General features: G+C 37.5%; 3 protein-coding genes across 3 annotated transcripts; all 3 read left to right on the plus strand.

The window, feature by feature from the left end:
• The first annotated feature begins 482 nt into the window (after positions 1 to 482).
• Positions 483 to 5,640, plus strand: LOC306865960 (uncharacterized protein). The gene is made up of 3 exons (XM_079410837.1): positions 483 to 1,062; positions 2,694 to 2,851; positions 4,061 to 5,640. The coding sequence occupies exons 1-3, from the start codon at positions 837 to 839 to the stop codon at positions 4,484 to 4,486; spliced, it is 810 nt and encodes a 269-aa protein (XP_079266963.1). The 5' UTR covers positions 483 to 836; the 3' UTR covers positions 4,487 to 5,640.
• A 2,705-nt stretch (positions 5,641 to 8,345) lies between these two features.
• Positions 8,346 to 27,709, plus strand: LOC306868221 (MICAL-like protein 2; the record flags this gene model as incomplete). Its single annotated transcript, XM_079414304.1, has 16 exons — positions 8,346 to 8,488; positions 9,419 to 9,467; positions 11,167 to 11,308; positions 12,219 to 12,544; positions 12,784 to 12,914; positions 13,075 to 13,584; positions 14,134 to 14,342; positions 14,695 to 14,773; positions 15,318 to 15,481; positions 15,570 to 15,665; positions 22,495 to 22,593; positions 23,509 to 23,611; positions 24,488 to 24,561; positions 27,224 to 27,338; positions 27,479 to 27,525; positions 27,624 to 27,709. 16 exons carry the CDS (start codon positions 8,346 to 8,348, stop codon positions 27,707 to 27,709), a joined length of 2,373 nt encoding a protein of 790 aa, XP_079270430.1.
• A 4,741-nt stretch (positions 27,710 to 32,450) lies between these two features.
• LOC306869154 (uncharacterized protein) lies at positions 32,451 to 35,702 on the plus strand. The gene is made up of 5 exons (XM_079415783.1): positions 32,451 to 32,540; positions 33,287 to 33,406; positions 33,907 to 34,059; positions 34,329 to 34,430; positions 34,887 to 35,702. Exons 3-5 carry the CDS (start codon positions 33,958 to 33,960, stop codon positions 35,193 to 35,195), a joined length of 513 nt encoding a protein of 170 aa, XP_079271909.1. The 5' UTR covers positions 32,451 to 32,540; positions 33,287 to 33,406; positions 33,907 to 33,957; the 3' UTR covers positions 35,196 to 35,702.
• The last annotated feature ends 36,387 nt before the right edge of the window (positions 35,703 to 72,089 follow it).

The raw sequence follows: 72,089 nt of genomic DNA on the forward strand, positions 1-72,089 counted from the left end.
GCTTGTAAATGAATGTCAATTATGTGGGCCAATTAGTGTGATGTGTTTACTGTGTAAACAGAGGCTGTTAGTTTGCGCTCTCTGCAGGTTTCAACTAAAGCTCTGTTTGTATTGGGTTTTCTTACTGAATGTTTTTCAGCTGTGAACCTTTTGATTCTCCCTTAATGATTTAATATTCATCTGTTACATCGCCGTGTTTTCAGATCTAACCTTTGTACGCCGACAGCAGAGTGAGAGCGACAAACAGGTCTCTCTGGTGGTTGTACGTGTCTTTGAAAGTGTTTGCAGCTCCAGAACGGTGCTTTTCCCCATTTTCTCGCCACACTCCAATTCCAAATGTCTGCTTTGTCATATTAATAAGTGAACACAGAAGCTGAAGAGTGCCTGAACTTGTCTGTGGAATACTTCAGAATGACAGGCCTTTCCATATACAGTACTCCTCCCCGAATGGAAGTGGTGGGATATTACTCATTTACTCTTTCAGAGTAGCCGAGGTGTGGATTAGGAGGCATTAGGTGTCACCGTTGGATGTCTGCTGAAGAGTGTTGGTGTAAGAAGCCTCTCTTAAATGAAGCATGGAATCAATGGTCCCGTATGATTGGGTGATTTCTTTCAAAGCCTGTTTTACTAGGATTAGTGGTCATAGGTGAGTCAAGTGACTCAGAGAGAGGGTGGGACTCACACCTGACTCAGGTGAGAAAAGTTGTAGTGACTCTGGATCTACTAGGAAGTTCTCTTGGAGCTGGATCTCTAGTTTGTTCTTCTGTAACACTTCAGTTTATCACATACATACGTCTTTTTCTGGAGCTCTTTCTGGACCTTGCTGAACTTGGGCCATGTTTGGCACTGGGCACTTGGTGTCTCCTCTGTCTTCTGCAGTCTTCCACTCTTCGGCGGCACACTTCTTCCCGGCGTTTCCCAGCAGGTTGACCTCACCTCAGATCTTCATCCCCGGGCCTCTGCTCAGCTACGAGCTCCTGCGCAGTTACCTGCAGCCCGAGCCCTGCAAACAGGCTCTGCTGTTGGCCACTCGGTCCACAGGACAACATGCTGAGAATATCGGTGAGCCAGTCTTACATATGACATCTTAAATGCCATCTTTCATTTATTTATTTGGTTTAAATTACATTTTTATTTTCATGAAAAACAAAAATTGGGGAACTTTTATCAGAGAGAGTTAGTGTTAGAGACTCAAGTAATTTGTATTATTTTTTTAATAATAAATAAAAATAAACAAGTAGAAAATACTTTAGAGAGTATTTGTGTTAGAGGCTCAAGGTATTTTTTTAATAAAAGTAAACAAGTAGGTAAAATAGAAATAGAATATAGATTGTGTGTTAGAGGGTCAAGTTTTGTATAATGAATTAGAAAAGCAAGTAGATAGAATATAAAAAGAATAGAAGGTGCTAGTGTTAGAGGGTCTAGTTTTTATATAATAAATAAAAGAAAACTATTAGATAAAATAGAAAAGGAAGTGCTAGTGTTAGCTGGTCAAGTTTTTTATAATGAATAAAAAAGCAAGTAATAAAACAAATAATAAATGAATAAAATAAGACATTTAGATAGAATAGAAAAAAGTGCTAGTGTTAGAGGGTCAAGTTTTTTAAATAAATAAATAGAAAACCAGTAGATAGAGCACTACTACAGTAGTGTAGAGCAGGGGTCGGTAAGTAAGTTTGCCATCGGGCCAAAAAAACAAATTCACCACTAGTTGACAGGCCAGAATATAGTCAAAGGATAATTTAAGATATTAATTGATGAAAAATGCAACCAGAATTGCCTGTGACTGACTGTTCCAGTGTATTTTGTAACTGGTAGTGAGCTGTTACTCTGTGTAAAATCCTGCGACAGTCATTAACAAAAAGCCACATTTGTGTGGCGGTGTCGAGCTCCATTCAAAATCTCTCCGCTCATATACTCTGATTGTGAGTAACTGTTGCTGTCATGACAGATCTATTTCAGAACCAGCCGCTATCAAAATAATCTGGCTACGGGCGCAGGCCAGATATTATTACTGGCGGGCCACTTTTGGCCCACGGGCCGCCTGTTGCTGACCACTGGTGTAGAGGGTCAAGTTATTATTTTTAAAATAAATAAAAAAGTAGATAGACTTTAGAAAGTTTTGGTGTTAGAGGCTCAAGTTATTTTTTTAAATAAAAGTTTTTTTAAAAATGTATATGGACATTAAATATTTATTTTGCGTTGAAATCACTTTATTATGTGTGAAGAAAGAGGCCACATAGTGATACAAGAGACATTAAGAAACTGACTACAATCACTTACAGTTTAATAACTGGCTAATAATCAATAAAGCTGTGTAAATAAAACTTTTTAGATAAGATTGCTCTCTTATATAATGTGTTGTATGGCAAAAAGCTTGACTGGTGAAATAGCTCTGAGTGTTGTATATTTATTTAGGTGATTTGCTCTTAATAATACATATGTGTAGCGTTCATTAAGAGAGGCCATTTGTGAATCATATTGTCTCATAATTGTCCATCCTCATTTTACAGTATTTAATAGGATTCAAAATGTTTACAAAGGATTGGCTAACAACTCGTAACTAACAATCAATTATCCGGCTCTGCTGAAGAGGGCTTAATGAACGCTGCGCTAATTATCCAATCTAGAGCCATTAGTTCCTTGTCAGGCTCTGGAAATTGTCTAATTGGTGGCTGCAATGTGGCTTCCAGATGAACCCCGGCCAGTGAAGCAGCGGCGCGCTCGGGCCAACTACAGCAGCTGGCAGCTGGAGGAGCTGGAGAAGGCCTTCGAGAGCACCCACTACCCAGACGTCTTCATGAGAGAAGCCCTGGCCCTCAGACTGGACCTGATAGAGGCCAGAGTGCAGGTTGCCATTGTGTCGCTCTCTTTGACTGTTGTGATGCATGGGATAATATGAATATTTACTAAATATTTCTCTGAACCATTGAAAAGATTATTATTATCTTATTTTTATTTATTATTACAAAATTTGCAGCATTGTTCTTTTTTAAAGTGCTGTGTTTTGTCCCTAACATTTTCAGTGAGGAAATGCTGTAGTGACATAATAACATCTAGAAATTTCTAAATAATAATAAAAATTATTATAATAATTTTTGATTTTTTAAAAATCTTTTTTTCCCTGTTTGTTGACTAAAAGAAATTTACTTTAGAGGCAAAGCAAAAAAAATATATATATTTTTTTTTTTATGAGCATTTTCCTAATGATTTTCTTAATCTCTGGTTCTCTTAATGAGTCATTTATATATGTATTTTTCTACTAAAATACTAAATGAGAAAAACTTTGAGTTAATTTTTACTTTCCGAAGTCTTTTTTTCCTGCTAAAAATTATTTAAGAGAAATCTACTTGAGAGGCAAACTGTAAAACAAAAATAAAATAAATAAATAAATAATAATAAAATACATTTTATATTAAGCAAAACTGGGAAAAGAACAAAAAAAATTAAACTCTTAAGATTTTCTTAATGAGTTCATATTTACTTTCCGAAGTCTTTTTTCTGCTAGAAATTCTTAAAATAAGAGAAATCTACTTGAGAGGCAAACTGTAAAATGAAAAAAAATAAAAATAATAATTTTAAAATAAATACATTTTCTCAATTAATATATATTTTTTAAATGATTTTCTTAGGTGTGTATATATAAAATATTTGTTTTAGTAAATATTGTTTTATTATTTATTCTTAATAAAGAAGCAAAACTGGGAAAAGAACAAAAAAAGCTATTTAGATTTTCTTAAAGAATTTTGATTTTCCTAATGATTTTCTTAGTTATTTTTATATAATTTCTACTAAAAAAACTTAGAATAAGAAAAATCTACTTGAGAAGCAAAACCGTAAGAAAGAAAAAACTATTTAGATTTTCTTAATGAGTTTAGATTTTCCAAATTAAGTAATTTTCCTATTTTTTGCACTAACAATTCTTAAGATACGAAAAACATATATATTTGAAAAGCAAATTGAATAACGAGACCAATATCAACACTAATACTGTGAAAATTTGCAGAATTTAATCTAACACACAATAAAAATAACAATATTTTTCCCTTTGTTCCCATAGGTCTGGTTTCAAAACCGCAGGGCTAAAATGCGCAGACAGATGAAGCTCCAGAGCCAGGCAGGAGAGCAATGCGGCCGACGCGACAGTGACGACAGACCGGTACATTCGTCCAGCAGAAGCACAGCTCCAGAGCTCCACAGCAGCAGCAGCCCAGGCTGGGACATGAAACACGAGAAGGGAAGCCCCACTTGGTCCAAACCGTCTTCATCAACTATCCACAGCCCCATTAACGACATGCATCAGCAGCCAAGAGATCAGGAGGGGTCAGAGGAACCAAGTCCAGAAGACTTCCGCTGCTGTAGCATTGCCAAACTGAGGGCGAAGGCCAGGGACTATGAGGCAGAGATCCACAGCACTGTGGCCAAGGCCAGCAGAGAGAGGCAGATGAAGACACGGGTATCTGCCGCAGGCCTGGACAGAGACTGAAACAGATGCAGCCATTATACATTACCTCAGAATCACACAGGACACATTAGAAATCCCATTCAATTTATTATTTATTATTATGCACAATTACACAAGCAATGAGGTTAAACAATGTGACTGAGAGCAGCCAAACACACATTTCTTTACTCTTAGATTGTCACAATGTCATGGATTATCTGTGAAACCAATGGACCCTTTTCAAATTTCCGGGATTCTCAGAAGTAGAAGTCATCGTAGTTGGGTAAACTTCTATAGGGGATGAACAGAAACTACTGCAAATGTTTTTTTTTTTTGTGTGTGTGTGTTCCCATTTACCCTAATAACAAAAGAAAAATGCATGATGGTGTTTCTATGGCTTAACAAACGAGAAAAAACACGAGATTGATTACGTTGGTCAGAAGAGAGAAAGATGTCAAATTTGCCATCATTCCCTTAGCAGTTGTGTTAAAAAAAACACCCAGCAGTGTTAATTTTTATGTAATTTAATGCCAGTATAATATAACACAACCTATAGTGTAATAAATGTTTTAAAAATGAAAATATAAAACAATATCTGTGGAAACACGTCATCTCAGTCTTTGAAAAGGGTTCATATCAACTCATCAAATTTTTTATTTTTTTTACTATACAGACAAATGTGAAGTTATATGTGTCTACTCTTTTCTTAATTTATTTATTTTTTCTTTATTATAAGCAGAAATTTATATACAGCTTTTAAAACTAATCTTTCAACTTTTTGAAGATTGCTTGCTTCACTTTATGCCTACAGTGGAGGAAAGGTAGTTTTCTCAAATGTTACTGGACTGACAGCTAGTGAACAAGAGGAGCTAAAAGAGGAAGCTCATGGTGATCTCATCGATGGCCAGCTCCTCTATCAGCTATCCTGTTACCCTGCGTGAAAACACAGGATGTCTGCAAGCTGCCACAAGCCCTCCATAAACACAATAGGGACGACTGGAAAATGACTGCCTTTTCTGATAAATGTGCTTTTTAAAGATTGCAATACACTTTACATATGTAATTTGTGCTGAACATTTGTTCATATACTGTAATTATTGCATGCTTTTGGAAATCACTTTTTAATTTCATGTTTCATGCTTAACATTGACATGTTTTTCAAGAACATTTGCTACCTAAAGGGATCATTCAACCATAAAATGAAGATTCTGTCATCATTTACCCTCATGCTGTTCCAAACCTGTATGACTTGCTTATTTTTTTATTTTTTTCAGTGGAACACAGAAGAAGGTATTTTGAAGAATGCTGGTAGCCAAACAGGGTTTGGGTCCCATTGACTTCCATAGTATGGACATCAAATATGGGACCTGAAATTGTTTGGTTAATGATGCAGAGTTTAGATTTTTGAGTGGACTATCTGTTTAAATCCACTTCAGATAATCCTGGGAAATGTTTGTCCTTGAGAACTTGTGAAATGCAGGATGCCGCTGGTATATCTGAAAATATGGACAGAGTACCTGCTTCATGTCAAATGAATTTAAAGGTTCTCAGTTAGGGAATTTCCTGTGGGATCAGCAGAAAAGTCAGCTTTATGCAATGGCTGTGTGGCCAAAGCTGGTGTTGAAGAGCCTGAAATTGCATTAGTCTTTAGGTCTTTAGTTCTCTGAGCCAGTGTGGAGTAAGAGTGCCCTCCTCTGGGCAACAGGGTCCTCTTTTAAGGGCATCTTGTTTAAGCAGGTCTGTTTGATCAAACGGTCGATGAGAATATCATGCATGTGAAATCTGGAAGAGGATTTGGTGTGTAACGAGTAGCTCAGATTGTCACAGCTTCTTCATACTCAGGTTTCCGTCTTTCTGAAGTTTGTTGTCAAGCTATAAATAATCCCATTGATTGTGCACCCATCCAAAATTTGAGATGCTCACCGTGGGTTACCTAAGTCAAACTTAAAACCATCAGAGGAGGTGGATCATCTGAAATTACACTGAAAGCAATCTCTCTCTACCTCTCTTCAGCTGAACGGTGATGGTATTTCTGTCTACACTAGGATTATATACATTCGGGACAGCAACACAAGAGACTTTAATTGGATAAATGAAAGAAACTGTGCTGTTAATTGCAGATATTATGTTTATTAAGTAAAGTTTAGACCATTTAAATGAATATATATCCATTTTATTATTGTTCAAATAAAACAGGCATAATGTTAAAAGGTTTTTTTATTTATTTTTTGCTTTATTTACCAGGGTTTGTATTCGCCTATGCAAATGAGGTGGACAGTCTGACCTTGTTAAGAGGCAACTGTAAACATTCATATTCATGCAACAATAATTTGAACTGATTTATGCTGATGGTTGTAAACATCCTCTGCAGCCCCCTGTGGTTTCATCATAAACATATTCCACGTTTACACTGCCTGTGTCATAAAAATATGGGTCATTCTTGTAATGAAGTACCTTATGAACAATGTGCTTGAACAAATGAATGTGCTTTTGTTGCAGTTTAAAGAAGTATTTTTTATAAAGCATACACAGGGCTTTCAGATATATAGTCTGGTCGAGCTGAGGCATTGAAACTTTATTACTCAGCTTCGTTATTTACTAGGACAGAATAAAGAGTTAAAGTCATTGCTCAGTCAGCGATAGCAAATTTGCTTACATCTTGATAACTTGAAATTTATTTAAATACTTAAATTCATTTAACCTTTTGAATTTTTTTATATATTAGTTTATAAAGAATATCTAAAAGGATGGAATGCAAAATAATAACGTAAACATTTGGAAAAGGATTTCACTGAGGAAAAAACCCTTCATTATCACTGTTAAACAAACACTATCTATCTATCTATCTATCTATCTATCTATCTATCTATCTATCTATCTATCTATCTATCTATCTATCTATCTATCTATCTATCTATCTATCTATCTATCTATCTATCTATCTATCTATCTATCTATCTATCTATCTATCTAGGCCTGTCTGTCTGTCTCTGTCTGTCTGTCTGTCTGTCTGTCTGTCTGTCTGTCTGTCTGTCTGTCTATCTATCTATCTATCTATCTATCTGTCTGCCTATCTGTCTGTCTGCCTGTCTGTCTGTCTGTCTATCTATCTATCTATCTATCTATCTATCTATCTATCTATCTATCTATCTATCTATCTATCTATCTATCTATCTATCTATCTATCTATCTATCTGTCTGCCTATCTGTCTGTCTGCCTGTCTGTCTGTCTGTCTGTCTGTCTGTCTGTCTGTCTGTCAAATATGCATACCAAGATAATACAAATTACAACAAATTAATGATCGATGTAGCCTATACTGAAAGTAATATAGATATTAAGTGCATTTTTCAGCTGCTTTAACCTAATTCTGATTTTATGTCAAAATAACAAATTATTTCCTAACAAATTTGAATTTAATATTTTAACCAGTAGGCTATGTTAAGTTTCCCACATGATAAGAACTTGAAAATGCACTGCAAAACAGGAATGTTTTTCTGAAGTAGGCCTTAATTTTCACTTTCCACAAGTCCTTTTTAAAGGATATGCTTGCCATATAACACAGATATAATAACGAGCGAAACAGACTCCTTAAAAAGAAAGAAAAAAGCAATTAGCGTTTAATTATTGATGATTTGAGGCTCCTCCCCCTTCATTTACTCTGTTCCACAGGTGCAGTAGTTGCTCTGCTGAAGTGAACAGCTCTGAGGAGACGCCTGTTACAGCTCATATCCGCTTCATTTCATTGGGACTTCCCGCCGTGTCTCCCCTCTCATTTTCTTCCAAGCTCAGTTACTTCGTCGAACGCGCTTTTTTTTTTTTTTTTTTTTTTTTTTCTTTTCTGTTATTTAATAGACTCTCTCTGCCGTGCGTTTTGGTATTAAGTGAGTGCTTTTGGAGAGGATGGCGGCTATCAAGGCGCTTCAGCAGTGGTGCAAGAATCAGTGCGAGGGATACAGAGATGTGACCATCAGCAACATGAGCACCTCTTTCAGAGATGGACTGGCCTTCTGCGCGCTCATCCACAAATTCAGACCGGACCTCATGTAAGAGTCGTTTATTTCTAAATTGTCACTGATTAGGATACAGAAGTTGTCCAAGACTCTTTTTTTTAGATTTGTGTAAGGTAGCCTACCAAACAAGTCTTGATGAGGATAACATTGCGTAGCTCAAAGATGTTATTTGTCAAGCATCACGAGTTTTAAATGGGATATGGCATTTTTATACGTTTATTTAGTGCTGTACTATACCCAGACATTTGTTTCAGTTGGTTGTGGCCAGGCTAAATAAATAGATAAATATATGTATGTGTGTGTATATTGTGGAGCTTGTTCACTACTAGAGTCATTTGACTTGAAATGGACCTGCTTTCATTAAATACATCCATTAAATCACAATCCCCTAGAAACCAGTTGCAAAAAGGAAAAAGTTAGTTCTGGGCTTTATAATTATTTGTTTACAGATGAGTGAGTAAAATTAAGTGTGAAAATGTATTATTTCTAAAGCCACTGTAATTCATTATGCTGCAATGGAATTAGGACCGCATACTCTTCCGGGATGTACTACTTCACTTTATAGAGACTACATGGGATATTTGTATGACTCATTACAGGACTATTTTGAATGAACTAATAGAGACAAGAATAAGTGAAAATGGAGAGTAATCATAGGATCCAAGATTTACACTTTCCTTTATTAATTCAAGTGACACTACATTAACATTTAACCCAAAATCTTGATCACAATCTATGGGCATGTTGGGTCACCTGCCCATACTGTATACACTCACTATTTATTCGTTCTCAGCCTCATTTTGTTTTTTAGGCCTACTAATGTAAAATTGTAATATTGTTGGTTTTGTGACCTTTTAAAAACTGTTATTATTAAACTTTCATCAGCTTACTTTGGCATCAGCATTGTATTGTAACTTTTCTCATGGTATCTATCTGGTGACTCATGTTCTTGTTTTCTTGCAGAAACTTTGAGTCCCTCTCCAAAGACAATGTTTATTACAACAACCACATGGTAAGTTATTCTGTTTGACCTGGGTGACCCATAGCTTGCGTGTTTTGCCGTTAGTTTTAGCTGTATCCTGTGCATTGTGTTTGCTACAGTCCCGTGATAATGCACACTTTTGTCATGTTGGCTGGATGTTTGTTTTTAACCCAGCCCTATGTACTTATACTTTGTTTCTCGCATATTGACATGAAGAAGAGCACTTAAGACTCTCTTCTTTCAGCTTGTGAAATGCATGTGATCTAATGTTTGCAGAGTTCTTAAATGGATGAGACTTGTTGCTCAGTAAAAGAGCTTATTTATGGGTCAAGTCTTCCAGCCATAGCTTTGGCACAAAGATATATTTTAGTTTCTGCAAACATTACCTTGCAGTGACCCGTCTAAAGTTTCAAGCTTGTACTCTGTGAACTTGGTAAGAGGGAAGAATATTGTCCTAAACCATCCAATTTTATTTTTCAGGGCTCAGTTTACTTTTTTCCCCAGTGAGTAATTACTACACAATTTAGATAGTTTCCACACTTATGCTTTGATCATTTGATCTATTGTTCACAGGCAACTTGTAATTTTCAGTTTATGAACTTTTCTACATTGGTAGATTCCAGATTTGCAGAGAGAATATTTGGTACATTGGCATGTATAAATGTTTGTATAATTGTTAATTTAACTGTCTGAACCAACAATTTTCTTTCTGATGGTGTAAGCTTTACATGTAAGATTTAATTTGCATTTGAGGGTAGGGATGCTGTCCGATCAGGACCAGTGACCTAATTATTTTTCATCCCTGTCAGATGTGCCACAACTGGGAATTTTTCTCCTAAATGATGAGCTCTTCCTCACGTTGCTTCCTTGGAAACTGTAGATTACAAGCCACAGACTCTGAGATCTATTACAAACCCTCACCACTTCTATAGACGGCACTCAGCTGTAGTTTGAACCCGAGCTGTGTGGATTCTGTCCAGTTAATGCATTATACAGAAGGGTGACAGTCATCCACAGGGCACCTGATCCTCTCCGTCAAGATTAACTTACCTCTGTTCTACTACTGCCTTTACAAATGTTCATAGTTCATCTGTGAATTTAAACACCAAAGAATATGGTGCATGTAAATGTCGATACTTCTACCAGTGTGCTGTTTAAACCCAGCCAGTATGTACTTGAAATGTTTTTCATACTGTCATCCCCTCAGTGCTGTAACACAAAAGAGAAACAGGAAGTTGCAGCTGCATCATGGAGAATATGCCTTCCCTCCTCAGCTGTCCTGTAAAATTTAATGAGTGTGTCCAGGTCAGTCCTAAACAATGGCCTGGTATCTCCCTCTCCTATCCCCGTTCCCAGGCTGCTGCGTGCACAGGAAATGTGCTATTCATTATGTGCTCCCTGCCCGGGCCGTCTTGATGTGGAGCCAGATTGTGCTGCTTACTGGCCTATTCTATTTCTGACGTCTTCCTTTTTTGTGCCTTGTCTGTGTTTACAGTTAATTGGCCAAGTGCCTTTCCCCTAGAAAACAGTTTCCACAGCGTGATATCAGCGGCCTGAAACAATCATATGAGGTCATGTTGAATGAGCATGTTCAATGGTTATAAACGCAGGGTGTTTGTCTTTAGTCGTTGTGGTCGTCAGATTGTGTTCTGTATGGATTCATCCTCCTGTTATGTGGTGTTGTAGCTGTGAACTTAATGGCTGATTTGTGTCATGTGATGTGCTCCAGGCGTTCCGTGTGGCTGAAGATCATCTGGGAATCCCAGCTCTTCTGGATGCAGAGGACATGGTGGCTTTGCCTGTCCCAGACAGGCTCAGCATCCTTACATATGTCTCACAATACTATAATTACTTCCACGGCCGCTCGCCAAGTAAGACTGTGTTTATCCACCAAGACCGTGTTTGAGTAAAAAGGCTTTTACTTTTATTTTTTTTTTTTTTTTGTAAGGACATTGTCTTATCTGAATACTGTACTATGTTCAGAATGTAAAAGCACTAGAACACACACTATTTAAAAGTAAAGCGTAGTATGCAGAATGTGAAGCATGTATGTTGCCACAAACATTTCTAACAAGTATGCAACAGTTACAAGACCTCATTACATTGCATGTTTAACTCTGCTACCACCCAATTATCCCTGAATTTTTCTATTTATTTCTTTTTAAACTTTGTGTAAAAACTTTGGACCATTGGATGAAATGAGTCAAGCTGTGTGTTGCATTGTGGAATACAGTATTTATCTTAAAGTGATCCACCGTGTATTGCACATCTTGTCTAGGTATTCTACACTGTAAAAAAACAAACAAATCCTTTTTTTACTGGAGGAAAAAATGGCAGCTATGGTTGCTAGAACAATTATTTTGAAAATATATAGAGAAAATTATACACTTGCAAATGCATGTTTTACAAGTTAAAACTGTAATTTTTAACTGTAAATTAAAAATATTTTAATATGGTAAATCCAACAGTTCCGTTTAGCTGAATTAAGACCACTCTGCAACTAAAATCTGTTTTGTAACTACAGGATAGTTCGCCCTCATGCCATTCCAAACCTGTTTGAGTTTGTTCTTCTGTTGAGCACAAAAGATACTTTGAAAAATGTTGGTAACCAAACAGTTGATGGTAGCCATGGACTTCCATAGTATTTTTTTCTGCACTATCGAAGTCAATGGCTACCGTCAACTTTGCTGTATACTGCAGAAATAATGTTGGTGTGTGACTGCTTTATCTAAAGTATTTGTATATCTTAGTCTTTCTTCTCAATGGCTTTTTTTCCCTCAGTCGGGGGAGTAGGAGGTATCAAGCGGCACGCTGAGGACTCAAAGGAGGTGCCATCAGAGAAGAAGAATCTGCCTGTGGTTGCCAAAAACCACAATCTTAAAACAAATACAGAGAACCGTCCTCCTCAAACTGAAATGCCAAAAAATATCAGAGACAACCTTCCTCCATCTCTTAACATCCAGAAAAGTGCTCCAGAGAAGCACGTTGTAGCTACTCCAGCTCAGCAGACTGGCACGGACTGGCAGAAATCTCCAGGGCCAAAATGTGTGCCGGCGCCCATCATGCCACTTGGAGCGAGATCTCCACAACCACACAGAGATGCTGAGGTGTCAATTCCGCTTTCCCTTGATTATTCAGTTTCAGAGTGATTTGGTCTAATAAAAATTAATGATTCAGTTATGTTTCTTTTTAAGCTTGCAGAGAGATTTGTCTTTGCTTACGGTTTAATTTTTTATATAACTTAATTTATAATTTATAACTAATTTATATTTAAATTATCTATTTTATGTAAAAAAAAATTTTTTTTATTTATTATTATTATTATTATTATTCTCCCCTTTTTCAGAAAACTGTTTTGGTGGACAGTTCAAATAAAACCGGCACATTAAAAGGTGACTGTGCGGTGTGTGGAAATCATGTACATCTGGTCCAGAGACACCTGGTGGATGGAAAACTCTACCACCGGAGCTGCTTTAAGTGAGTATTCGTTCGTGGTGCTTGGGAGCCATCACTATTATTTTGCATAAGTATTGATAAGTATTCAACTTTAGCATGTACTGTGACTGCAGTTTAGTCCTTTTATTGCCTTGTAACAACTAATGTAATGCAACGATACTTTTTTTTTTTTTTTAAACAGGTGTAGTGTATGCTATGGCACACTGAAATCTGGGGCATATAAACTGGGAGCAGATGCTGGCTCACTGGTCTGCACTATTCACCAACATGGCCAAAATGGCTTCAAGCCTACAGTGAAGCCTCTCAAGAGCAGTGGCTTTACGCTTGCTGATTTGGTGGCCAAATCTGACAGTGGAGATCAACCATCTTCACAGCGCTACACCTCTGTATTATCTGCCCCCATCAAAGCTGCGCCCAGACCAGTGAAGCTCAGTCCCGTTCTGCAGTCATGGACTGCATCTGCTCAGAGGACTCAGGAAGCCAGGCAGAAGTTCTTTCAGTCCGGTGGTCCAGCAGCAGAGGATCGACCCACAAGACAGCAGTCAGGCCACTCAGAGTCCTGCACCAATCAGAACACAAGATTGAAGATGGAGGAGAAAGACCAAACCAGTGCCCAGACAAACGGAAGACTACTTGAAGGAAACACAAATAACAACAATGCGCTTAATTCTGACCCAGGAGCACAGAGGCAGTGAGTGTCTAACGAGTGATTACTGTCATGGTTTACAGCAGGGTGTGGCCAGTGTCGATCCTTTAACTGGGTTTAGAGACATTAAGAATACTGTATAAAGTTTTAATGAATGCTTGGGGAGAAGTGTTTTGGAAGCAAATATCATTCTATAGTTCACTGCTATTCAAAAGTTTGGGATCGTTTAAATGTTTTTGAAGTCTCTACAAATACAGTATAAAAAGTGCAAATGAATATTGTCCAGATAGTATTATAGAAAATAACTTAGCATCATTACACCAGTCTCCAGTGTCACATGATCCTGTTTCAATATTAAAACAGTTGTGCTGCTTCATGTGTTTTTTCAGGAATCTTTGAATAGAACAGTCAAAAGTACAGTATTTAAGTGTATTACTGACTCATTTGATTTGATGTGTCTTTGCTGGGAAAAAAATACAGAAATCTTAGTGACCCTAAACTTTTAAACGGTAGTGTACAGCTGGTGCATCTATTGTATGTATGATCATAGTGTGAATGCTGAATGTATGTGACACTTGTTACCATCTCTCCCAGGCTAAAAATCAGATGCACTTCTGCTGAAGTCTCTAGCTGGAGGCATGCGTTACTTGGACGAGATGCAACAGGAAGGAGCTCATATCAGGCCACATCAACCAGCTCTGCTATCAGCAGTAGCGGCATGAACTCCAAAGAATCCCTCTACCTCGGTGCCATCAGCAAGGAGCACAGCAGACCTCCATCCCAGCTGCTTTCTACTGCCAAAGGTGGTGTTCACTCACAGATGACCTTTGCTCTTATGGATTGTTCTTTTTTTTTTTTTTTTTTTTTTTTTTTTTAAATGCTTTCTAAAGGTCGCATGAGAAACATTAGCATACGCAATAAGACGAGAATATAGGCAGGAAAGAGGTTAAATTAAGCCATGGGTCAGCATCCATTGTTTTTCATGTAGCCCACAGGAATAAGACTGAATCTTATTCCTGACTGATAAGACTGATTTCCACCCTGTAGTATTTTTGTCTTTTCAGTTTGACAGCATGGCTTCGAATGGCATAATTTGATATTGTGCAGCTTGTGCTTTTTGTTTGCTGTAATTTTCTTCTCTTCTCTCGGCTTCAGCCAAAGATGTTCAGAGCTGCGAAGCCCCAACTGACTGGAGATCAAAGCCAAAGGCAGCTCCAAATGGACCAAGACTCCAGTAAGTTCGATCAGCCTAGTTATCCCTAATGCTTTCTAATCCACACGAGGGGAAGCAGGCAGAGTCACTCGGGTGTGAGCTGCAATGACACTTCAGAGCTGGAGTACTGACAGTGGGGCCTTTCATGTATCCATCCTCTAGCCGGCGGATGCCTCCTGCCTCTCCCATAGTGTTTGACTGCCTCAGAGTGCATCCACTCACACTATCCCCAGTCCTCACCAGTCCCAAGGAGTGCTGCGCCTAAACCAACCTCCCCTGAAATGCTATGCTCTTACTTTGAGTTCCTCAGATGATCGTTTTTTTAGCTTTGTTTGCACCTGCTGTATATAAGGTGAGGGCCTGCTTACTGCATGTTGGTATAAAATGATGCTTTTGCGTCTTTTGAAGGTTGTAAATGTAACCTAGATTATAAAGTTTTACAAAAAATATGTAATGTTTAATTCAATGTTATTTGCCATTACTTTGTAGGTTTACTAGGCATTTCTGAGTGGAAACTGTTTCACCACAAATTTTCAGTGTAGTAAGGTTAGTTTGCTTTTGATAGATCTCCAGATAATGCCAAGGATATCCCGTTGACTTCTGGAAAAAACGAAAGTGACCATTGTTTGACAGCCCAAAATGCTCCAGCCGCCTCCAAATTTAACAACTCTTGTTGCTCCATCAATGTTGCCCCGAAGCCCAGAAGGGAACAGCAGCAGGGTACCTGTGGTAAGCTGGTCTCATCACTATTAAGAGCAAACTTGTTTCTCAAATACCAAATACTGACTGAAGTTTACTCCCTCTTTCACCCGTTTAGGTAAAAACGGACCATGTACATCACAAGGCATCTCTGCCCCTCTCCAGCCATTCAAACCTGTTGTCTTCTGTTTGGGAGAGACCTGTGGTGTGCAGGGTAAGTCCAGGCCCACATCATCAGTTGTAGCATGGTAAGATTCGCATTTATGATGATCTTATTCTTCTGTCCATAGGTTCTAAACCTGACTGTTCCTTGTCCTCATGTATCTTGCCCTCTCAGACATGTCATAAACCTTCATTTCCAAAACAACCTCGCCACGGGTCGGTGATGTCAAGTAAGCATGAAATTGCAAACATTATTTCTTTAAGTTTAAATAAATTCTTCATCTGATACTAAGTGTGTGTGTGTGTATATACACTCACCTAAATGATTATTAGGAACACCTGTTCAATTTCTCATTAGTGCAATTATCTAATCAACCAATCACATGGCAGTTGCTTCAATGCATTTAGGGATGTGGTCCTGGTCAAGACAATCTCCTGAACTCCAAACTGAATGTCAGAATGGGAAAGAAAGGTTCATTCAAGGTGATTTAAGCAATTTTGAGCGTGGCATGGTTGTTGGTGCCAGACGGGCCGGTCTGAGTATTTCACAATCTGCTCAGTTACTGGGATTTTCACACACAACCATTTCTAGGGTTTACAAAGAATGGTGTGAAAAGGGAAAAACATCCAGTATGCGGCAGTCCTGTGGGCGAAAATGCCTTGTTGATGCTAGAGGTCAGAGGAGAATGGGCCGACTGATTCAAGCTGATAGAAGAGCAACTTTGACTGAAATAACCACTCGTTACAACCGAGGTATGCAGCAAAGCATTTGTGAAGCCACAACACGCACAACCTTGAGGCGGATGGGCTACAACAGCAGAAGACCCCACCGGGTACCACTCATCTCCACTATAAATAGGAAAAAGAGGCTACAATTTGCACGAGCTCACCAAAATTGGACGGTTGAAGACTGGAAAAATGTTGCCTGTCTGAGTCTCGATTTCTGTTGAGACATTCAGATGGTAGAGTCAGAATTTGGTGTAAACAGAATGAGAACATGGATCAATCATGACTTGTTACCACTGTGCAGGCTGGTGGTGGTGGTGTAATGGTGTGGGGGATGTTTTCTTGGCACACTTTAGGCCCCTTAGTGCCAATTGGGCATCGTTTAAATGCCACAGCCTACCTGAGCATTGTTTCTGACCATGTCCATCCCTTTATGATACCATGTACCCATCCTCTGATGGCTACTTCCAGCAGGATAATGCACCATGTCACAAAGCTCGAATCATTTCAAATTGGTTTCTTGAACATGACAATAAGTTCACTGTACTAAAATGGCCCCCACAGTCACCAGATCTCAACCCAATAGAGCATCTTTGGGATGTGGTGGAACGGGAGCTTCGTGCCCTGGATGTGCATCCCACAAATCTCCATCAACTGCAAGATGCTATCCTATCAATATGGGCCAACATTTCTAAAGAATGCTTTCAGCACCTTGTTGAATCAATGCCACGTAGAATTAAGGCAGTTCTGAAGGCGAAAGGGGGTCAAACACAGTATTAGTATGCTGTTCCTAATAATCCTTTAGGTGAGTAATATTAATATATATATATATATATATGTATGTGTTGTCACGATACTGGAATTTCTAACTTCGATACGATACCTTGAAAAATATCGATATTCGATACCATTTTCGATACCACGGAGAAAAAAACTGCCACAATATTAAGGGGGTAATTTTTTTTAATTTAAAGATAAATGTAACAAGTCGAGGACATGCGGTATATTTTACATGAACAAAAAAATGTCTTGAGGTACTGCACTTGTTGATTTATTTATTAATCTTTTATTTATCTTAGTTAAATGTTAATTGAAACTAACGTTTACTAATACATGTACTAATTAAAATCCAAAGTTCTATTTGTTGATATTCTCATTTGCTTCATAACCAAAATATTTCCAGATATAGGGCCCTATGAAATCCGTTTTATTTTTCCCCAAATTCAGTTTTATTTTTTTCTACATTAAATTTTTTCCATTTTAATTTTTCTGGATTCCGTTTTGTTCCGTTTTAATTTTTCTGGACTTTTTTTTTTTTTTATGGTCAAATTAAATGCTATTAATCTAAAAGCATGTCTAATTCATTAAAATCGTGAAAATTATACAATTTAACGTTTAATTTATTAAAAGTGTAACAAAAATGACACGTTTAGGGCCGTATGAAATGTTTTATTTTTTTCTCACCTTATGTTTTATTGTTACCAAATTCTGTGTTTTAGCATGTCTATTATTTGAATGCATACAAACAATTTTTATTTATTCTTACAGTAGCCTTATGAAATGTTTTCCCCCTCAGAAATTCTGTGTTGTGTATTTAAATTTTACTGGATATCAGATGAAGGCATAAAACTATTTTAATTAATTTATATTTGAATTAATGATAATTAAACATTTACATTTTTGGCAAATGGGATAAAGGGGATTTACTATTAAAATTAAAATATTTTGTGATTATTTCTTTAAAAAAAAATAACAGTAGTAGTAGTATGTACATTCTACTAAATAATAGTAATATAGCCTATTTCTGGCACGTCTTTAATAGGCTAAGTTAAACCGAACTTTTATTTTGACGGGTTGCCGTGAATACTTTTAAAGTTCTGTGTGTGTATGATATGACGCTAGTTTTACTCAAATTAAATGGTAAAATGCTCGTAAAGTGCCTTTCAGATCAGTTCTGGAGATATTGTTGATGTATTTATGTCCTCATTGAGACGGCAGACGCTGAAATCACCGCGAGCGCCACATTAGTAAACAAAACCGCACGTGCAGCACATTCACACAGAGACGCGCAGAACATGCAGGATTCATATTTAAATCCACTTTTGCAGCTTAATATTTACAGATACTAGTCCATATCGCGATTTGATTTGTGTAATGACCTACTTTTGATTAATTCATCCAAACTTTGACAAATTCCGTGACATTCCGCGTTAAACTGTAAATTCCGTTTTTATGACTGGATTCCGTGGCGTTCTCTGCATCGCGGAGATCATAGATCCTACAGATAGCGCTCCTGCTGTGTTCTTTAACAACCAGAGCAGTCATCTTTCTATTCGCTTCACTTTTGCTATTTAACCAGAGCGAAGGAGACGAGTGCGGTCACGTGTGGTGCTTGTCCACGCGCCTTTGGAGAGAAGTGAAAGTGACAGCTCGGCTAGTATCGGTGTATCGATACTTCTTTAAATTAATATTGGTACCGTTCAGATATTTCAGTATCGATATTTATCGAAATATCGATATTTTTGACAACACACACACACATATATATATGTATATGTGTGCATATATACAGGTGCATCTAAAAAAAAATTAGAATATCATGAAATTTTTTTTTTTTTTTTTTTTTTTTTTTTTATTTATATCAAAAAGTGAAACTTTCATATATATTTTAGATTCATTACATGTAAGGACATTTTCAAAAGGTTTTTATTTTGATGATTAGAGCTTACAGCTCATGAAAGTCAAAATATTAGAATATTTCCTAAGATCAATCAAAAAAAGGATTTGCTGAGCAGAAAAGTTCAAGTTCTTTAAAGTATGTTCATTTATGCACTCAATACTTGGTCGGGGCTCCTTTAGCACAAACTCCAGCATCAGTGAGGAATGTCATGGAAGCGATCAGCCTGTGGCTCTGCTGAGGCGCTATTGAGTCTTCAGCTCGTCTGTATTGTTGGATCGACTGTTTCTCATCTTTCTCTTGAAAATATCCCATAGATTCTCTATGGGGTTCAGGTCAGGCATGTTGGCTGGCCAATCAAGCACAGTAATATCATGGTCAGCAAATCATTAGGAAGTGGTTTTGGCAGTGTGGGCAGGTGCTAAAGTCCTGCTGGAAAAGCAAATCGGCATCTCCATAAGGCTTCTCAGCAGATGGAAGCTAAAGTGCTCCCAAATCTCCTGGTGGACGGCTGCATTGACTTTGGACTTGATGAAACACAATGGACCAACACCAGCAGACGTCACAGCACCCCAAATCATCACTGACTTCAGAAACTTCACACTGGACTTCATGCAGCTTGGATTCTGTGCCTCTCCAGTCTTCCTCCAGACATTGATTTAAATTTGATGTAAAATTTAAATTTATTTACATTTACATTTATGCATTTGGCAGACGCTTTTATCCAAAGCGACTTACATTGCATTCAAGTTAGTTTTTACATTTTATCAGCTCTTGCTTTCCCTGGGAAACGAACCCATGACCTTGGCGTTGCTAGCGCCATGCTCTACTATTTGGAACATTTACTACAGGAAATTTATCTGAAAAGAGGACTTTGGACCACTGAGCAACAGTCCGGTTCTTTTTCTCCACAGCCCAGGTAAGACGCTTCTGACGTTGTCTCTGGTTCAGAAGTGGCTTGGTAGCCCTTTTCCTGAAGACGTCTGAGCGTGGTGACTCTTGATGCAGTGACTCCAGCTTCAGTCCACTCCTTGTGAAAGTCTTACAAGTGTTTGAATCGGCTTTGCTTGACAGTATTCTCAAGCTTGCGTTCATTCCTGTTGCTTGTGCACCTTTTCCTATCCAAATTCTTCCTTCCAGTGAACTTTGCATTTAATATGCTTTGATACAGCACTCTGTAAACAGCCACACCTTTCAGTAATGACCCTCTGTGACTTACCCTCTTTGTGGAGGGCGTCAATGTTCGTCTTCTGGATCACTGCCAAGTCAGTAGTCTTCCCCATTATTGTGGTTTCAAAGAACAAGAGATGCCCTGAATTTATACTGTAGAGATGATCGTTTAATGAAACTCAAATATAAATATTGTAATATATTGAGATGCTGGATTTTGACTTTCATGAGCTGTAAGCTCTAATCATCAAAATTAAAACAAACTTTTGAAATGTCTTCCTTTACATGTTATGAATGTAAAACATATATGAAAGTTTCATTTTTTGTAATAAGTTACTAAAAAATTCAGTTTTTCACTATTCTAATTTTTTGAGGTGTGTGCATGTGTGTGTATATATGTATGTGTGTGTGTGTATATATATATATATATATATATATATATATATATATATATATATATATATATATATATATATATATATATATATATAGATCTCTTACATCTTACTTTAATGCTATATTATTAGTACCTCTTTATTTCTTTTTTTTCCCAATTTATTATAGTCAGGGGTTTTTTTTTTTTTTTTCACAAATTCAATAAAGACCATAGGCGGATTGACCAAGCCTCTGTTTTCCATACAGGTAAAGAGAATAGTTGTGGACTATTATTTCAAACCTCTTTTGCATGTTTGATGTCCATTTAGTCAGATTTGTCCTTCAGCTTTTCATATACACTAAAAAGCAGTATTTTTCACTTTAGGTTACGACAATGGAAATATTTCATCTACAAACAGCTTGCTGCATGAAACAAGCTTGCCTACTGTAAGTTATTGCAGAAGTTGTAAACTAATCTCAGGAATGTATAATAGTCTCAGGAATATCTCTTCTAAATTAAAGATGTCCTACCCATGGTTTTCATGGTTACATTATTTATCTTTTCAGATGAAGCCTTGCTACATCACACCCAGTGTTGGTCATCTTACTTTAAAAAAGTAATTAGTTACAGTTACAAATTACTTCTCCCAAAAAGTAATTGAGTTAGTAACTCAGTTACCACACTGTAAACGTAATTAGTTACTCAGCAAAGTAACTGTGGCGTTATTTTTTATGTTCTATAACGCTGTTACGTTCTATAACATCTTTAACGTTTATATTAACTGATTGAAGAATAAAAACACTATATACAGTATTTTAGAGCATTTGGTATTTATTTGAACTCAACAGATTGCAGCCTGCCATATGATGCATAGAAATAAAACCATATAGAAAATAAATATTGAAAATAAAATTCAAGTGCAAAATTAAGACACACAAATGTAAACAACAGAACACTATCCTACTCTTAAATATTCCGTAAAGTAACAAAATTAAATATTGAAAATAAAATAATATTTACATACTTTGCATTCAAGTACAAAACCAAATACCCAAAAAAGTAAACTTGGGTAAAAAGAAACAAAGGAAAATTTGGCCTTTAAGTAGTGCAATTATCTGTACTGTACTGAATATTTACGAGTTGGATAGTGCTCTGTTCATTGCACAATAAACAGAGCACTATCCAACTCGTAAATATTCAGTACAGTAACAAAATTAAATATTGAAAATAATATTCAGCTATTCACACACTTTGCAATCAAGTGCAAAACTAAGACACAACTGTAAACTTGGGTAAAAAGAAACAAAGGAAGATCTGGCCATTAAGTAGTGCAATTATCTGTACCTGTATATTATTGCACAATAAACAGAGCACTATCTAACTCTCAATGTAGATTAACTAACTAATTAATGGGTTGATGTAAGGTGCTTCATTAGATTTGAGTTACTTGATGCAGACGTGGATAACGTTTTTTCCCTGGGCATAGCGTGCATGTTACATACACATTCTTGCCTTTAATTTTCATGATTGAGAAGTAGTGCCGGTACTTCCAGTTAGAAAACGCTACCTTTGAATTTCCCTGGCTCGTCGCCATTGTCGCGGTCTTGTGTGTTTAGTGGTAGTAAGAGCGTGCAATGAGAGAGCGTGAGCAGGGCATCCGCCCACCCAGCCAATCATCATCGCATTTGCAACGGTGACATCATCCCCACCACTGCTCTCTCCGGGCAGCTGATGTGTAGCCAAAGCGTGACACCTCCTCGCGCTTTATTCAACCAAATTGTAGTAACGCGCCACTTTACATTCTCAGTAACGATAACGGCGTTGCAACGATGGGAAAAGTAATTAATTAGATTACTCCGTTAATGAAAAAATAACGCCGTTAGTAACGCCGTTATACTTAAACGCCGTTACTCCCAACACTGATCACACCAGATCAGATCTCAAAAGAGTTGCAAGACATTGAGAACAAGCTGTACGATCTGGAAAATGAAGGGGTGGAGTTGGAGAGGAGGCTTCGCATTTACGAAGAAGGTTTGAGATTAGATGTTACAATTTAATGTAATAGCAGCATTCCGTATTACTCCCAAGTCGAAGTCTCTATTGAATTTTAAAGGTTCAAAACATTTTTCAAGGTTGTTTAGGACAAAAGCTTGTTGGGACATCAAATGGATCTTGAATTGCAACTAAAGGAACATCTGGAGAGTTTTAGACAGCATGTAGCAGCCTCATGTATATGTATATATGTGTGTGTGTGGTTCATTGAGCTCTGCGAGTCGCGCACTCATTCCAAACCTGTTAGCTGAGCCCATCCACCTGGGAGTCGGAATTCGGATGTAGCCTTTAGGGGAAGGCTGTGGCCAATAAAGGGCTCTCTATTCCAGTTGCCAGGGCCAAATGAGGCGAGGCGCAGGGGAAGCTCCCTCTCCTCCTGAGGGATGCTGGGATGGAAATGGAGAAGCGGCGGTGGGCTGCAATGAGAGGCTGCTAGCTGAATGGGGCAAGGGCACTTGATTGGCTCTTTTCAAGGTCACCATGGCACAGTAACATCATCTCCAGACTCGCTGCTCCAGTCACCTGTCCTGCTGCTAGCAGCCGGTGGGATTTCATAGAACCTGACTGCCTCTCGGTCCTACCAAAGCCGAAACCACCACTTGATCAAATTAAGTTTGTGCGCGCGCATGTGATTTGTACTTGTTTGTTTTTTTTGGGGTTTTTTTTGTACCACCTCAAGGCAATGTCAATGGGAAAACATGCTTTTTAGACCGTATTACAGTGCTCTATTAGGCGACAAATAGAATTCAATCATAGCTCAAATAGAGGTTGAAAGTTAGTATTTGGAGATGCCTGTCTCCAGAGCACTTTAAATTGTGGCTTGAGGTGGAGTGTCTCTTATGAATGGGGCAGTTAGGACCTTGCTGTCCTTTGTGACATTGGACTGTTTTACAGAGGGTCATGGGGACCTTCTGATGGATCCCTTGATGGTGGACTGGTTTAACCTGATTCGGAAAAAACAAAGCTACGTACGGAGGGAGTCAGAGTTGATGTACATGTAAGTTATCCCTGGACTCAGCAACTACTGTTTCCCGCTTTTTGTCTAGCAGCTATTTCTGGATGCAAACACTTTCAGAATGCTTAAAGGGATAGTTTACCTAAAAATGAAATTACTGTCATTACTCACCCTCATGTCGTTCCAAATCCTTAAATCCTCCGTTCATCTTATCTTTGGAACACAAATTAAGATTTTTTTATGAAATCCAAGAGCTTTCTGACCCTCCCATAGACAGCAATGTAATTGCAACAATCAAGGTTCAGAAACTTAGTAAGGACATTGTTAAAATAGATCATGTGACATCAGGGGTTCAACTGTAACTGTGCGAAACTACAAGAATACTTTTTCTACACAAAGAAAATAAAAACAACTTTATTCAACAATTTGTCTCCACTGCGTCACCCTGGCACCATTTTGGAGAGGATCACATATGTAAACCATGTATGTTGTTCTGTGCCACGCCAAAATGGCACTAGGGTGATGTGGCGGAGACATTGTTGAAAAGTCATTATTTTTGTATTTTGTCCACAGAGTATTCTCATAGCTTCGTAAAATTACGGTTGAACCCCTGATGTCACATGGATTATTTTACCGATGTCCTTGCTACGTTTCTGGACCTTGATCATTTGTAATTACATTGCAGTCTATGGAGGGTCAGAGAGCTCTCAGAATTCATCAAATATCTTACTTTGTGTTCCAAAGACGAATGGAGGTCTTATGGTTTTGGAACAATATGAGGGTGAGTAATTGATTACATAATTTTTTTGGGTGAACTATCCCTTTAATTAAAACAAAATAAGCAATGGAGAAAAATAGCCATTGTACCTAGATATTCGCTCTTAAACCAGTCCTTACAGCAGTCTCGATCTTTTTCAGAGCAAAAACGCAAGATCTGGAGGAGCAGCAGCCTGGAGTCGAAGGAGAGCTCAGGAGATTGATCAATAAACCAGGTGAAAATTAGCCAGGGTAACTAGTGTAATATCAATATCGCTCAACTTTTTTCCCATTAGAAATAGACAGGAAACATAGCTATTGATCACTTCCTCTAAAACAATCTGTTTATGCGCATTTTGAAGTATCGCATAAGAAACGAGTGGTGGAAATGGCAAATTTCGAATGAAAATCCCTTAATTTGCAAAGTTCTTACGCTCGCTTGAGATGGTTTTTGACTTGTGTGAAAAGAGTTAATGTGAAGAATGGGAGATTGAAACACATTTGCCAAATAAATGTGACTTTGCACTATGGGAGGGCATAACCTGACTAACCAGCGGACCGATCTCGTTGCACAGTATCTGAAATGTTATGGTCATTCTGAAATGCCTTAGCAAAGTCTATCGTCAAAGTAGTTTTATAATTGCCTCCCTCTGAAAGCAATGATCGCATTTGTTTCGTCTGCTCGCTCTGGGGCACAAGCTATTTATTGTAGCCTATATGGAAATTATTATATCCAGTGGCTTCTCCTACATTTCTGATTGATATTTATTGCCAGTTTATCAGGAAGTGGCTTTTTTTTTTTCTTTTTCTTTTTTTAGAAGAATCTTCCAGTGCTCATGTTGGATTAATTTCCAGCTGGAAATGTTGCTTTTTCTAAATAGGGGAGTGGGGGTTTCTAAAGTGAAATTGTAGAGCATTATTATTATTTTATGTGTGTATATATATGTATGTATGTGTGTGTGTGTACAGGTGCTGGTCATAAAATTAGAATATCATGAAAAAGTTGATTTATTTCAGTAATACCAGTCAAAAAGTGAAACTTGTATATTAGATTCATTCATTACACACAGACTGATATATTTCAAATGTTTATTTCCTTTAATTTTGATGATTATAACTGACAACTAATGAAAGTCCCAAATTCAGTATCTCAGAAAATTAGAATATCAATTAAGCCCAATGCAAAAAAAAAAGATTTTTAGAAATGTTGGCCAAGTGAAAAGTATGAGCATGTACAGCACTCAATATTTAGTTGGGGCTCCTTTGGCCTGGATTACTGCAGCAATGCGGCGTGGCATGGAGACGATCAGTCTGTGGCACTGCTCCGGTGTTATGAGAGCCCATGTTGCTCTGATAGTGGCCTTCAGCTCTTCTGAATTGTTGGGTCTGGCGTATTGCATCTTCCTCTTCACAATACCCCATAGGTTTTCTATGGGGTTAAGGTCAGGCGAGTTTGCTGGCCAATCAAGAACAGATGGTCCTTAAACCAGGTACTGGTAGCTTTGGCAGTGTGTGCAGGTGCCAAGTCCTGTTGGAAAATGAAATCTGCATCTCCATAAAGTTGGTCAGCAGCAGGAAGCATGAAGTGCTCTAAAACTTCCTGGTAGATGGCTGCGTTGACTTTGGACCTCCAGAAAACACAATGGACCAACACCAGCAGATGGCATGGCACCCCAAACCATCAATGACTGTGGAAACTTTACACTGGACCTCAAGCAACGTGGATTATGTGCCTCTCCGCTCTTCCTCCAGACTCTGGGACCTTGATTTCCAAAGGAAATGCAAACTTTACTTTCATCAGAGAACACAACTTTGGACCACTCAGCAGCAGTCCAGTCAAGACGCTTCTGACGCGGTCTCTTGTTCAAGAGTGGCTTGACACAAGGAATGCGACAGCTGAAACCCATGTCTTGCATACGTCTGTGCGTGGTGGTTCTTGAAGCACTGACTCCAGCTGCAGTCCACTCTTTGTGAATCTCCCCCACATTTTTGAATGGGTTTTTTTTTTTTTTCACAATCCTCTCCTGGGTATCTTTAATCCCTATTGCTTGTACACTTTTTTTTTTTTTTTTTTTTTTTTTTCTACCACATCTTGTCCTTCCCTTCGCCCCTCTATTAATATGCTTGGACACAGAGCTCTGTGAACAGCCAGCCACTTTAGCAATGACCTTTTGTGTCTTGCCCTCCTTGTGCAAGGTGTCAATGGTCGTCTTTTGGACAACTGTCAAGTCAGCAGTCTTCCCCATGATTGTGTAGCCTACAGAACTAGACTGAGACCATTTAAAGGCTTTTGCAGGTGTTTTGAGTTAATTAGCTGATTAGAGTGTGGCATCAGGCATCTTCAATATTGAACATTTTCACAATATTCTAATTTTCTGAGATACTGAATTTGGGACTTTCATTAGTTGTCAGTTATAATCATCAAAATTAAAGGAAATAAACATTTGAAATATATCAGTCTGTGTGTAATGAATGAATCTAATATACAAGTTTCACTTTTTGAATGGTATTACTGAAAAACTTTTGATATTCTAATTTTATTATATATAAATGTATTTATTTATTTATTTATTGCCTTGTGGGTTATATTTTTACTCTTTTGGTTGCTATGGCAAGTGTGCATTTAGAAATTGGCACCAATTATAAATTAAGTTTATTCTTGGATCTCTTGTGACGCATGGAAGCAATTCTCAGACATGTCCGTGCTTCAAATCATCAGTAATGATTGTGATTTTTTAACAGGATGTGAAAAGTGATGCAAAGTGGAATTGAAAAATATCAACTAATCCTATTCTATAATAAAGGGTAAATGTAATGGCGGTATTCGTTCATTTTGCACTTGCACTCTTTATAACACCTGAGGAGAACCCATAATATGTGTGTGTGTTTGCATATTAGAACATGTCAAGACTTTGGATGAGAAGAAGAGGGAAACCCATCTGTTGAACAGACTGATGAAGATAGTGAATGAAAGGAACGCCATTGTTGAAGGGCTGGAGGAGGACCGGATAAGGTAAGTCCTGAGGAAACACCACGTTTCACTCTCCATGTCAAATACCATACTTTTAAATGTGCATAATTTTTCACTTGCATGCACTATTTTGCAAAAGTTTGCAAAAGCACATTTGTGAATGTAATACGTCACATTTTAAGGGAGGAGGAAGAAGATCAGCAGTTGAATGAGATGATGCAAAGACTGGGTGAGAACTTGGGTTCCTCTTGTCATTTTTATCTTGGTCTCTGCTGCTTCAAGCAAACTTAACATTTTGAACTTTTTTTTTTTTTTTTCTTGATGTAGGTCTTCAGAAGTTTAAAAACAAACGCAAGTTGTCCTTCTCAAGGTTGTTTAGACGGAGAAGTAAAAAAGCTTCAATGGGACAGTGAACTTGAGAGCTGCTGGAGTGAAGTGATCCAGAAGTTCTGCTGTAGCCTGTTGAAGTCCAGATTTTTCCAGGTGACATTAGATGGTTTAAAACAAAGTGGGATTAGTATAACAATTGTCAGGTGATTCAGTGAGTTAGAGTTCTTGGAGCAAAATAATGTTCCGTTTAAACACTTTTCTTTTGTTATTTTCACTTATTTGATTTAAGTAATAATACCAGTTCTATTCATTTGCTTTTAAGTTTTCAACATATTAGTCCTATATGCTTCTTTTGCCTTTACTTTAAATGCGTGGACTAGTTTGAATAATTATTGTTCAAAAACATTTCTTTTATTTTCCTGTCTTCCACCCCCTCACTTGTTCAGACATAAACCGTAACTTATATTAGCAGATAAACAAACAGATGCCCAAGGCTGGCTGAAACATGCTACTTGACTGTGATCCAAAAATCTGTGTAGAATCTTAATTTAACCCTAACACCCTAAAAAAATAATAATTGAACTGCTAAATCTAGAGGTCTTGAAGACGCAGTGCTTGCAGGGACCTGAAGAGGGCACTATGAGCTCACATGCATTTGCACAGGCAGAGTTTTCCAGTTTCTTATTTTATATTCCTGAGAATGCTAAATCAAGCTGGAGATTAGACGGCAGAGGATCTTGTGTGCTGGAAAGGCATGGATTATTGGTTTTATTCTCTTTTTAAGTCCTCTAACCTAGTTCAATTAAAAGTGTACCTCATTTCACTTATCTAAGAAATATAGGCTGTCCAAAGATGTCTTTTACAAGGTGTTTAAATGACTTAACTGTTTGAAAAACCTACAGAATTAATGTTTTAAAAGTTCTCTTTAGAGATGCTTGCAAATGGATGTGCTTTATTTATTGTGTATTTGACTTTTTTTTTTTTTTAAATGAGTTCTTTAATAAATCTTAATGAAGTTTCTTATATGTACCCTAAACTATTCCAGAGCTTTATTTTTTTATTTTAGTTTTATTTACTTGAACTGTCTTCATGCTCGATTCTCTCAGATGCCTGCATGTGAATTATATAGACCAAAAACGTTAAATGGAAAAGCCTATTTATGCCAAAATGGTCATAATAACTGAAATGCAGTTTATCCCAAACTTCCAGTCGGTTTCCTTCTCGTTCTGAATTAAAACGACTCGAACGTAATTGTTGTCCCTATCATCGCTCGTGCTGTAAAACGGCCGTTTATACAGCCATCATTTAATATGGGTTTTAGTAAAATGCGTTAAGATAATTTACTCGCATTTAATATCACGCCACTGCTTACAGGCCATCCATCCCCAATTTAAGATGCATGAAATTGTGATCATGAACTTGGAACACCATCTCTCTCTAGCAGAGGAGGATATTGGTGCAGAACGCCACGCGTGATGCGGGTGACAGTCGAGACTGAATACGTGTGATATTAGAGTTAATTAAAGCTTTGCGCCCCATCTCCTGCAAATGCTCGCACTCCTGCAATTAAGAATCAAAGGCGAGGGCTTAGTGTCAGGAGGGTGTCTAATACATGGTTTTAACAGGAATGGGACCTGATTTGCCAAGCTCCTAGCGACAAGCATTAACAACAGCCTCAAATTAGGCAGACATTAATATTCATAAGTAAAACAATTCGTCCTGTGAATGGCGGCTGAAATGAAATTCTCTGGCGTCCACGCCACCCGTGTCCATCAAAAGATGTCATTAATGATCAAGTGCTTAATGTATATGAGCCGTCTGATGAAATTGAAGGGATAAAGGATGCTGGGTTTCGACTTGTTTGGTATTTCAAAACCGGTCCGCCAGCTCAAATGCACCCTCGCTAACCTCACGCATGCGCGCTCGTCTCTCTTTTGGTACATAACTGAATGGCATTTACATATTTGCTTGATTAAGGCCAGCTAAGCGCAGGTCACTAACACAAAATGGATTTGAAAATGGAGAGTACTTAAGCCTTTTTTGTGTGTTTTCGGTGGAAAGTGCGTTAATGCGACGCGCACGGGTGGCATCGCAAGCTTTCATTGTAATGCAACGCGGTTTAATTGTTTAATTAAAAGCATACATTACACACTTATCTGACGTGTGGTTTATTATAAAGGTCAAACTCTGCTTGTCCAGCAGTGGCCAGTGCGCTGAGCTGTTTGTTCTCTTCCTGTAGGGGTGTGTGTGTGTGTGCGCGCGAGTGTTGCAGATATGGTGCTAGCGCTTCTGCCACTAGTCTGTAATTATGATCCTCAAGGTAATTTTATCAGCCTCATTAGCTCTGATGAGTAAACGAGAAGCGTGCTTCTAATTTATTAGCCATCCAGACTGGAGCCCTGGCTCTCATCAGAGGGATCATAATATTTGTATTGGGGAGCTGATATATTTGGTGTATCATCAGGCCTCAGGAAAGATTTGGAATTAGTAATTGCATTCTAGATGCTAGCCCTGCTTGGATAGCTTAGTTTGGTCTAGAGCAGTGGTTCTCAACCTTTTTGACTGGAAGGCCCCCCTGTACCTAAGCTTTTTTTTTTTTTTTGTACTGCTTTATTGTCAGTGCTGCTTTTTATCTTTTTTTTTTTTTTTTTTTAACATGGGATTGGCCATATATTAATTTTATAAATTTAAATTCAATAAGTCCAAAGGCTGTAATGCTCTTAGTTTACAATGATTTTTCTAGTACTTTGCAACTGAATTTAAATTATTTAACTTACAAATAGCTATTTCCCCAATCAAATTATTTTAGAGCTTGAAATAACTAGAAGAATTGGTAGCATTTTTAAGATAAGGTTCTATTTCTTAACATTTAAGCACTTTGTTTGTTTGTTTCATCTAAATGAACATGAATTAACAATTAAAGGTTTTATTGATCTTAATGTTGATTTCAGCATTTAATGCGTTACTGAAATCAAAAGTTGCATCTGTTAATATTTAATAGACCTGAGCTGACATGAACAAACGATTGTATTTTTAATCATTAAATTAGCAAAGATAAATACTGTAACATCTTGATTTAATTAAAATTAACTTAATTCGTTTAACAATTAAATTGAATAAATTAAATTGAACCTAATTGTAAAGCTACTTAATGTTCATTTAAAACAAACAACAAAAAAAAAAATCCAGAACTTCGAGGTTTTGTTTTATTTTCATAACTTTAGAGGTAAAAAAAAAAATCATACTTTTTTAAAATTTCTCTTATGTCCCAGTTTAAGACCATGGGAATCCTGGTTCATAAATTGGCAATGACAGTTTAGTGAATTAAAATAAGAAATGCATGAGCTTAAGTGTTGAATTATATCTTATTTGAAATCTTTTGTAGTATTTTAAGCCGTTTTGCGGTGTGCTGAGGCCACCTAGTGGGTCCCGGACCCTCATTGAAAACTAAACTGATTTCCACTGATGTACTTATGCCCTACCCAACCCTCCCAATTTGAGGTGTACATTTACGAAATGTGTATATAAAAAGCCACTCTTCTGATCACACCGTAAACTCCAGTTACCCACCCCAAATTATTTTTTGCAGGGAAAAATTCATTTAGTTTCTGTGTTATTTGGTGTGTTTTAAAGAGAGGGGATAATGTGCTCACAATTTCACTCTGCGAACATTTGCATTGAGGGGAAAATAAGCACGCTGGCTACCGGGAATGAGATGGAAAGTGCATGACTAGGAGACTTGACAAGTGCAGCTTTTCATCCATCTCAAATGAATAATTTTCCCTTCCCTTAAACATCCCTAATCCAAGCATGTTATCAGCGCCAATGCAGGATTCTGCCCGACTCTGCTCAGCGGCAAGGCAACTTTTCCCTTTTTTACACGTTTGCAAGAGCTCCTGCTCCTTACACTGGCACAGAGACTCGCTGCTTTATCCTTGCTGCTGGTTTTGTGGATCAGTGGAACGGGCCCCACAACAGAAGTGATACATATGGAAACTCTTCACAAATGCCAAAGTCTCTTTTCACCCACAATCTGAGCTGGCTCACTAGATGTCCTGCATTGGCACACAACTCCTGACAGAGATATCACAGTGCTGCGCTGAACAGAAGAGAAAAAAAAAAAAAAAAGTGTCATTTCATCTTGTATCACGTGTGGCAAATGCAAGAACATGTTTAGCGTCTACGTTTTGATGTGCGCCTGTTTAGGGCCTGATGCTTTTTATTTTATTTTTTTCCTCAATTTCAAATGAATATTTTTAGCTTTCCAGTAAGCAGCTGGAATCTGTTGAAATGCATAAAGTTGAAGTTCTCCGCATGGACGCTGTTTCCTGTGACGCTCTGTGGTGGACAAATGCTTTGTTATACAATTGAATTGCTTTTGAGATCTCATGGCAAGATCTGTGATTGGTAACGAGACTGTTGACCTTTTTAATAACCACAACGCTCGCTGCACGTTAACCTCATTTCCAGGTAACTTTTGGATGCCACAACATTTCGTCTTAAAGCACTACACTGTAAGAAATGATTCTGTGGTCATATAGATTTCAATTAATGTTTTTGGTTAAAATGTATTCAATATAATTGTGTTTTGGATTTTGAGGCAAATATTTAATTAAATTTCAAATAAAAATGTTTGGAATAAAATCTACCCATTGTAGTTAAATAAAACTTAAGCATTATATTTATCTAATCCCAAATGGAGAGAATATTGAGTGAATTCAAATTAATGTAATCAGGCAAATTTTAATTGAAAAGCACTTCCTGTCAAAGCGCGCCTTTTTTTAAAAAAAGAAAAAAAATGCAGCAGGCTAACGTTACCTAGCCACAAGGCATTTGAAGAGAGTAGGCTACAGACAGTGAATGTTCGTCTTCTTCCACATTGCTCATCTTGCAAAATTAAACTGGTTGACTAAGGTAAGAAAACTTATTTTGTTATCACTGGGCTAGTGAAGAACGCATGTAGTTAGTGGTATATTACAATATAAAATGAGGGTCCCACTTTATATTAGGTGGCCTTAACTACTATGTACTTACATCAAAAAATAAGTACAATGTACTTATTGTAGTTATATTGTATTGCAAAACACTTTTGCTGCTATTAAGGTGGGATACGGGTAAGGTTAGGGACAGGTTTGGTGGTATGGGTAGGTTTAAGGGTGGGTTAATGTGTAAGGGATGGGTCAACAGTGTAATTATAAATTTAATTACAGAAATTAATTACAGATGTAATTACATAGAGGTATTTTTAAAAATATAAGTACAATGTAAAAACATGTATGTACACAATAAGTGCATTGTATCAAATTATTAATTTAAATGTAAGTACATAGTAGTTAAGGCCACCTAATATAAAGTGGGACCAAAATGAGTTATCACAGAAAAAGAGACTCAGCAGCAACACAAAGTTGGCTTCTGTTGAAAGGCTATATAACTAATGTAACGTAGAAACTTAGTGTGATTTTGCTGCGCTATAATATGAACACAGGATTATACATTTTGTAAGAATTCTTATATATTGAAGTCAAACTTTTATATTGAAGGATGTGGGTTAGCATTTCCACTAACTTATCATGGTTCCTAGGTCCTTTGCATGTTAATATCATATCCTCAGTATGTTTTTATGAAATTGCGTTAATAAGTACATTGGGTTTAATTTTAAGGTTCCATAAAGATAAATATTTGGGGTTATCGCTGGAAGAGCATCTTATATTTCAAGACGGCACTTGACGCACTTCCGTTGGCTTTTCTTCCCGTGTGTGGAGCTCGTCTTCCCGAGGCAGGTAACGTAACTATTCACTGTTGTTTCACTGTTTTGTTGCAACTTGCAAATGTGAAGGTAACTTAGCTAAATCCAGGCGAAGTCAGTCTATTAACAGTGTTACGTTTTATAGCCGCAATTTTATTTATTTTCATGCATAAATCTGTTTATTTTAGTGTGGTAATGTCCGTCCATAGCGGCTAGCACTTAAGTTAACTTAGTTAGCTGCTAGTTAACGTAACTTTAGCAGGATGGGTGGACGCTTAACATGGCACAAACTCTTTTACAGCTAAATCGTACATTTAAAAGTTGGAATTTGTAATTCCAGTTAAGAAATAATGAAAATGTGAAACTGACGACCCTGTATGGGATTGCTTCCAAATAATTTTGTCAAATTGACTTCAAGATGTAAAAAAATACTCTTACTTTGGTATTGAATGTTAGACAATTTATATGAAAGAGGTTTAAGAGGCTAAGAACTGATGTGATACCTTTGTCTCTTTTGTTGCCTTTGTGTTTCAGATCAATGCAGAATTTCAAAGAACAACTACTGTACTTCTGGAACCGAAATTTATGTCTGCGTTAGACCGTCACACTCCCAAGCTACTGACGCTATTTCGTGCCAAAGGTGGAGCACTTGGAAGAAGACTGGAGATCATAATGGAACTGCTGCAGGTACAGTAATTTTCAAAATTAGAAGTAGCTTTGTTCCATAAGATTTCCAAATTATATATGAATAAGGACATCAAACTGAAAGATAGACCATTGTCCTCCAGAGCTGCTGCCCTATTTTAGAAAAGGAAAAACTAATAACAGCTCATGCCTGTAAGATGCTGTGTTTTGTTTTTTTGTTTTACAAATTGATCAGAGGCAAGGCAATTTTATTTGTATTTGTTTATTTAGTTTTTAGTGATTGACTTATCAGTTGTTGCATTTCTCCCCAGGACTCAGTGCACTCTTCGATTGAGAGGACCAGAGAGGTTGTTCTTCGGTGTCTTATAGAATACCTTGGAGAACAAGGGGGACATCTTATCAAAGAATTCAACGTAGGTGAACTTAATTTACATTAACTTAATTCAAGGACCATATTTCCTTAAATCCTCAAGTAGGTGCATGATCTAGATATGTGACCTTTGTTTTTTGTAGTATCTTTTTTTTAATAGCTTCAGTGCTTCTTGTCATATATTCTCTAAATCTCTGAACTCCACTAGAGGGATGAAGATACTGTACATAGAGAACTATAGAAAAATATAGAAAATAGAAAATAGTAGAACAGCATAAATCCCTCATTACAATGGAAGAACATTTGTAGACTACAAAACATCAAAATAGAGAAGAAAACAAAACAAAGAACAATTTGAACCCAAGGCCTGCGAGAAAATAAAATAAAATAGATTTATAAGCTATGAAAACAATAATGAATGTATTTTATAGTAATGTGAAATGCTTGCAATATATTTCTGACAGTTTTATACTAAGACAATAACAATTTCATGTTGCAGGACACTGAGAACTTGGAGGAACTTGAACAGGTCATAATGGCCATTACTGTGACCCCAAAGCCTGGAGCTTCTACAAGCAACAGCCCAAAGAACATTGGGATCGTCATAGAGGGTGTGGAAGTCATCACAGGACTTGGAGATATTGCAAGGGCTTGCTCTCTCCTCCTTGGCTTGACCTACGCGCTGAATCTCGATTATCCCAGACAGCTGAAGTACACCTTTGAGGTGTTCCAAAAACTTTTCTTGGAACTGAATGATTCAAAGCTTTCAAACAAAGTCCAGTCCCTCAAGAGCAAACTTCAGGCTTGAAATGAGACTGTATTACAGTGCAGACTTTTGTGCTACACAATGTCCATCTTCTACAGAGCTTGAGAATTGCACATCTGAAAGTGCTATGTTTGTAAGTTAGCACTAATTTGGACTCTTATCCCACGAATATCTGTGAGATTTCTAGTTACGAAAAGTACGAAATGTTTTTTACTCCGTACAAATTAAACTTTTCTGCTTTTGTTTTGATACATGCACCTCTGGAGGATTTTTCTTTAAGATCATTATTGACCCAATTTAGTGGCTAAGTGAGGTGAGAGAGCATGGAAACAGGTTTATGGACACATCACCATTCTGTAATATGGCTTTTATTTTTGTTTTTACAACATATTTTGAAGTTAGCATTCTGTCCTTTTCAAATATCTGGTTTGAAATGCAAGATCCAACTTCTGGCTTGAAATGAGACTGTGGTTACAGTGTACAATGATGTGCTACAATGTGTTGAAAGCACAAAAGTGAATTGTTAATAAAATTCTTATTTGAGTATTTAAGTTCTGTACTTTCTGGGCCATATTATTCATGAGAAAGGAATGTTTAGATTTAATTAATTGCATTGATTAAATTTAAATCAATGTGCAGATTATTGTAGATGATGATTACTCAATTATGATATGTAGAATTAAATTAATTTTTATTAGTACTATTTACACATTAGGGAGTTTATCTTTCAAATCAAATCAATATTTTTGTTTAGGTTTTAATTAATTCTGTACTGTTTTCTATTCAAATCTACTCATATTAAATGGATAACTATTAAGGGTCTCATTTAATTAATATTTACTCAATACCAAACCTTGTGAAATTTAATTAATAATATTGCTTGTAATCTGTTGCCTCATTTTTATTAATTAGATATGGTGTATCTTTTCTTACAGTGTAGAGGAAGCTTCTAATTTGTCATTTAGTGACATTTTAAGCCTTTTAACTGAACCCAGACAGGGATTTACAGTTCCCTCCCAAGAAAAAATAATTTTGTCCCCTTCGTAGGAAAATGAGGGGAGAGATTAATGGTGAACATGCTGTGTTGGAAGTAAGAGAATTTTATGCATACTTCAATGTTTTAGGTGTATAATTTTGGTATGCACAAACTAAAAGTCTGTTGGTGTCTAGTTGCACTGGGTAACATTGCATTATGCTACCAAATGGCTTTTCATTACTGCAAAAATAGTCTTATTTTTGTCTCTCTGACTTTTTTACAAACAGTTTTTTGGCAACCTGCAATTTTATTAAGATATATAAAAAATGCAGTACAGTAGAAGTCTTTGGGACAAGTGTATGAGTTCCTCAGTTAAATTGTATATGTATTCTGTAGATGTTAAAATCGAACTCAAATTTGACTTTTTAACTATGCATTGTTTATTAAAAGGAATATACTGTATAAAACTAATAAACAGTACTGCTTCCCTGATGTCATTCCCTTCATGAGGTGACACTTTAAACCATTTTCACATGTCCTTGACATCTGGTATCTGCTTTTCCTTCTCTCTCTCTCTCTCTCCATTTCATTGACCGTTTATTTGTCTATAACACCGATTATTTAACCATTAGCTTTTAGATGAAATGGTCTTTTGAATCATGAAAAATATTCATTCAGCCAGGTTTGTCCAGATGTTTCACTGGTGCCATATTAAAATGATCTATTAAGTGATAATCACGATTGTGTTACAGACGTATAACGACACATCAGTTCAGGGAAGAAATCTGCACGAAATGAATCCCTTCACATCTTATGAAAATTTATGGTTGGCATGGATGTAGCCACAGATTTGTTTGTGGAGGTCGTGGGATTGTTGAAAACGAAGTGTGTAAAGTTTGTGTAGCGTATATATTTGTATGTAAATACTCACGTGTATGTATTTAAGAAATATTTGTATATATTTGTTTTGATTTATATATATATTACCTTTTTTTTTTTTTTTAAATATAACTTTATTATATATAATATATACACACGCACACCTTATGTAAAGACACTTTTCTTTGGTTGTGATTGATCACGATTAATCTATTTGACAGCCCTTAAATTAAGAAATTAACTTAATTTTAGGGGCATTGATTCACAAATTGAGTAGTTTATGGAGTGTGTATGCATTTTTATGTACATGTTCAGAAAAATTCCAAATCAACCTCAAAACGGTTTATTTTAGTGTTCAGTGTCAAAAGATCACGTACAGTAGAAGCTATATGCATATTTTATCAATTCTTTGAATATTTTTCTGTTGTATTTGAAGAATCAAATCCTATTCACAATGTATTTTAGGGGTTAACATTTCACGGAGAAGTGTCTGTTTTTGTCTTCTGGTGCTAATACTGATAGACTCGCAAGCAGCCCTGATATACTAAAGAGAGTCCATTGAGTGTTTTGCATGGATGCTGTGTGTGTGTGTGTGTGTGTGTGTGTGGGGTTATGCTTATGTCTGTTTGATGGCCGCTGTGCGGTGGAGACTGTGCTGTCTTTTCTCTCAGTTGGCTGGCTGCTTTTGATGCTCTACCTCTCTTATCTTGAGCCTGGCAAGGTTAATGAAGTGCTAGCACTCTTGGAGGAAGTAAAAATGAACTGACTAGCAGAGACCAGAGGAAGCTTGGAGATGAAACGCACATCTTGGAGCGGCTCTAAGTGGTAATTTTGGTGAATTACTGAGACAATGAGAGGAGGAACGTCATCATCTTAGACACCACGACACTGGGTATCAGGAATGGTCGATTGGATCTCTTTAAACCTGGCTCATGTGGAATTACATTAGCATTTTAGCCTTGCTTGTAATATGATCTGTCACACCTCTCCAGCAGCCAGTGGGGGCGGGGCCAATGCTGTTTTTCTGGCATAGACAACCCACTCCTTAATTTTCTGGATTTTAGGCTGTGTATGTTGCCTAATTGATTGTGAGGGCTGAAATGTTCTGGAATAAACACAGTGGCATTTTTGTGTTTTGACTGATCAACTTAAAGGGTGAACATAGAGGGCTGGATGAAGTGTTATCAATGTTATGAACTAAAAGAGTAGCACTTTTCAAAATGTTTATTTGTTAACATGAACTGAGAATGAATAATACTTCTACAGCTTTTATTCATCTTAATAGTCATTTCAACATTTCCTAATATATTACGTGTTTTCTAACATTAGTTAATGCACTGTAAACTAGACTGATTAAACGATGATAAATTAACATATTAACAGACTAAATGTAAAATATTGCTTGGGGAACATTAATGTTAACAAATGAGTTCTTGTAAAGTGTTACCACTGAAACTATTAAAACATGTTCATTAACTGAGCTTAAGTTGAAATGAAATCTATTAAGTACTAAAATGACTAAAACTGAAATTAAAGCTAAATAATTTAAGAAAACATAACGGTTACAAAAATGAAACGAAAACAAACTATAAAAAATTTAACTAATTCAAAATAAAAAAAATCTATAATGCCATATGGATAAAGAAACACTAGATGCAAAAAAATAAGATACCAATGTAATACACTGTCTATTTTTATTTTATTTTATTTTTGCTTTTTTGTAAAATTGTTCTAGACCAGCTAAAATATTTAGCCATGTGATTTCAACACGGCAGCCCCCGTTTGATGATCCACTCCATCGGTGTCTCATTTAGAAGGATGCGTCCTCCGAAGGGTGCATACGTCATCGAGGTTGTCTCATTTCAGAAAAGCAAGTAGGACACTCCGAATGCGACCTTCTTTCACAGGACTTCGGAGGATGCATCAGGTGTATCCTTCGCTGCTACAGCTAACCCACAATTCTTTGGGTCGCCGTAAACAACCGTCGTTAATTTGAAAAATGCCGGCACCGGCAGATGTGGCGTTTTCAACTTAACTTAAAGTACCTTCAGTAAAAACGGATAAACTTTGTTCTTAATATCCTCCTCCTTTTTTTTTCTCTAACAGATGTCTGTTGTATGTACGCTGCAGCTCCTCAAAAATAAAACAAAAGCATCTTTTCTTTCCAAATTTAGAAATAATTTTCCTCCATTTAAGTAGTGTGAGAGTGCAACAATGCTCTAAATATGTTGGCAAATCAACGTGATACTTCCTGTTTCCTTTTCCTCCCGTCCTAAGAAGGCTGTCTCGTTTTTAATTCTAGGTTGAGGACACTTCCTTAAACATCCTGCAGAGTATGCCACCTACAGAGGATTTAACCTCCGGAGGACGCATCCTTCTAAATGAGACACAGCTCATGTAAAACTAAACTTTTTTTTTTTTTTTTTTTTGCTACCGATATTCATATTCATCTTTTGAACTCCAGCTTGCTTTAGGTGTTTGTTTGTTTTTGAGAAAAATTAGTGCACCTTTTAAACTATATAAAACAGTTGAAGCATGTGTGTTTTTTTTAGGCTTCCGTGTCTTGTTCGCGCTGCACATTTTTGACTTTGCCCCCATGTGTTCCTCAAAGTCACTTAAGGAAAATGGTCATTTACCACGTGCCTCCGAGCTTAGCTCTTGGGTGCTGCTTAAATAATACAGAAATGGCTCATAATGAGATTAATAGAAGGAAACAGCATGCTAATACTTTGTTGCCCACAGCTCCCCCCTCCCTGTCCTTTCCATTTCCAATATTCTAATGTCCCTCCGCATCTATATGCACTAATAGGTAAACATGAATCTGGAAGGTCTACATTCCAATGAATTAGCATATAAATGACTTCATCTTATACAAATAGAGCTCTTTTGCCCATAAGTCCCAGTGCTAAGCAAAAGATTGTGTATGTAAAATATGTCAGGGGAAAATGTAAATTAATCTGTCCCACTCATCGTTCAGTCTAATGAGAAAATGGTTTTACCTTTAACCCGACTTTTCTATTTCCAACAGCTCGCTGACATCACTTTCACCGATACGCTCTGTAAATGTTTCAAGCAAGCTGTCAATAATAAGCAGGTACAAAGCCCGAATAGAAGAAACAAACAAAAGCTTTAGCATCGCCTTTCCATTTCATACTTTCGGAGCCAATAAGTCTGTCACAGTTGTGCCATTCTTCTGCTTATAAATGTATGGATGTTAATGGTCCCCGACACAATAATATTCATACCGCGCCGGCCGTCTCATTTAGCTTTTCACACTCATGGTTGTAATTAAACCCACACTTTTTACATGAATTCGAGCTATTTGTTACATAGCTAGAGTTAATATGTTAGAAGAGGCTTATCGAATTGGGTCAGCTAATTAAGCAATTAGCTTATTTCAGCTCAGTACTGACACTTTGCTAATCTAGGCCATTGTGTTCAGTGATATGCCAACACCGAGGCAGTGCTAGTCTCTACCACAGCCGGGCTCTCTCTACCCTCTCGCTGGGAAGGGCTTTTGAAAGCCTTCCCTCTGCCATCAGCTCGCACTTTGAATGACTACACACATCCTTCCGCGTTAATACTCCCATTTCTCATGCAAATCCCTGGAATTGAATAGGTTGTTTATTGTGCGGTTAATATATTGAGACATTCACGTGGTGTTGTTGGAGTGTTTGCTTTCTACATTTTTAGCTGTGTTAACACACGTGGAATCCCAGACAGATTACAGTGTGATAGTGTTAAAGCCCTGATGAACGTCTGCTTGCATTTGTGCCCTTTTGCGTGGTGTTCAAGGCGACCGTCGGCTTCATTGTGCTCTGAAGTTTCGAGCTTTTAATGATAAAAACCTCTAATTAGAAAAGCATCTCACTGTAAGTCACTTTTCCACTTGGCCTGCTTTGATTATCTGTGGCTTTAGGAGAGCAAACAAACAGTCGGGATGTGTGTTGAGGTTTGCAGTCTAAATAGTTTGATGGGAATATGCTACACGGCGCACTCTGTTGTCGTACATTAACTATAATTGGCCATGGCTCGCTGAAAAATGTTTTCTGTTCAGATGTCTATCATGGAGAGAATTCTGTGAAGCGGTGTTTGCTTAATGAATAAAAAGATTTGCAATTAGAGGCTATAGGCTAAAGAATGCGAGTTTAAGCTTGGAGAGCCTGTAATTATATCGCAATAAGCATCTCCTAGCTGCATTCTTGTGTGAATGTGCAAAAGTGTGTTTGATATGAAAAATAATTGCACTTTCAAGTTCAAAGCACACTGTTACACCTTTATCAATTGGATTTATTTATTGCACGTAATCCACCTTGTGAAGTCTTGTGCGTTTTTCATTTTTTCTTGCTTTGTCTATGTAAACACACAAAAGCAGGTTCAACTCATTTTTAGTGTTGAATATACCTTGCTGAAGAGGCCAAGCAGCTTGTCTTGCTCACCAAGACCATTAATTCGTAGCGTGTATTAGAGTGTGTGCTAATTACAAAAGAGCTTAACCTCTCAATAGAGGAGGATAATGTTTGCTTGGAGAATGTTTTTGAACATTTGTATTGGGTTTGCACAATTTCATGAAAAGTACTAAATATACACTGCAAAACATTTGTTTTGCTGTATAATTAAAAAAAAATATATATTAAAAATGTTTTATGCAAGCAAATTTATAATCGTTTTAGAGTGTGTTTTGAGGTTCCTTTCAAACTTGCTTCCTTTTTCCGTTCAAATATTTGGACTGGAAAACTGGATAAAAATAGAGTATTCAACATTTGAAGTGGATCCAAACCTTTTATCAAAGGTGTCCTAAAACCAAAACAATAACCGTTCTTGTCTTAAGACAACTTTGAACTTTTTTTGATCCACTTCAAAAGTTGACTACTGTAGTTGAGATTTCAAATTCTGTTCAAAAGCTTGGGTCAATGAGTGAACTTAAGGGAAAAAAAGGTTGGGTCTCTTTTCAACATTGATATTAATAAGAAATGTTGAGTACTAGTTGACCCTTTACAAAGACCCCCCATCGTTACTGTTGCTGTGTCTGACGAGCCATGACGCTCTCATGCCTCTCATGCAGTGGAAAATTCATCGCAGAGCAAAGACAACACTGACAATGCAACTTTTGGTATGAAACAAAGTTTTGTCTTTCAAATTGTCATTTTGTAAGAAATTCAAATAATTAATACTGTTTTGTGGCTCTTTAATGTGTCGTGACAGATCACAAGTTTACTGTAAGTCCACCAACATTAATCTGCTCTCCTGTCTGGTTTGTTTGTTTGGACAAAAATGATTCATATTCAGCGTTGTGATTGGTCAGATGGCCTGTCACTCAAACTCCCTGCAGTGGGTGTGGCACTGTAATCCTGAAAATATTACGGTATATTTAAAAACAGACATTTTTAAAAAGTAAAAATATTTTACAATAATACTGTATTTTTGATTAAATAAATAACTTATTCATAGTTCTTTATGCCTTCAAAAACATTGTACTGACCCCAAACTTTGAACGGTTGTCAATATATCTTACACTTTCAAATGCAAGATGGGTTGTCTTAACAAACTTAACATTTATATCCCTTTTGACACTGGAAACACACACATATATCTAAACAAATTAAGAAATACCCTTTTCCAGTAGAGCTCAAAGACAAAAGCGTGTGTAAAAGAACACCTTTTTGTACTTCACAAATGACAGTCATACTTCTGCTTATTCAAACTGGCTTGTGATTGCTGGTATCGTCAAATGTGATGTGATGCATCTTTCTGTCTGGTATTTTGAAACTATGGTGAAGAGGAAGGAAAAGAAACAACACGAGGGTGAGTAAATTATGACAGTTTATTTATAGTGAACCGTACATGTGTACAGTATATGATGCTGGAAATTTCAGCTGTTTGGTTGCTTGACCTACCAAAAGACAAAAGTCCTCAACATCCTAGAAAACGAAATGCACACCAGTCCTCTCTTGTATTTTTAACGCCTGCTCTTTCTTTTTTTTCAGTGTCAGGGGTTTGATTTTCCATATAGACCGTCTGAGACAGCCTGCATGGGGGGTAAGTAGCCACAGCTGATCACAGAGGTGCAGGAGGACGCCTGCAGCAGGGGTAATACACAATGCGGGTCATTGCTCTGAGGTGACATTTATCACATGCTGTGCAATGATCTCCTTTTTGAATATGAAAGAGAGCGAGCGCCTCAGTCACACAAGTATGGTAATGCGTCCAATATGATCCACTTATTTCCCAAAGCAGAACCGAATCCAACATGGCTGACTCGTGCTTCCCTTGAAAGCATTGATTTGACATGGCAGAGCGACGCAAAGCCCAGTGAATGGATCATGCTTAAACACACGTCTGGCAGCTCTATTTGGCTATGCAGAAAAACGAGCGTACAGCGTTTTCTTTTGTGCGAGTCAGGGGAACGCTTGTTTCTGAACATGCCCACTACTGTACGAGGCCCAGAGCGCCGTCTCTGCTCTCTCTTAAATTTCTCCGAGATTTCCGCACAGAAGCAACCTGATTTTCGGAAGTTTCCAAATCGGTTATGATGGATTAAGTCGTTCCAGGCGGATCCGACACCGTTTAGCGCTTGGCAATGCGTAATGGTCATTTTGATGATTAACGGCGGATTTTACATCCCAGGGGACTGTGAATGCGGAGAAACAGGAGATATTCTGGTAGTGACCCTCTGACGGATCACACATTCAGCACCATTATCATCAAAACTCCTCTCTTTTCCGCTCTCGTGGCACCTCGGCCTGCATTGTTAATATTATAATGCCAAAAATGATCCATTCTTGTATATATGTAGGCCACTGTACCCCGAAGCCTAAGTGATAATAAGATTTTACCACCTAACCTGTGCGTTGTAGATATGAGATGTTCAATCATCTTGAAGTTGCTCTATTTAATAATCCATCTGCCAATTAAGCCAGTCAGTGGTGTTCAGGCCCACAAAAGGTTAATAAGCCTCAGCTGCAGTGTGGTTATCCTGGGTAAATGTCACTTAGATGAGGGGCATGCGGGGTCAAGATCTCCCTCCAGATCTAAATTTAATCACACCGTGTGTCCACTGGCCTCCTCTTCACCCTAATTAGTGGTTGGCCTGAGCCGAAGCGTGCGATCGGGTTCTCCTCACCCCCCCCCCACGCGCCTCGCACACGTAACCGGCTAACAAACTAATGCTCAAAGTCAAGCGCAAAGCCACCGGTGCCTTAATTGCCTGTTCGGGCCGAGGGTGTCGGTATCCTCGGAGGTTGTGAGATCATCAGTGGGATGTAGAACCATATGAGGTGGTAAATCTTGTAAGTCGTTGTGTTAGAGGTTTGTTTAGTTTGAAATTCGTGGTCAGACTCGCTCGGCTAACTTCATTAAAGACTTTGTCAGAGTAGTTAACGCAGGGAGCAAGGGTTAATGCTGGCATATTGTTTGTTTGCTAAGGAGATGATGCTGCAGCCGCCGAGTGTATTTATTTATTTTTTACAGTACTTTGTATATGCGAAACAGATGAATTGTATTGCTGAAGTATTTAATTTTGAATATTAATATAAATTAGACGCAAAATGGGTAATCATTCTCCTGGCCTACAGAAATTATTAACATAATTCGGATAAATAACCAGATGGCAGAATCACAGAATTGAGGTAGATTTATCTTAATTAATATCTTGAATCTACTTGGAGAAAGGTAAATGACTCCACCGGGGGCCGGAGATGTGTGTTTATCTGTGAACCTCTCTTAAAGTGGGCCGCATAGTGGCTGCTGGGAGAAATGAACTTGCTTTCTCTTGGTACGAATGAAACTGACACAAACACACATTTTCTCTTTCTCCATCTCCGCCTCCATCCGTGCTTTTATAAGCCAAACAACAGTTTCTGTTAAATCATTTCAGCCTAATGGAAAGGAGATTTACTGTAAGAAAAGTGCCGTGGAAACTTGCCCAGTAATCGCTGGATTGTGCATACAGGTATATTAGAAGGCAAATCTCTTCTCTGCGCTTCAAATTGCGCAGGGGTCTTTATCCTATCGGTTATTCTCTTCCAACTCGTGCATGGCAAGTTTCTACACTTCCAGGCGGAAATGAAATTCCTTTATTCTATCTCATTGAAGCTCGTTATTTAAAATGTTAATCATCTTATGTTAGACCCGCACAATAGAGCCTAAATAAATTGATGTATTGGCGTATTTTGAAATTAATTCATTTGGTTTCCTACTGTGTTGCATAATTATACTTAAGTGCTTAATTACATATTTAAATGGTGCCTTCAATTACTCTGGCTTAATAAAATATCATTAGCGCGTCTCCCAAGTTATAAGCTTCAGAGACATATATTAGTCTAGCAGCCTAAAAAATATTTGATTATGGACAGACAGGGCTTTGGCAATAACCCAGGCCCAATCTACAGTGAATCTCTGTTAACATAGAAGCCGCTGCTTTCATCAGAAATTGACGTCAAACAATGTGAAATTTACATATTAATTAGCACTGGGCACTGTGGGCTGAATTTGAATATGTGCTGTCAGTCTCTGTGAAGTATCTGTGTGCAGTCACACTGCCGCCGTGTGGAGGTGAGTTCTGGATTTAATGGAGACAATGGCCTGGCTTCACCTCCACTGTCATTATCCAAAATCTGCATTCAAAATCACCCACTTGTGTGTAAATAAATATTACCCACAGCTAGAACGGTCACCACTTCTGTTTTAAACTGTGGGGGGAATGAATAAACAGAAAAAGCTGAAACACTTATGAAACACTTTAATATCTTCTGGTAGAAGATATAAGTTATGTCTCAAATCACATACTGTCAGAGTATGAACTGTGTTTGTTTATTCAATTTATGTTCTATAAGTACAGTACGTGTGTTGAATGAATACAATCTGGACATACTACACCCGTTATGTTGGAGTTGGAGTCATATGTGCTACGGTGTCAGCTGTGATGCTATTCAGCACCATTCACAAATATAACATGCCACAAACATGACCACATGGTCAGTACAGCCCAAGAGGAAGCACACTTCATAATCACTGCAGATGTAGTTGGTCACCTGGACATCTTTTTGCCTACTCGATATTGCATAATCTGGCATACTGTTCATTTCTCATACTGCTTTTTACATACTTTATAATGTAGAGATGTAGTTATATAGTAGTCGTTTAGTTCAGACCCAGGGATAGTCTCTTGTTTCCACAATGTTGCTTCGAAAACAACGATCCGCTGTGATTGTGTAGCTGTAGTTGTTGCTTCATAGTGGATTTTAGCAACACTGCATTGAGCAGTTAGAATCCGGGCTTGGAACTTTCGTTTTGAGTTGTCTAACATCAAGAGCTTTTTTAATTTCCAAACATTCAAATGGCTGACTCAAAATGCTATACAGCAAAACATTGCTGAATCTACACTATTGGGATCTGGAAGTTTGTTTGTTTGTTTTTGTTTATTATGCTTATATTCAACAGTGATGCATTAAATTGCTTGGACAGTAAATGACAATAAGACTTTTACATTTTCACAAAGACTTCTATTTCAAATACTATGTAAATAATGTTCTTTTGAACTTTCAAAGAATCCTTTAAAAAAAACTTTCCACAAAATCAAGCAGCACAACTATTTTATTTTTATTTATTTTGTATTATTATTATTATTACACTGATAATAATAAAAAAAAATGTTTTATGAGCAGTAAATTAGTATACAATTTTTAAATATATTTAAATCAAAAACTTTATAATATTTATAATCAAAGTAATTGCAGCCTTGGTGAACATAAGGCACTTATTCAAAAGCATTAAATATCTCAAAGACCTCAAACTTTTGAACAGTAGTGTAAAGTGCCGTTTCACAAAATAACAAGTTTACCACCTAACCTAACAAGTTTAACAAGTGTGTTTTTAATTTGACTTTGAGGGCAATACAACATACTCTGAAAAATCGAAATAGCTCCTACTCAAGCAATGATTCATCATGGTTTCATGCAGTTAGAGGTTGGTTGACATAGAAACATGTATGTTTTGTCATTCAGGCTGTATTGTGATCATGAAATCTCACGCCAGCAAGTGGGGAGAAAGACCTTGCCCTCTGCTCTCCTAATATTCACTAATATTCATTTAATTTATCACCCTCAAAGGTGCATGGAACTGTTGATTAATTTCCTCCAGTTATGGTGCAGAATGCTTATTAAACTTATTACAGCAGTTCCCACATATCTACATGTCTTTTCTTATGTTTAGCATCTACTCGTAGTAGACAGTGAGGTTCTAGCAATGGCTCCTGGGCAAACTGTTATAATTAGAATGCAGATCAATTGGGAAGCAGGTAATTTACCTTTAGGGAGGAAAGTCTAATTATTGCCTTTGAAAACCTAATTTAGCGTCAAACACTTCAGGTGTCTTTTCTCCCCTCTTCGGAAGAGGGGGAAATCTGTCCCGGAGCATCGCAGGAGATCTCCTTTGTCTCCAGTCGCTCCGGTGTGAAGCTTACACGGCCGATCGAGGAAATCTGAGACGAACGAGAACAAGTTCTACCTCATCTCCCTCTCCATCTAGCTGTGAAGGAGATCTGAGATGGGAGAAGGACTCGTCACCTCTCAGTTAAATGCTCCTAGCAGGTAAGGCCGTACCTGACAGATGGTGTTTGTGAGTGATGCCCGTTCCCAGTCGATCGGGGCCCCCAGGAAACGCCAGAGGAACCGTCTCCACAGAGCTCCCCTCGCGGCCCGATGGCATATGCTCTGCAGTGGCCTACACCTGCTGAAGGGTGGCACTCACACCCACTTCCCAGGGCGGCTCAGCCAAACCGGGGTGTTAATCACAGCTCAGCCCCTCGTGCAGGCTGGTAAATAAAGCGGGATACACCGCTGCGGGAGGGGCTGCCACCTGGACTCAGCGTCGGGAAACATCTGCCCAGGGTTTGCTCTTATCTGGTGGTTGTTCTCGCACGGACTCAGGCACCAGACAAGTCCTTAAATTCGCCAGTCTTCAGATTGGAAGGTCACCAAGACGTCCTCAGCTGAAATGGTGAAGAACGCTCCAACTGTCTGCAGTTGGCCATGTCCAACTGGAAAGCGTTGAGGTGACAACACAGAAAGTGGCGATTAGGCCCCACTCGCCTGAGTCCGAGCCAATTCGGCAGTCTATGAAACCTCAGGCTAGGGAGTGCGATCTGGCGCTCTGTCACAGACTGAGTCGTGCCGTTTCCAGCTCCAGACCCACTCCACATTCCAAATCTTCTCTATCTCGGCAGATCTTGGCCGTCTTCGGTCCCCGTGGGCCGCTGGAAATATAATATGCTTTGTCTGGGTGTGTGCGCGTGTTTTGCACCTCTCCCGAAGACAAATACGGCCTGCCTTCATGCTATAACAGCCATTACTTAATTGTGCCGGATTTTCCGAGCAGAGTGTTGCTTTAATTAAGCAGCTAATTGCAATGTAGTTCTTGATTAGCTTTGGGGGATGGGAACGTTCAGGCAGGCTGATATGTTGTGCACACTTCAGAATCATTTACAGAAATTGAAGCTAATTTCGCTCTCTGTGTCTATTGCTGCATTAATTTAATTTGGGTTGCTTTTAGCTCATTAACACTTCTAATTAATACGTTGACATCACCATTAAGATGTCTCTTTGAAATTGGTGTCTCCAGATAATCAGGATGGAGGAGGCTGACGGATGGCACCAGAGAGCGAGCGGAGGAGACGTTCGAGAAGGACAGGGACTCCCCCGTGCTCGTTTGTAAATCAGCAGCAGCGTACGATCATGGACTCTAATAGGTCTTTGTGGCAGGCGGCGAAATTGGAAATGAAAGGCAAGTTGATTGTTTTAGATTTGACGGAGGCTACGGTGTGTAGAGGTGTTTGCGGCGGAGACGGCTGCGCTTGGGGTTGCCGGTGCGGGCCAGATGCTGTACACAGCTGAATCTCACGCTTGACTGGCTTTGTGTTTGGGTTTGTCACTTTAATGAGCAGAATTTAGTGACTGTGGGAGTATAATCCTCAGGGTGAGGCTGCTATCCAGTTCATCACACTGTCATCACTTCCCGCTCTCTCCACACTCCACGCTCATTTCCACAGCCTCGGATCAAATAAATTTAGCTATGTATTTGTATTTAATTTTCAATGCTCAAATATCTGTAAATGTTTGCTCTGTAAAGAAGCCCCTTTAGCGGCGAGGAAACCCATTCGTTTTCCGGCTCCCATGGAGGCCTGGCCTTCAGAGGAATTATAGAAGTTCGCCAATGACTATTTAATTAAAATCTGCCGGAGATTATATTATAAAAAGTGAACTTGTCACCCTCAACCCTCAGATGTGAAATTAAGTAGCTGTCAAACGCGGGGTTTGTGACTGTGAACAAAGAGTGTTTATAAACAGAGTGCGGTAAAATTTTTGCACCGTTCGTTTTGTGTTAACAGCTGGAATGCTAGTCTCATTCTATGGATCAATGCGCTTTTAGCTGCTAACAGATGTGCATAAACAAAATGTCTCTCTTGTCGGTCATGTGTATGCATTAAACAGCATCAGCAACTTAGATGTTATATTTTTGCATGCAAAATATATCTTTATGTGCGCATAGTAATAGTACGTCAACCAACGTAAAACATTGACTTTCTGTTGCCTGCAGCCCCCCCCCCCCCCACACACACACGCACACCTCAGGAGCTTCAAATCAGCAATCCAACAATTTAGCAAAAAAGCTCTTATTCAACGTGTAAATCAATGGTCATCTGCAGAGCATTTCCCTAAAAGCTCTTCTTTAGGTCTGTTTTGAAGCATTCTCCGAGATACAAGTCTACTGTAAAAAGCTTTCTGTCTAACACTTCATTAAAAAGTGCCTTGGAATAAGAGTCACAGGGGAGATGAACCCTGCATCATGTGTAAAAGCTATCAACAGCTGCATCAATTAACCTCCCGGCCTCTTGGGGCCCATTAGCAGGAGAAACACCCTTTAAAATTGCATATGCTTCAGATTACACAGGAGCAACTAGCCCCATAAATGGCCTTATTTGCTTTTCCTATAGAGTTTGGTTTGTTAAACAATTTCGTGCTAAGAAGACATCTTTATTACCAGTATCTGAGTGGGTGTGTGTACGTATATATGTTGGATGTGTAAATTTATAATTTCTTGCTCATTGCTTGTTATGGAGAAAAGGGAAATGTTCCACTAAGAGACAAAAGGACCCCAAAGAACAAAAAAAGATGCACTTTGGTTATAACTGACCTCTGACTCCTTTGTGCCGTCACTGCTATTAAGACTATTCTGAGCACTTAATAACAAGCCTTTTTTTAAATTATTGTACTTCTACTTTTGGTTAACTTGTTATTGGTTTTTGATATTTCATAAAAGACTTGTTTGGTTGTTGTAGCTTTACGATTTAGATGATGTAATATTGCTATATTAATATTACTTATACTCAAGCAAATATTACGTGTAACTCATCCCACATTGTTTACCCTACGAACATGAATGATACCTCCAGTCACGCAGCTTTTGAGAAGATGTGTGCGGTTACTTTATTAAGCATTGAGTTTAAATCATCTTGCTTGGTGGATGATTTAATAGGCAAACTTGGGTTAGTAAACAACCGCCCTGAACACTCACAATAGTGAGGTGCTAGAAACCACTCGGAACACCTTAAAAACCCCACAGCGACTCTCTACACTCTTAAAAATAATACAATAGAAGAACCCTTTTGAAGAATATTTAAAAAATCTCAAGAACCATTTTCCACTGTAAAGAACCTTTTGTGCAGTAGAAAGGTTCCATGGATGTTCTTTACGGATCCATTCATTCCAAAATAACTTATTTCTAAGAGTGTAGTGTAACAGTGGTGAGTTTTGCACAGGCTAGCACCACAGATAATATAAAAGTCTAGTTGTTATTGTTCTCTGACGTGAGTTAACCAATCATAAGAATCTTTTAAAGCGGTGATGGCGATGAAGTAAGTGCTTTGTCATCGGCTGTGAGACCAAAGAGAGGCTTTATTTAAGAGTTATAACAGCCCTAATCCAGTGATTGGCCAATCTTTCAGCATGTTATTGAAATAGTAAATACTACAGAGCAGTGTGTCAGCTCTACGGGGAGCATGAGAATTTACTCGACTGTTTGTGTTTCCTGCTTCTCAGCTTTCACAGAACGATTCAGGGTGGAAATTAGCATTCTACAACTTGATTGTGTCTAATATCTGAATAATTTTTGTAAGTGCTTGGTGTTTTTGACCTAAAAACGCTGAATAAATGACTATATATAACGATCCATGTTATGAATACTGGCAGATGTCCCTTTGATCCTTGAGCTTAAGTATTCTTGATATTTTGGATGTAATTAATAGTCAGTTATTCGTTTTAATCCAAGGTGAAGCTCATTAATTCAACTTTTTTATTTTTTCCTCATAAAGTGATTTCTAAAGAAGAGGTATTTTGAATGTTAATACTGTGACTTGCTCTAATGCAACAAGACGTTTTGAGGACACCTTGGTGTTTCTAGGGTGGGGTAGAAACTCAAAAACCTCAGACCATTTTAGATGAGGCATTAAAATGACACGCCTCCATCTCAACCGTTTCTGCTTAATCCCGACTATTTTGTTTCTGCCACACATTCGCGGCGTAATTCAGGCAAGTTTTTAATGATTTCCAGTCTAAATCCACAGCTATCATCCGTGCTATTCTCCACCAGCTCTAGTGCTTCTCAGTTACAGTGTATTTTTAGAGGTGAGCAGCACATTTGTCTGTTTTGTTTGAATATTTCTGTTATGTGGGGGGGTGACAAACAAACCCCCAGCAGTCGTCGACGCGGTGCATCCGGCGCCGATGTTTATCCCTCAATTCGCACTGACGACACAACCCAGATGCATTAGCAAACCCCAGACCAAATCAAGAGTAATAAAATCATTCATTTTGGTTAATGAGGATATTAACAGCAGCAGTTGTGTTTAAGCACAAACAAGAACAACAACATTAATAATTGCAACTCTCTAGCGCTTGGCTGATGTAAGCGTTTAATAATTAACAACTCTGTGTCTTATCCCCCAAAGGTTTGCCTCTTATTATCCAACTGAGTTACGAACGGGTAATTACTCTGCCACTGGATGGTCAAAACACTCAAAACACTTTCAGGTCTGTGGTATCAAGCCCCTCGTTCAATCGATCGTTTATTGTTATAAAGTCGAGAATGTGCCATTTTGATTTATCTTGGTTTTTTTGCTTTCACTGGAGGATTACTCTTTTACCTCCTGTGTTTACATATTAGTGCTAATCCAATTGAGTCAACAAGGGCACTTAGCATTGACTGAGGAACTGAAGGGCGGAGGGGTGGTTATTAATTTAAGGCGTATTCCAGATTTTAAGCTTTCGGGGAAATAGTTCTGAAACATCTGTTCTGACAATCCCAGCAAATGGTGTGTTTTCTGGGTTAATGACTCAGCTGCATGTCAGGGCTGTGTGGTGCTCTGCGGCCGGCCTGCAGAGGGCGCAGCGGAGCCCCCTCACCCCTGGAGAAATAACATCAACTGTTGTTTTGACATTAGCACTGGGGGCATCGGGAATAAAGAACGGACAAACAAGCAGCGATGAAAGAGAAGATCTCTGGGAAAGGCTCTGTGTGTATGACAAACACGGGGCTGTGGGAGACACAGTGGATGTCTGTGCTCCGTTGCCAGGTTGATTTAAGGGCAAACAGATCGCTGTAATGAGGATTCTGATCCCTGAGCTCTGCCACGACCCTTCCACTCACCATCATCCCCCTACAACCGGTCCTGACCTTTGACCTGAAGGATACACCCTGTCAGCTGAAACTAATTAGAGTTTGATGACGTGTGACCGCAATGCTGTCTAATGGCAAAATAGGGCACTTGAGAGAGAAAAAAAAGACGTAAATGAAAATAAGGGAAGTGTCAAATGCTGTGGAGTAAAATGGGCAGCACTTACCAACCCTTAAGGGGGGATACAGGTAAAATGGGACTCCTTACACTCTTGTTCTCTTTTGGGTCTCAGAGACCCCAAGGCCATTTTGAAAAATAATCTTATGGTCTTATGACAACTGAATAAAAAACATTCAGTGTGACTTTTTAAACATCCTTCATGCAAAATACTGTATGTTCAGAGTCCCGAACCACCATAAAATGACACTTTCATGATGTAATCTCAATAATGGTATGTATTAAGTTCTTTTTCATTTATTTTCTTTTTTTTATATTTACACTGAAAGCTACTATTAACATGTTGACAGCATCTAAACCTAAGCATTAATGACCAAGTAGTTTAAGATTTATAGAATCCTTTTAGGTTCATTGAAAATACAGAATTCTGTTGTTGTTGTTGTTTTTTTAACAAAAATTAAATTTTGTAACTTAATATCTTTTCACTGTGTCCATTATGATTTTATATTTCTGAATTGGTCAGATTTTTTATGTACGTAACAGTATATCTGTATAATAGTAAAATAGTACCTGGATGAATATATTTCTGATATAGTGGAATCGTGAAGATTTTTGTTTTTAAAACTGCGTACAAGTGAACATTTGTTTCAAATCCAGTCCACTATACATCTTCTATTATTATTATTATTATTATTACTAATATTATTTCTATTAATTCATTTATTTATTATTTATTATTTAATCATACACTATTGTTCAAAAGTTTAGGATCAGTAAGTTTTTTTTTTTTTGCCATGTTCTTATTCAGTAAGGATTCATTAAATTGATCATAAATGACAGTAAAGCCAATTATTTTGTGAATGTTGCAAATGGTTTCTCTTTGAAATAAATATGCTCTTTTTAATTTTCATTTCATAAAAGAATGCTGAAAAGACGTGTCACACTTTCCACAGAAATATTAAGCTGTGCAAGTGTTTTTAACACCCATAATAGGATATTTATTTGTTTCTTGAGCAGCAATCAGTATAATTTCTGAAGGATCATGTGACACTGAAGACTGCTGAAAATTCAGCTTTGCATCACAGGAATAAAATATTTTGAATTGTATTTTATTTATTTTTCTTGTATAAACTATGCCTTAAATGCTAGTGTATATTCTTTTAGTAACAAAGCAATGATAAAGATGATTATGCTTTCCCATTTCCCACTTTACCTGTAATCATCTGCTTCATGCTGAAACAAGCACTTCTGTACAAATGTAGCAATCAGGATATGCAGTGTATCGATGGATCTCATATAAACGGACACAATTAAATCGACTAGTATAGAAGTCTCATTTTACTATGCCATATAAATCTCTCTTGTGTGAGGTTCTAGAAGATCAAGTAAATTCTCAATGAGAGCATTTAGCTGACAGATGCCCTCATACAGTGTTTCATTTAGTTTAGTGCAGGCACTAACAAGTCTTGAAACGCCTGTCTGACACCTCTCCATCTATCGCTGAATTTATGCCCCCTGCAGTCTATTGGCTCATCAGTGGACCAATATTTGTGTACTTCAACCATTTATCCTGCCTTAATTAGCCGTGGATCAATAGACCAATTGATTTAGCAATACACTTAGAGTTTTCAAAGAGGTGTCATATAGCAGAGCCACCATTTGAAGTTTAATGCACTGAAATAGGAAGCAGCATTAAAGTGGAATAATCCTCGCCATACTACACGTGGACGTTCACGCTGAGCACCCTGTGACCATGTAGTGTTGGTGTCAGCGGTTGTACTCAAATGAAGTTTTATCATTAATCATTAGTCGTTCTCTCCCTGTCTCTTTCGCTCTCCTCCAGGGCCGGGCTGATTCTGGCTAATTAAGCAATAGCGGGTGTCAGCGAGGCTGTGAGACTTGCTTATCGTCGCTGTGAAGCCATCTCAGCAAACATGGCCACGAACAGAGGGGCTTTCATCACGTCTGTGTCTGCACAGGCCTGTGCTGGGCCACCACAACACGTAATGCTCCTTGAACAACAGCCATCAAAGCCACGGACACCCACTAATATAGCTGGGTCATTCCTACAGTTGCTAGATTCTTCACTGAGAAAAAGTTCAAAATTCTATTATTTTCTAGTCTTATCAGAGGAAGAAAATATCTGTCTGTCAGAAAACACTCTGGTCAAGCTCGGGCCTAAAGCTCAACCTAATAATCTTGACCAAATATTACACACATGGTATAGGAAATTTGCCATGTGCAATGTTTTAAGCTGATAAAGACCATTACTGGCTAATATTGAGCATCATGTCTAGTATAAATTGGGTGGATATGTTACATTTCATGCTATTGGATAAACTTTTCACACTTCCTTTCATTTTTAGAAGACGTAAGACTTTTTTGTTCTTGCAGTTCCTTTCCCTCCTAGGAAATGATGTCACTTCTAGCTAGTCATGTGATTTAGGGCATATGCTTGAGATTTTAAGACAAATAGTACCAACAGGTAACTGGGTGGACTGGCATTTAACGGTTTTAAAATTATTTAATGGGTTACCACGTTAAAAAAATGTACAATAAATTATATTTTAAGCCAAATGAATATATATGAAACCGCACCACACGGATACGCTGTTTTCGTTCAAATCAAAGCGTAAATACGTAGAAGACGTATTCTGTGGTGCGGCTGACACAGAACAGCGTATGCAGTTTGCGTCCAACGGATAGTCCCCAAAATGGCGCTACGGTGACGCTGATGAGACGAATTGTTCGAAAAGTATTCTCGTCGCTTAATAAAGTTCAGATTGAACCACTGATGGCAGATGGACTATTTTGACGATGTCTTTCATACTTTTCTGGGCCTTGACTGTCAATGGGACAGTCACAAGCCTCCTGGTTTTCATCCAAAATATCTTAAATTGTGTTCCGAAGACGAATGAAGTTTTTACGGGTTTGGAACGACATGGGGGTAAGTGATTTATGACACAATTTTAATTTTGGGGTGTAGTAAGCCTTTAAGAAAACATGACTGGGGACATGGAAATTTGTTAGTGCCTCAAAAAAATGTTGTATACTTATTGTACTAATCATTATGGTTTTTATTAATGGGGTACTTCTGTGCATGGAAAATCATGAAAGCTGATTAACATTTTATGTAAAATATGCGGTATTGTTTCAAATCCTCAACTGTATGAATAAGCCGGTTTTTCCATGATAGCGCAAATTAAGAACATAACATTTGTGTGCAGGGCTTGCTTTGCACTGTAAAGCAATCCAAAATCTTTTGGGAGAATATAGACCACATCTTTTGGAAAGACCAAATAGGTGATCTTATTCCAGTGAGTGCAGCAGTGACCTTGTTTAGCACTTTATTGGAGTGCCGGTGTGATTGCAACCCACAATTACTTACTCAAGCGAAACTGGGAGGGTGGCATCGGCCCGTAAAACGCCTTTTGTGCGAGGTAGGACCGCACTAGCAGAGTAACACCCATTAAAAGCTCATTTGCACGGGTAGGCAGTTCATTAATGCTAAGGATAGTGAAATCACACCAATAGAGCCAATTGTAACCCCAGGGCACTGGCAGAGCCTGAGGTTCGGTGTGCCAGCACACTCACCATCATACCTCATTTACACTGGGAATCACAACTAGCTGGGCTATTTGTTTTTACTATTTACTCATATGTGAGCAGCTTCGGTCTGAGGCATTAGTCATTATTTTTCACACGCAATTTGCATGATAACTTTGTTGACATTCTGACAGTTTTGTGGTGGGCGAGTGAAACCACGTGAGATTTTCCACTGTTTAGCCTACAGGAATTATGAGGATATTTAATTCATTTTAACACATTTTTAGAATACAAATATATATACTATATGTACAACCAATGTAAGTTTTTGAACAAGTTTGTTTTGAAAAATGATTGTTTTTTTAAATATAATATGACTTATTTTAGATATAACTTATATTTTAATTAACACAATATTTTAAATGAACTACATAATAATAAAAGTATGTTATTTTAATGTATATAACAACAGTATTATTATTGTTGTTATTATTATTATTATTACAAAATACAATTTGATTTAATGGTTTAGATATTTTGTTATAAATAAAAAATAGTATAACAAACAATTTTTTCAAAATATTTAAAACTTGTATATTATTATTATTATTATTATTATTATTATTATTATTATAACAATATACAAGTGAGTTTTGTATTATTATAATTATTAAAACAATTATTTTAATGTTTATTTTTAATGTCAAAATATCTAAACTCGCTAGTATATTATTATTATTATTATTATTATTATTATTATTATTATACTCACAAAATGCGAGTTTTATTATTATTATTATTATTATAACACAAAATACAAGTGAGTTTTGCATTATTATTATTAGTATTAAAATTGTTATTTTTAATGTTTATTGTAATGTCTAAATATCATATTATTATTATTATTAAACTCACAAAATGCAAGTGAGTTTTATTATTATTATTATTATTACTACTACCATTTATTTTAATGACTTTTACTTCCAAATATGTAAAACTCATTTTTGACCTTATTATTGCTGCTATTGTTATTGGCATGTATTATTAATTATATTATTATTATACAATTTATTGTTGTACAATTTATTATTATTATTATTAAATTCACATTAAACAATACAAATTATTACAGTAAAGATAAAAAAAAAGTGCGTTCCAACAACAAATTATTAAAACTATTTTTTTTTTTGATGACATAACACTGCCTCCCAGATTTCCCTGACTCCTTAAGGACAGGTTGCAGTTCAGTTATCGTCCAGCAGATGCCAGATTCCCTCTCCGAGGCCCCTCTCTCCCCAGCGGACCGTTCTGTCTCGGGTCTCAATGAATTTCCCTTTCTTTTCATCACTCGCTGATGTCCAGCTGCTCCTGTCAACACCTTCTTACAGCAGGCAATTCATCGCTACACACTGGCAGCTGAGACCCCCGTGATGAACTTCAATCTGTTATCCGCAGAGGGGGCTGCACCCCGAGTTGGGCTAATCAAGGGAAACACCCCTTCAAGGGGGAGGGGGAGGGGGCACACAGACAGATTGAGCCCAAGTTACCCCCGTAATTATCCTCTCATTGCCCCTGTGCCGCAAGCTGGTGCCTATGAATGTGGCGAACATTTACCCAACACCCCGTGCCATTGTTGTGCTCCCGTCCCGTCCGCTTGGGCTGCGACGCGAGTTCATGTGTTTCAAGCAACTTTAGTAAGACATGGCCATGCGGCAATTTTATTTATATTTTTAAAGGGCTCTGATATGGTGAGGCATTTACTATGCTCTCTGCGATAACACGCCGCAAATGTCTCTTGCCGCGGGTTTTTATTATTTTCAAGTTGGTAGAAAACACCCCCTGGGGCCAGTTCTCGGGCCCTCCGAATTTTATTAAACCCTTTCTACAGCTGATTACTTGCAGCGAGGTGCACAGGTTGGCGCATTTTAGGAGTGGAGTGCAGGCCTGACAGGGTCATGTTTAACATGTCCACAGGCAATCAATTCACCTTAACCCCTCGTGGTACTTCAGCCTTCTCCACCTAAGCTGTCCTTAATAACCAGGCAATGGTGAATTTCTGATAAGGCGTTATAGGGTCTCTGACCTATATATCCTTCTATATATTGGAAAAATCCATCCAAGGGAGAAATGTACCTTTTTAAATGCATATCCTGAAATTAAATAATTTTACACAATGAAAATGGAGGGGGAGAAAAAGCATGTGATGCCACAGTGTTACGCTGTAAAAAAAAAAAAAAAAAAGATTTCCCCGAAGTTGTAAATAGAACAAGTGCGTTTCGCAAGAAATGTTTTTCTACTTCAAAATGTAATGTTTAATTTATTGCATTACTTGTCACTTCTTTGATATTGTTTGTGAAATTTAATAGCAATTTCTGAGTGAAAATAGCTCAAATTTTTCAGTTTAGTTGGATGAAAAACACAATGCAGGAAAATGTTAAAATACTACTCCTGTAGGCTTTTTATTTCAGATTTCTACTGCTCATAATTTTAAATAGAAGATTATTATATTGTGTTTTTCTTTTTGCAGATATTTAGCATAAATTAAGGTCAGTTCTATAGAGATTATAGCTCACTCATAACAGAAAAAGATAAAAATAACTTGTGTGAATGAGCGCTTGGTGGGGTGTCTGATACCAAAATGTAGGCTCTCTGTAGGTAATTGAAAAATCTATATTTCAAAGTGAGCAGAGCTGCATTGCAAGAAGCGATGACATTTATTTTGGACTGCTGTACCGGTAAAGTGTTTGATTTTCAGAGCAGACTCAAGGCAAAGGCTTTATAAGTGCCTGTTCTTAAAGGGTCATAACGATGAACTATATTAAATGCAAGATATAGATAATTTGTAAGATGCCGCATCATACCGTCGCCTTTGTAGAACAAAGCCAAGAGATAGCCAAGCAATCTTTCAAAATGCAATATCTCGCCCAGTTGAAAATACTTTTCTTGGCTGCGAAAGCATAAATATTGAGGTGAAGTATCCGTTTTAATTATTTCAGAATGCCCTTTCATCATTCTTCCCACGATTCCAGAGGGATGTAATCTATGACAGTTCAGAGCTAAATTTCTACATTCACTCTTAATAATAATTGGCACTGACAGTTCCATGAAGAACTTTTACCATCCGTGGAACCTAAAAAAGGTTCTTTATAGTGTAAAAGAGTTCTTTAGATTATTAAAACATTATTCACTCTGAGAAATAGTTCTTTTAAGAGCTGTGCACTGAAAGGTAATTTGGTGAGCCAAAAATGTTATTATTCTATGCCATTGCTGTGAGAAAACGTGTTGGTTACGTTTCCGTAAAAGAAAACCAGAGACTTTAAGCTTCAAGAAATAGTATTGTTCCCCCAGTGAATCGGTGGGTAATGCTGTATTTTCCTTAGTGTCACTGACCTCTGTGTAGATTTTTACCTAACAAGCATGTAGAGAGTGCTACATTTGCCCCTATTTGACAGTGACTAATTGCTCAAAGAGTAGTGCTTGTTAGGCCGCTGGAAGTTTCACAGACTCCGCAGCCAAGCTAAATTCATTATCCTCTCTTCGCTATTCACTGCACCCCGTCAACTTACAGCAACCAAACCGGCCTAATTTGAATAAGCCTACAAACTCCATTACGGCAAAACCAAGTTGCTGGTTGGCTTCAGATACTTTTTGTGATTCTATTATAATTATGAGAGTATGTTACTTTTCACGCTGTTCACTTTCGCCTGTCTATTGTTTTCACCTGTACAGCTGTCAAATTCAGGCTTGTTTAGCCGCACAGGAGCAAATGCTCGTCCAAGTCAAGTCAGAGAGGAAGTTCCCCGCATCAATCTCATCTTCCGTCCCACCCTCTTATTACCTGCCTGCTGTTTGCTTATTTATGTCCTCTGTTTAGCCAAAACACACATAGGGGGTACACCAATTAAATAAGGGTGGGATCCAAGCTGTGGATGGTCGCTAGTGAGTTTAGTAGCGATGCTACGCGGTTTGACCCAGAAAGCGTCAATGAGGTGACGTAGCAGACAGATGGCAGGCTCCGAGAGGGTGGGAACGCAGTCTCTGCCAGACTGTACCTGACAGGAGCATCATAATGCGTGATGGGTGCCAACGTGCACCCTCAGCAAGACAAAAGCTGGTTTTCCTCTCTCTTTCGGCGGCGTCTTTCCTCCCCCCTCTCCGAACCCCAGTGCGTCCCTGGACAGGTTTCAGCGTTTAAATTTGAAAATGATTTGTCCTGCCCTCTTAATAATAGATGAGAGCACATAGTTGGGGTCCCTTCAATAAACTCCCTCCTCGCTTTAATTAGTGAACAAAAAGCCCAGCCTGCTGAGGACTCGGGCTCGGGCGCTGTGTTGGTAATTAAAACTGAAACCACCAAAAGGAGAGGAGGGGAAAGGCTCTATTTTTATCGCACAGGCTGTTTGGTTCTGAGTGCCCATGGAAGGTTTTGCAATAAAGAGTGATAATGAAGGTGTGAGACCTCTGGGGGCCAGCCGGGCGCTTGCTACAATGGTTGCTCTCACACCAGACTGAAATACAGGGAGCAATTAGTGAAGACAGCACACAGACTGGTCACTGGAGATTAGTTAACACCTCAGGAGCTGCGCTTCAGGACGGGCACATGCTTGTTTTGCTTCCACACCATTTGCTTTTAAAGAATAAACTAACGGTGTAATGAAGAGAGACTGTGTTTTTTCGCTCGGAAACAGTATTTTGTGTGAGGTCAGTGACGGCGTCGTGAGCGCTATGTTATACCGCGCTAACGCACGTCTCCTTGTAATGCCGTCAGGTTTGGAGATTTCTATCTGGAGTGGTCAAGTTTGCAATCGCTCTTTCAGGATTACGGTCTCGAGGAAAATTTCTCAAGCCCTTGCGCACCGGGTGCTCCTAAAATCTATGATGAGCTACAGCTCAGTGCCAGAAACCTTAAGCCCAGTCGCTAATCCAAAAGACATTGTTAATAGAGGCCACATACGAGCTGCTAAGCCTGTATGTTCATAATGTTATATAATTGAAGTCATAAAAAGCCAATTAACTTCACCTCCGCTTGCGCATGTTCTTGCTCACACATTTGCAAACATGCTTAAGGGAGGGTGCAAAGCGTATATGTAGCCATTGAAACTTGCTGGGTCTGCATCGCTGAGCTTTAGCCCTCAGATACTGTCTGTGTGATGGACAGTCACATGTGAGGAGTCGCTCAGCGGAACAGCTGCTGTTTGTGTTTGTCGTATAAACATTTCTACGAAACGATTTAAGTATTGAGAGCTGATGCAGACTTTTTTTATATGGACAGTTTTATATAACAGTTTCGCCAAAAAATCCAATAATGTTTCACTTTTATTTTGTAACACTTTGTTTTTTATTGCATAACCAAAAATTATGCACTTAACCTGAAACCAAACTCTAAATCCAGTGTGTTAGTTCTGTTTTAATTTTGTTCTAATTTTGTTTTAATACCTCTGTACAGCACTCTGGTTGCAACTTCTGTTGTTTTGAAATGTGCTTTATAAATTAATAAACCAAACTAACTAAACAAAAATTTACCCTAACCCTGTACTTCTAAGTCAGTGTAAATAAATAAATAAATAAAACAAAGATCATTGTAATGCATTTTACAAGAAAATATTATTCCAATCTTTCAACTTGAAAATTACACATTTAATTGAATGTGTTGCTTGCCATTTTTCATAATTAAATGTGAAATTTACTAGCAATTTCTAAGTGAAAATAGTTTTTACAGTAGTTTTTTTTTCAGTGTACAGGTTAAGTACTTATTTTTGTAGCTATACAATGACGCCTTAAAATACAAAACAGTGCAAACTTATTTTATTTTATTTTTGTTTTCATTTTATTTATTTTTAACTGTTCCGAGCTCAATACTTCCAGTGCTTTTTACTCTCTTAGCCAGTATGCAATAATGAAACCAAAAACTATGCACTATTAAAGCTATAGTGTGTAGTTTATTATTATTATTATTAAAAATATGATAACATATGTATTACTTCATCATACATAAATTACATATATTTTGCCATTAATGCAATGAGCTTTTCATAATGACATCGTTATCCTTTCAAACCTCTCAAATAATTTTTCAAATTATTATATTGTAGAGTAAGCAAGTGCTTTGAAAATTGTTCATTATATTAACATTACATTCTCTTTCTGTTAAATAGACAAAAAGCTTGTAATGTCAAATTAGATTGTAAAGTGGTCAATTCTGTTACAGTCATCTTTTTGAAGGCATAATTATGCACATTATTGATAGAATGTTTAAATCTTTACAAATTTAGTTAAAACTGCTTTATCAAACTGGTAAAGCCATCTTTTCGTAGAATGACCCAGAGGACATGTGTTGCTGTGTTACCCAGATGCCAGTGGAAGAAAATGAATAAATCCACAAAAATACACACAAAAAGACACATGCTTTCTCTCTCCCTCTCATCCTCGTCTCCCCACCGCCACCACGTAATTTTCTCGCAAGAAAGGAATTTTGCCAAAATATTTGCTTTAAGGAAAATAACAACAGTCAAACGCAATATTGGATCAGTCAAATTCAAGCCATTTAAATTTGAATGCGAGTGAAGTGGAGGAGGCAGCCGTTGTTAAATATGATGCTTTGAATGAAAATCTAAACCTTCCAATACCTCTAAGCAATGTACCTCAATGAGATGAATTAACTGTAAATGGCTCTCTCTCTGTGTGAGTGTCTTCCAATTTAAAATCTCATTATTCGTAGAAGATCCAGAACAAGGTGACTCTTAGGATAGATCGAATAAGTGAAGATAATCTTACCGGCCAGTTTTATGCAAATAGGCGATGTATTGAATCAACTAAAAGAAGAATAGCGAATCAAATAAGCTAATAAAGCAAGGTTAGGTTAAAAACTCAGCATGAATTGCGGTTCTGACGGCGAGCACCTCGGCTCTCAGCTTTGTGCCATTGTGTGCCAAGTTGCAAAGTGTATTACGTCTGTCGTAGAAGTTAGACTTCCACTATAGTCCTGCATTTAAAGTATTAGTGAAATCTCTCGGGTGGATTTGAGTAAGATTTGGCGAGAGAATTGGGTCCGTCTGGGTTGTTCAAACATTCATTGAACATGTTTGGGACAGAAAGGTACATAACGTTGGCTGCAATATCCCAGTTCAATAACTACATTAATGAACTTGCAACGAGGCATCATTGCTCAGAGTTCAAGTATATTCACCATTCATATCATTAATATTGTAAGATTCATTACACACAAATGTGAAGCTGCATTTTTATTTTCACCCATGCCTGAATATAAAGCTGAAATATTAAGTGATGCAATTTGTTCTTGACCCAAAGCATGAACTGAAGTTACATCATAACCTTCCCATATATATACCCTGCAGACAAGAAGAATCATACAAGGCCACATGTTATGAAGTAAGGCAGCTGTTGTATTTATTAATTTATGAGATTAACCTTACCTCCCAAGCATATCCTATGATGGGTTTTTTAAGGTATATTCTTGGTTCAATACAAGCTGCTCAGTTGACAATAACAGTGACTCATCAATTGCTTTCTTTAAAAAAAAATGGTGATGGAGGTTATAGTGGGGCACTTATGGAAGTAAATGGAGTCAGTTTTGGAGGATTTAAAAACAGAAATGTGAAGCTTATAATTTGCTAAAAGCACTTACATAAGCTCCTCTGTTAAAATGTGTTTTTTGAGCTTTTATTGTTTTCATGGTCTTTTTAGGGCTTAACATTTGATGTGATTTACATAGGAAATTTTAGTAAGCTATTTTTCACACTTAACTCATGTTAACATTAATTTGCAAAAATAAGCTTTTTCTTAACCTGGTATTTTCCTTTATCTTATTCTTTGTTTTTCTCAGTTTATTTACCGCATGCTTGGATCTTATGGGTATAGCTTTGTTTATAAGGTCATTTGGATTTTCATTTTCAGCAGTCAGTTGACCACAACTTACATAGTCTAGTTCAAACTAATTATCAATTTACTTCCACAGAGGGCTGAGATTTGCCAGCAAGTAAAGTTGAAGTCATACAGCATTTCAGCTAGCTGTTCAGAGCTTTGGTAATACTGCACAAAGAAGCCTCTGGAGAGACTTTTTTTCTTTCTGTCTTTTTTTTTGTGCTGTGGATTTACAAGATTTATTGCAAAGACAGCTGTGTGTCAACCACTTTGAGCTCCTGCAGGCCCCCCATCATTCCATATTACAACTCCTTTGAACATTAGTGTACTTCACTTGAGCTGCTGACATGCCGTGTGAATCTGAGGATGTAAAATTATACACATTTAAGCACAACTGCTTGGCATTAGGCGAGAGATGAGAGGCTGTAAAGATGCATTGTGGAGTTTGCTGAATATCACAAGCCGTGTGATTCACCACGGTGTTGAAGGTGCTATGCCAGTGTTTCCTCCTTGTTGATGTGCCTGAAACTTATCTCTTACCACGCAAACTCATGTCAGTGACAAAGAAAGATATTCTTTGTTAAAGTGAACTATGAAATATCAGATGTTTAAGTTCCTCTGATATCAGCAGAACATTTTAAGCTCCTAAAGACACTGAAGAACATTGACATCATAGGAGAACATGTTTGTATCCTCCTGAGACCCAGCTGTGGAGTTTTTGTCTCTGTAGTGGACATTATATTTTAGTGAATTTCTCTGGCTGACATTAATTTAGAGATAAAATTGTAGATCCTTATGGAAATATAATAATATTTTGTAATTATCATTTAAATCTGATTAATTTTCAGATTGATTGTCATAAATATCTCTGGAAAATATTATGGGGTTTAAAATCAAAATATGACTTGTCATCATTTCATACGTGTCCACTGTAGAGGACACCAGGACTAAAAAAAAGTTTATTACACGTTTTTGGAGACAAAACAATTGAATAAGAAAATAAATTATGTATCAATGTTCTTATGAAATATTAAATATTATTCTAAAAATCTGGCCAGTTAGTACTCCCATTATTACACTTATTTTTTCAGCATGCTGTCCCAACATCACATTAATATGCAAATTAGATACAGTATATAAATAACATTGTGTTTAATGGGAAAACCAGTTTATGGAAATTTTACACACATATTGCATGAAGCAAAATGGTATATAAAATCATTCAGTTATATATATTTTATAACACAGTTGAGAATCCTGAAAAATCCTGAAACCTAAAAATTGATTGGTGATTTATTTTTTATTTGTTTTATTCCTGGTGTCCTCTACAGAGGACATGGATATCAGTTTTCACAAATTTGATTTGTCTTTTTTTCTTATGCTCTACACAATGTAAAGACATGGTAAAAAAAAAATAATAATACTAAATACACAGGGTTTTATTTTCTGGGTCTCAGGATGACGTCATAGGAGGATATTTTTAAGATTGTATCGCGTCATAGGAAAACATCTTTAGCTCCTAATGCCACAGAAGAACATTGACATCAGAGGAGAACATTTGTAAGCTTCTATGAGGTCATAGGAAGAAGAAGAACAACTCTTTTGACGCTATTTGAGAACATTTTAGGCTATTATGATGTCTTTAAAGAACACAGAAGTTCAAAAAGGTTCTACTTTGTCAATGACCACATCGGATTGAGATTGTAAGAGAACGTTTTTAATATCCTACAGCACCATAGGAGATCAGGAGAACATTTAGTTCTTATGATGATACTGTAAGTTCTGTGGTCCTAAAACCCCATGTACTGGTGCTTCATAAAACCTGTTAGGCTGTTACAAATAATTATTTGAATCTGTACACTGATTTGAAGGATCTACAAAGGATCAAAAATGTAAAAAATGTAAGAACCAGACAGCAAAGTCAAAACTCTTATATACAGTAGCAAGAAATTATTTTTGACAATTTTGAAAAGTGTTCATTTCTGAACTTAAGATCCTGCAAAGACCTATTTTTAAAAAAGTAGGTGCCGAGAAAGGAAGAGCCAGTAACATGATTGATTCTTCAAGCCTGTCAGCACATTAGTAGGGATGAAAACAAATCCAGGGTCAGAGTTGTACAGCAGGCCGTGAAGAATCTTCTCTTCCTCTTCCTTCTGCAGTTCCTGTCAGGGAAGGGATCAAAGCGGCAGCAGCGGCTCCATGACTGCGCCGTCCTCCGTCAGCTGAGCGTATATGTCAGCCGTGATGAAAAGTCATGATTTTATGGGTGAAAGAGATTTATGGATGTGTTCATTGCAAAATACGTTCTAGTGCCTTTGTGAGTTACAGTAGCTGTGAATTTGGCAGAGAGCTTTGGATCTGTGAGGAGAAGCCAAAAACAATGACAGTAACATGGAAGGAATTTGGTTAGAATAAGCCTCTCTCTTTTTTATCTGGCTGCTGCATCCTAAAAAACTGAAACAGATTACAAAGTATACAGAGTATGAGCACATACGCTGCCCCTCTGACTGGCTATCCTGTTTGATTTGGCAGGATATTAATCATTTGTGTCAATAAAAAGCGTAGTGAATGCAAATATCCGGGCTAGCCTTCAATAAGTAACCATGAAACCAGTGCAAATTAACCTCTAAATGTCATGGGAAAACCCAATACCAAATCCATTATCCACTGATAGGTAGAAAATGCTCATATTACTGTTGCTCCACAGACTGAAGAGGAAAAAAAGACCCCTCAGAGAAGAGGCTTGGTCATATTCCAGCCTCTGATGGGTCTCCACGCCACCGCAGCCTTATATATGCCTCTGGAAACGGCTGCTTTCATTACTTACGTCAACCTGATGAAACTATGAGCAAGTGCAAAAACCAGCAGCACAAATATCACTTCGGTGCATCACAGATGATTTTGTTCTATGTGAGCTTCATCACAACTTTATCACCTGCTGCACTGAAGAAAAAAAAATAATTTTCCTAATTAGTTTTCTTAAAGGGATAGTTCACTCTGACAAGTACATTTTGTCTTTAATTACCCTCATGTCATTCCAAATTATAATGGATGAGCCAAAGTAGAGGTGCGTGGATTTTATTTGATATTCAGTTTTACTAACCACTTACATTTTATGGTTAAAGCAATTGTATGGTTCCCGGAAAACTTTGAATATATCATAAAATATTGCATTGTAAGGGGCTGTTCACACAGAATGAATTGTTTTGGATTTAAAAATGAAAGATGCAGGCCATAGTCTCAAGACGAGGCCTGTTCACCCCGAGGATGATGGCTATAATCAGAACGGGCTAATTTTAACTTTATTTTAGGGTCTCTTAACTAGTTGCTTATTAGCATGCATATTACTTCTATAATAACCATTTATTAGTAGTAATTAAGCACATATTAATGCCTTATTCTACATCCATAAGCCTAATTCATTGAGGGAAAAGCCATAGTTAATAATGAATAAGTGTTCCCTATTCTAAAGTGTTACCGATAACTGTACCTTAAGTTTTAGTAATTGTTCTGTAAATTAAGAATTTATCTAATTCTATGAGAAAAGGTAAGTCAACACCACAACTATAACAATTATGATATAGGAGAACAATCTAGTTGAAATCACTTTTTTTCTAGCTGATGAATGATAAAAACGTTGACAGCCAATCAGAATCCATCCTGCTTTAGAGAGCTTGAGCATTTGAAGAAGCAGAGAACATAACTGCAGTGTGAGCTTATAATAAACAAAACGTTGTGCATTGGTGTGGATGCTATTATATACAGTTCTTGTTTTTGGTGTGAATAGGCCTTAGATAAAACATAGAACAAAATACATCGAAAAAGTCATTGTAAACGGTCCATAATGCTGCTTTTAAGTAATTAGTATTGTATATAGCTCTATATAAGCAAACTTGACTTGACACAAAAGCTGTATGGGCTTCTTGAATGATACTTCTATGGTGCTTTTGTGAATTTTTTGAAGCCCAGTTCAATGTAATTTGCATGGCAATGAGCGGCCAACACAGTCTTCAGAATATTTCCTTTTGTGTTCCACATAAGAAAGACAGTCGTTCAGGTTTGGAACGGCACTGAGGGTGAGTAAATGATGACAGAATTTTCATTTCTTGATATATTTTCCATTTAATATGTTATGCAATCTTATCTTATTCTTATCAAGACCATACTACTTGATGCTGAGTTTTTTGCTATGCGATTACGTCCTGCCACGGACACATTCTAGGAGAGTTTTTCCATTGAAACGCGTGTAAAGTTTTGCTGTTATCCTCTACTTTCAGCCCGTTACTCTGGTAGACACCTCTCTAACGTGGAGTCTATTTACGAGCTAACTCTCTAATCCATTAAAAGGGATTCATGCGCAAACTAATGTTTCTCTGCATAATTTTAATGGCACAAAGCTCTTCAGTGTTAACCTTACTAGCCAAGCTTTATTATAAAGCAGGTTAGAGCTTTATCCCATCAAGAACATTTTATGGAAATTGTGTAATTTAGAAAACCAGTTAATATTAAAAGTAATGTCACACACCAAGGTCCTAATATTCATAAGCGCTTGTTTCATGTGTCTCATTAAGTGTTTGTTGTGTTGCGTCGGTGAACTGAATGACTCCAAAGTCTTTGATAAGGTCACTCAGCTTGAACTCTGTTTGGAAAACCAACTCAGAATGTTTTTGGTAAGATGCAGTGAAGCAACTAACGACAGACCATCTTAAAAAAGCCATTGAAATGTTGATGATAAGCCTTGGGAGAACCCCCCCCCCCCCAACACAAATCCATGTCACCACTGTTCTCTACAATGACAATATCAACACAAATGTCAACACTGAGTTGCATGGGTGGCCCGGGATGACTGAGTAAAATGTGACATTGGCGGTCTTGCGTTTGCTGAGCCGCTCGGCTTTGTTATTAACCGGCTGGGTTTCTAGAAACCACTCCACCGGCCGTTCTGACTGTAGAGGGCTCGCATGTACATATATGCTTTGTTTGGATGCATAATGCTCAATATATTCATTGCTGTTTTTGCGCCAGTGCGTCTTGCTGCAGGGCTGTTCCAAACTTCCAAATTTATTTCTCTGTGACATTTCAAGATTGATCCCTTGTTTCTATATGTCTCCTCCCGACTTATTAAAGACATATGAGTCTCTATTTAAAATGAAGAGGCTGTGTTATGCTCTTTGGAATTATATTTCATTATAGTGCATATGAGAAATTCAGTGTTTGTTTGCAGAGACGGTGAAGCTCTTGAGCAATTCAGAATTCTTTTGCATATATTACTCAAGGGTATTACCCAGCAAGCCAAAATATACCTCCTCACCATTCAAACCGGCTTACTCTCCCTCAGCCACTTAAAGGAATTATGACAGATGAGCTGTTCCAGAACAACGTAATTTGTGTGTTTATGTGTGCATTGTCTAAGACATGCAAATTGTTTGTTTCCCATTGGTTTGGTCTGTGTGGTGTAAAAGGCTTCCAGCGCCTGTGCTTTAAAAGCCTGGATGGCGTCATTTGCGTGTTGTCTTTGGCTCACGCGTATGCATTTTTCCTTTGTGTGGATAATATTGACGAACTTGTTTGCCTTCTCGTGATAAGATTCTCTTTTGAGTATTTGGCAAATAAAGAAAATATATACTTGGATGTTTTTGAAGCAAGCGATTGGTGTCTCAGCATCTCAGTGGCAAGCTTTTCATATTACTCACTAATGCGTGAGTAAAGAGTATATTATTAGAGCAGATCAATTAATTCCTGCATGTAGACACAGCGCTTGTGTTGAAAACATTGCCAGGCTCATTTGTGCTATTTCTCGAATTTCACATTCAGCTCTCTCTGCACAAGTTTCTGTGAGGCTGCAGTGAAATGCATCCTGACATTTCACAAATCTATTTGTTATGAGAAAGGTTATTTAGTTTCCTTGTTGTTCGGCTCATTGAACCGCACAAGGGGCCACGCGCTCAAACCAGACGAGTGTTGTCTAACCACCTCACAAGCTTTTCATATTCCCATTGGCTGCACTTTGAGATGGCTGATTGATACGTTCAAACCAAACAAAATGTATTGTACTCTTGGCTCGTGTGCTGCCAAAAACATCATAGCAGAGCTTCTCTGGTGCTCCATCAAGAAGCGTTCAAACGTTTGGGATGAGTAAGTTTTTTTAAAATAAATTAATACTTTTATTCATCAAGAACGCAATAAATCCATCGAATGCAACAGTAAAGATATTTATAATATTATTAAACAAAATCAGTTTCAATTGAATGCTTTTCCTATCATCAAACAATCCTAAAAAAATGTATCACAGTTTCCATAAAAATATTAAGCAGCACAACTAATTTCAACATAATAAGACATGTTTCTTGAGCATCAAATCAGCATATTAGGATGATTTCTGATACATCATTGGTTATCACAGGAATAAATTACATTTTAAAATACATTAAAATAGAAAACCATTATTATAAACTGTAATAGTATTTCACAAGATTACTGATTTTACTGTATTTTTGATTAAATAATTGCATCTTTCAAACTGATGCCAAACTTTTGAAGGGTAGTGTAAAAAATTAGGGCTGTCAACGTTAATGCGTTAACACATGCGATTAATCTAAAAATTTTAACGCGTTAATATTTTTTAACGCAAATTAAATGTTTGATAAGGTTTGACCCCATTTTCTTGCTGTCACCGCAGCGCGGAAGGAAATCTGTCGGTACAAGTGAACCAGTGTTGCCAGGGTTGCGGTTTTCCCGCACAATTGGGCTATTTTGAAAATACAGTTGCGGGAAAAATTACAGAGCCGTGGGTTGCGTTTTTTTGGGCTACTTTTTTAATGTACCGCGGCCGCCCAAAGTGTATATAGACGTATAAAAATGAAAACAGATCCTTTTACTAATGTGTATTATACTTGGAATGTAAACCTGGCAACTTAAGAATGGCGAGGCGGTTGTAACATCACAAACAACATGAGTTTCAGCCAGAGCATACATGTTAAGGCTTTTGCACAGCAGAAATAAACATGACAACAGTCACTATACATTATATAAGATAATAAACACGATTACGATAGGATATGGTTTGTAAGTGATTTTCTTGAGATTTGGATATTTTCATAACAATAATGAATGAATGTGTACATCTGAAATGCTAATTTGTACAGCGATTAAAAAAAGTCTATAAATAGCATATTTTAACAACATTAAACGACCAAATTTCACAAGTGATCACAAAAGGAAGTTATTACAAACACTCGATGGTGGTTTGAAGTGAGTTCTGAGTAAAAGTGTAATAATCACATAAATTGTCTTATGAAGCACGATGCTAATGTTAGCTCTGCAGAACAGGTCCAATTCTTCTCCATAATGCATTTTGTCATAATAATTCACACAAGGTCGCAAGAAAATGTTTTGTAGTATTTATTTAGAAATACTTTTGATAATAGTTGGGTAAATGTATACTGTGATTGAAGCGATGTGGCTTGGTAAACGTTTTATTGCCAGTATAAAGGCAGATAATGGCTGAATAAAAACAAAAGAATAATAAGGATTATGTCTCATACTTGGCGGAGGTGTGAAAGGTTCTGTTAAACTAGTTTGTCATGCATTTCTTTATTTGAACACATGTACAGGTAAATCCTAGTATTTCAAATTTGCGATTAATCGTGATTAACACGATTACATTTTTTAATCGATTGACAGCACTAGTAAAAATAAATATAAAATTTTATATAAACCGTATTTACATAAAGCACCAACACTGAGATAGTTGGTCAGTTGATCAGCCCTTTTTTTTTTTTTTTTACAAACATGTAGCTTGTAGTAA

The sequence above is a fragment of the Barbus barbus genome (assembly GCF_936440315.1).
Source record: "Barbus barbus genome assembly, chromosome: 4".
Lineage (NCBI taxonomy): Eukaryota > Metazoa > Chordata > Actinopteri > Cypriniformes > Cyprinidae > Barbus > Barbus barbus.

Coding starts and splice junctions, on each gene's coding strand:
- LOC306869154 (XM_079415783.1), top strand. CDS start 33,958: ATGTCTGCGTTAGACCGTCACACTCCCAAGCTACTGACGCTATTTCGT. Junction 34,060..34,328: donor TCATAATGGAACTGCTGCAG/GTACAGTAATTT, acceptor ATTTCTCCCCAG/GACTCAGTGCACTCTTCGAT. Junction 34,431..34,886: donor ATCTTATCAAAGAATTCAAC/GTAGGTGAACTT, acceptor TTCATGTTGCAG/GACACTGAGAACTTGGAGGA.
- LOC306865960 (XM_079410837.1), top strand. CDS start 837: ATGTTTGGCACTGGGCACTTGGTGTCTCCTCTGTCTTCTGCAGTCTTC. Junction 1,063..2,693: donor ACAACATGCTGAGAATATCG/GTGAGCCAGTCT, acceptor TGTGGCTTCCAG/ATGAACCCCGGCCAGTGAAG. Junction 2,852..4,060: donor TGATAGAGGCCAGAGTGCAG/GTTGCCATTGTG, acceptor TTGTTCCCATAG/GTCTGGTTTCAAAACCGCAG.